The 50610-nt window shown below is 35.6% G+C and overlaps 3 protein-coding genes across 4 annotated transcripts; 2 read left to right on the forward strand and 1 right to left on the reverse strand.

The window, feature by feature from the left end:
• The first annotated feature begins 2077 nt into the window (after positions 1-2077).
• LOC126695029 (uncharacterized) lies at positions 2078-8955 on the forward strand. The gene is made up of 10 exons (XM_050391633.1): positions 2078-2499; positions 3628-3710; positions 4048-4179; positions 4273-4346; positions 4438-4543; positions 5857-5925; positions 6244-6308; positions 6403-6501; positions 8363-8462; positions 8559-8955. The coding sequence occupies exons 1-10, from the start codon at positions 2328-2330 to the stop codon at positions 8619-8621; spliced, it is 963 nt and encodes a 320-aa protein (XP_050247590.1). The 5' UTR covers positions 2078-2327; the 3' UTR covers positions 8622-8955.
• Positions 8956-23940: 14985 nt separating this feature from the next.
• Positions 23941-24529, reverse strand: LOC126693941 (protein GRIM REAPER). Its single transcript, XM_050389995.1, has one exon. It carries the CDS (start codon positions 24505-24507, stop codon positions 24061-24063), a length of 447 nt encoding a protein of 148 aa, XP_050245952.1. The 5' UTR covers positions 24508-24529; the 3' UTR covers positions 23941-24060.
• Positions 24530-38865: 14336 nt separating this feature from the next.
• Positions 38866-50355, forward strand: LOC126695030 (dynamin-related protein 5A). 2 transcript variants are annotated; one of them, XM_050391635.1, is made up of 8 exons: positions 38866-39280; positions 45110-45301; positions 45401-45607; positions 46575-47003; positions 47439-47666; positions 47747-47942; positions 48391-49075; positions 49916-50355. In XM_050391635.1, the coding sequence occupies exons 1-8, from the start codon at positions 38927-38929 to the stop codon at positions 50100-50102; spliced, it is 2478 nt and encodes an 825-aa protein (XP_050247592.1). In that variant the 5' UTR covers positions 38866-38926; the 3' UTR covers positions 50103-50355. The 2 variants fall into 2 exon arrangements, with proteins under 2 accessions (XP_050247592.1, XP_050247591.1); XM_050391634.1 differs by lacking the exon at positions 38866-39280 and adding an exon at positions 44127-44537.
• Positions 50356-50610: the final 255 nt, after the last annotated feature.

Here is a 50610-nt window from a genome sequence, read left to right on the forward strand (position 1 = left end):
GTGCTAATCACTATTTGATCGGAACGACCAAACACGAAGGGCCCACAGTAAAGTGTTGAAGTGGCAAGATCTGACTAACTGGACTGTGTTTGGTTCCCATAAAATATTTTCTGGAAATGCTATTTCCGGGAAAGGAAAATATTTTCAAGTGTTTGGTTGCATTATGAAAATTGTTGTAGAAAATATTTTCATGTGTTTGGTTCTATTCTGAAAAAGCTATTTTCCTACAAATTTTTCACATTTTCTCAGCTATTTTCTCAGCATCCAAACAAATTTTATTACAGAAAATTTCAAAATCATAGCCAAATCCCAATCCACTAAACAAATCACAGCCAAATACCCATCACTTGCAACCACCAACAACAACCCACAACCACCGAAATTTATACCCACCACCGAAACAACACCACACCATCGAAACTCCAATTCAACCCACGGCAGCAAACTCCGGCAATCAAAAGCCACAACCGACGGCAAGCAAGCAAAACCCACCACCCACACCACCACAACAACAACAAAAATCAAAATCACACAGAAATCAAAATCACAAAGAGAGAGAGAGATCGATTCGTGGGTTTCCGGCGAAGTCGAAGGCTCTGGGTCGAAGGCTCTGGGTCAAAGATCGGTGGGTCGAAGGTTCTGGCTCTGGGTCGAAGGCTCTAGGTTCGTGACGTGATCTGGGTTCGTCGGCTGTTGAGGTCTAAAAAAGGGTCATAGTGAAATAAGCCCAAAAAAAAAGAACAAGTCAAGCCCAAAAGGAAAATTCAAGCTAAGCCCAAAGTAATAGATACGGGAGACCCATGAGGGAATAAAAGAAAGGCCTGGAGGATCCTGAAGCCCAGAAAAAAAAAGAAGCATCCAAAAAAAAGAGGACCACGGCAAAGTATAAGAAGCAAGGATCCTCAGGAACCATCAATAAGCACGGATCCCTTCAGGCACAAAGAAAAAGGAAGAATGGGACAGATCGATAGAAAGAAGACAGAAGAAGAAAACAAGAAATAAAAGCAAAACGCGAGCGACCTCTCATGGCACAGACAGAAAAGGCCTCGGGGAACCAGGACAGGGAAGAAGAATGATAACAAACGACTTTCAAAAATGGCAGAACAGGATTCCGCCCAAATAGGAAAAAAGGGGAAAAGTGGAAGACGTCAGAAATGGGGATGCCGAGAAGGGCATACCTCAGCACGTCCCAAAGAAGATGGCCAACCAGGAACTTTCAAAAGAATCAGAGCTGAAAGAAGGAAAGAATGAGAAAAAACGGAAAAGGGACTTACCGAGACGATGGGAACAGGACATGCTCTGTTTGCAAAAGAGTAAAACAGGGGAACCAACGGTTCCCCGGGAAGACCAAAAAACTCCATTATAAAAGGAGGGGATCGGTTGTGAAGAAGGGGCAGCGAAAAAAAAGAAAGAAACACAAGAAAGAAGAAATTCTCCAGGAAAAACTATCAGAAAATCTGTGCAGAAAGGAAAATACTAAGGGAAAAACAAGTATTGCTTCCCGGTATCCTGTAAAAGCCACTATTGCACATACTCGGATTCAACAAGAATCAAACTTTGCAAGTTTTGAAGGTTGAAATAGTCATTCAAGACTGCAATTTTTGAGCTTGATTGAACCTTGTATCACGTCCTAATGAGCTTTCTGTAATCAAACAGATAATGTATTAATGAAACATTGCTTCATATTTCCCATAATCCCCACAGCACTAATTTTTATCGCTTTGCTAATCCTGTTTCTTTCCTTCTGAATTTACCTTGTTAATTTTTGGCACTCTTCGATATCCTTGTTTGTCATTTTCTTTATATTGTCAGGAGTATTTTCTACATCCACTTGATTCTTAAACAGCTCGTTAGCTGCGGTGAGTCAAGGCCCGGTCCACCAAATCCTCCTTTTCATTTAGGCCCGGAATCCTTGGGCCTGAGTGTCACGAAAAAGGTACCCTCACACCGGCAAAGTCGAAGATTGGTTCGTGGGTTCGTGGCGCGAAGTCTCTAGGTCGTCGGCGAAATCGAAGGCTTGTGGGTCGCCGGCGATGGGCTCTCTCTTCTTCCTCTCTCTCTTTGCGCGCGGGCGCGATCTCACTCTCTCTCTCTCTCTCTCTTTGTTTTCCGGAAAATGATATTTGAAGGTAAAATAAAAACAAAAATCATTTTACACCTAACACTAAAGTCAACTGAAAAGCATTTCTGGAAAAGCCTATTTTCAAAGCCAACCAAACAGCCTATTTTACGAAAAATGATTTCTTGAAACCATTTACACCCAAAACAAGCGACCCTGAATGTAAATTGAATTGGAGTGACAATTTATTCTTCTGCGAACATCGGCCATGGCTGCCATTGGCTTGGCAGCTCCATGGGTTCTAAGACGTGCAACTTGTGCTCTAGCTCTTGCTCGCTCTCATCATAGACTTGGTATCAACAAAAACAACATCATCATCAAGCTCTCTCATTACAAAGTCCTCCGCTCTTTTACTCTCACTCATCCTCTCACTTCTTCAGGTGCGCACTGTGGCTTTGCTGTCCTGTGCTATACTCTTTATTAGTATGATTTGTGGTAAAATTATGTGATTTTCGAACACCCATTTGGCTGAATAGTTGAAACACGTAATTTATTGTACATTGCGTTGCACACTAAATTTATGTGAATATTGGTGGCATAGTCTTAAGTTACCATGTATTTTAAATCCTATCTATGCTAATAGTAAGAATAATCATAATTATTGTATTTTCGTTGGAAACGCATTTGAAGTTTAAGTATGTTAGTTATCCTCATGAATTGTAAAACGGTATTACTGAACAAGGTGAATTGACAAAATGGTAGCATGGTGTTTGATAAAAAGCCTGACTTATAGATTTTTTTTTTTTTTGGGTTCAAAATCAGCAAATTCAAGCTGAAACGAGAAAATGAACCCTATATTGTGACAACTGGTTATATGTTGTAGTTTCTGAATGCTTGAAGCTGCAAGGGCTTTCTTGTTTTAAAAGCTTGACTCATCTCTGCTTGCCAAGGAGTGCATTTATTGTTTAATGTGCTAAGCTGAAGGTTTAAGTATCAAGCTTATATAGAAAAGCCAATCCTGGTAACACCAGCCTTAGTTCAGGACAATACCTACCAACAGAAATTTGTATAAATAAACAATGAGGCAGTTAGGAATAAAAATCCAACTGCTTTGATGAAATTTGTCCCTTGGCAGGCCTAGATAGCACTGCCCAGCATACCACCAAGAACCTTATACACTTTTATGTACTGGGGTAACTTACAAAGAGTTTCTAGCATATCCAGAAATCCATATCAAGGAATATTGCATGTCAAATATTTGGAAGTACTGATAAGTTTATTATATTTTGCAAAAAACCCAGCTTCTCAACAACAATTAAATTAGTGCAAACCTTATCCTTTGAACATTTTTATGATTGATGTGTGGCTAAGGCCTCATTGTTAACCTGTGTGCTTGAATACTTTCGAGGTGATAAAATTAGGCAAAACTTTCTTTATTACTTCTGTACTTGAAAAGCTTTTAATTTTGTTCTCTTAGGTTCAATGGTTTTTAGATTATAAGTTTGTTTGTTATTTTTTCCTGAATAATGTGATGATTATTTTAACATTTTTGATGCTCTGTGATATAGCTTCAGAAATATGCCACTTAGCACAAGCCATAAAGGGTGAAGAGAAAAGTGCTAATGAAGAAGTGAAACATATTCTTGAAATGGTATTTACCTTTAATAAATACATCATACAATCCTAGTGTTTCTAATGGAGACGTCTAGGGTTCAAATCCCCTTTCCCCCAACCATCGAATTGTCAAAAGAAAAAAAGAAAAAAAAAAAACATCATACAACATCTGCCTTCATTTCCCTTTGAAGGGCATCTGCTTTTTATTTTTAATTTTTCTGTTTTTCCTTTTTAATTTTTTATCTTCTGTAGAAAGGACAATAATGTTAAAAATATATAAATAAAAATTTGCATTAATACAGAATTCAATGGATTGAGTCAGTCATGAAATAAAGCCTAATTTAATTTCTCCATTTCTTTTGCATTTATTATAGGCTAGACGAGCATCATCAAGAAGAGAAGTTCTTCACACAAATTTTCTTACTCCACCAGTGCTCAAGGAGTCAATGCTGGCATTGGAAAAACTATCTGACATTAGAGCAGTTGCTCAGGGAGGTTACCCACAGGTTAAAATGGATTAGTTCTACTTTTATGTATATACGTACATTTTTCATCTTCTCTACAGATTGAGGTATCTTTCAAATTATAAAATGTTCTAGGCTGAGCGATGCCGGATTTCTATTGGACATCCAGATGTCCTGACAAGTGATCCAGATGTAATTGCAGCATTGAGGTAAGCTATATTGTAGCTCCACCATTTTTTCTCCACCATGTAAGTTAATTGAAGCCTTTGCTTAAATTATGTTTTATGGATACTTTTCCAGTGTCACAGGAAACTTTGGGTTTCAACCTTGTTCTCATGGTGACTTCCTTGGTGCAATTCTTAATAAAGGGATTGCCAGGGAGAAACTCGGGGATATTATCTTGCAGGTATCATTTGAATTTTCATTTGGGATACTATTTTGCTTTTCTACTAGTTGGGAAGGTTTGCGTATGGAACTGCACTATTTGAATTTCAACTACATTGCACCATGAAGAAGGCTTAGCTCATTTCCAAGCCCCTTCCCTCCCCTCCCCTCCCCCTCCATTTCTAATATTTGAACATAAAAACTTAGCCCAGCCTCAACACTCCCTTCACCAATGGGGGCTAGGCTAAATCCACTTGTATGGAGAAGTCTAATTATAATTCCTTTCGAAGATAACTTTTCATTTGGATGAGAGTGATAGTGGGTTTTATGGTTTTTATATCTTACTCTCTTGTATACTTACTTTTCAAAAGAAAAAATCCTTTTAAAAACTAATTTTATAATCAATCTCAAGTTATGTTTGTACTGCCGAAATAGCTTGGACACATTAAAGGAGCCATGGTCATGCCCCCGTCGTGATGGACATGTTTGACTTGCTTTGGTAATTTATATCATATGAGCCGTGGACAGTTTGAGAAAACTTTTTTTCTATGCCAGAAACAGATGTAATTCTAACATGTATGTGTGTGTGTGTGTGTGAGAGAGAGAGAGAGAGAGAGAAAGAGAGAGAGTAAACTATGATAACATTGGCAATGTGATAAAAATAAAGGGGTTATAGATACATATGCTGTCATGTACTCACCAGATTTATAAAAGTTTGCCATGTCAGGGTTTCTATAATGTCAAGTCTGTGTCTCATGGCTGCACACTGGTACTTACAAAAGGAAAAAAGAAATAAGAAAAAAAAAGTTGAAAATTTTCATGTCTTAAGTGGCATTTGTAGCTTATAGGGATCTGAGCACTTTTGGAAAGTAGGAGAGTTTGCAAATTGAACATGAGATATATTTTTACTAGGTATTCTAAATAACAAGACATTTGAGATGGGAATTAATAATTTGATGGCTCTCAATTGGGACATTTCATTGTATGACACTTGTATTCCTTATTGTTCTGGATGTATACAAGGTTGATGGGTTGTTTGTTGGCTGCAGAAATCACTTTATAACTCTCAGCTGGGACTCCATTTCTTTTCTTCTTTTCCTTTCTTTTTGATTGATCATATTCCCTTTTCCAAATTGGGCGGTAGAATCATCTCCAATATTCAAAACCCAGTTGGTTTTGGACAAAAGAAAAACTACATCTACTTGTCTTAGTTTTTCTTTCTTTTTTTAATCTTTTTATAATAGCTAGTCATCTCCCAATGGTGGGATAAAGGGCTTTGTTGAGTGGAGTTTGACCTTTGCTTTCTTTTTTTCTTGTTAAATTTTCACTGCTCAGGGAGAGAAGGGAGCTCAAATAATTATTGTTCCAGAACTTGTTGACTTTATTATATTGTCATTAGACAAGGTACTGTTACTTCATCTCTACTGCTTTTCTGGGACTACTTTTTCATTATCAGTAAACATCCAATTTGAAAAAGAATATTATTATTTTCTATTTATTTTTGTCTTTTAGGACTCATCTTAATTAGAATTGATATGCTTGTCACCTGAGTTTAGATAAATTGGTTCTGGAATTTATAGCATTAGAAGTTATGTTTTACCTTTATATTATGACATTCCTCAAAAGATTTGAATATAGAATGGGCTATAGCCACTGGACTTGAAAACAAAGAAGTACTTAGTTGCATACTACTTGTGTTTGTGATTTCTTTTCTTCTTGCAGGTTGGTAATGTTCCAGTCTCTTGCACGAAGATACCATTGATCTCTCTTGATTATGAAGCACCTAGGTTGCCAGTCATTATCTTGATAATCTTTCTTTTTTCAGTTTCTAAATAATTTTCCTCTAGCATAGAATCAAGCTTAGTTTTCTTCTCTTGACAGGACCCAAACATTTAAAACTGTAGAAGCATCTCTAAGGGTTGATGCTCTGGCTAGTGCAGGATTTAAGATTTCACGATCAAAACTTGTTGACTCGGTCAGGTACCACCTTCTTCATTAATGCAAGCTGTCACTTGAATATACTGTTATCTCTATGTTTTGACATTTTCTGGCATCTTGTATATTACTTTTTTTAAAGGGATTCTTGTGTTGTTGGTTTGCTGCTTAGTGGGCTGTGATCTTTTATTTGACTTACATACTGAATTCCTTGCCTAAACCGATTCAGACCTGACAAAGTGTTACTAAAACTAGTTGGGGTTGTCTTTTTTTTTTTTCTTTTTTCACTTTATCTTTACTGGGCCATATATTTTGCTAAATCATACACAGTTAGGTCTGTTCTCAGAGTGTTGTAGCATAATCAATCATTTTGGTGACATGTCTTATGGTTGTCTATTCTTTCACATCACTGAATCATCCTGCCAGCCTTTCTCCTATCTTTTACGCAACTATTGCCCCCCATGACTTCCATCTTTTTGGTTAGTCTGTGTTAGATTCTACTCAAATTGGGTGTTTTCACATGGTTACTAATCATTTCAGTCTTAAGATGATCTTCACTTTCAATGCATCTATTAAATCAATTGGAAGCTTATGACAGTTTATGTCATGTTAAATGTTGTTCATATATGAATGGCATGTATGAAGGGAGTAGCATCAATGCATCAGCACATTTTCATTGTCAGAATCAACCACATTGTCTTAAGAATTTCAATTTATAAAAAAATGTCCACTTATATAGACATTAAAATTATGACTGTCTTCTTGTGGTTCTGATAAAGGCTTTCATGCACAGATATTTTTATGGGCTTTATATGTTGAAAACATTTATTAATAATTTTCTTTATGCTTTCCGCTCTTTAAATATCCCCCAAACTGGTTTTCAATCTCTTTCCCTTCCAGAATTATGCTCACTATGACAACTAGCAAATATTATTTCTTACTAAAGCACGGGTGCGGACGCGGCGTGCGGTGGTCATCTGTTTCAGCCGGAAAAATCATACCACCCTCTTCATCGTCTCTTTCTTCTGCATTGCATTTCTTCTTCTTCTTCTTTGTGTTCTACAAATAAGCTTCTGGCATTATTGTTTTCATCTTCTTTGTTTTCTCTCTTTTTAATTTCTTAGTTTGTGTGCCCCACATGACCTGGTCAGTACTTAATACTGAGTGAAGTGAAGGGTTGAAAGACTAGTGCCTAGTGGGTTTTATTGTTTCCCCCACATACCAACCACGTGGCCAATAACTTTTGTTTTTCAATTTTTTTTTTAAAGAATTTAATGGGTTTCCGTTTTTTTACCTTTCTTTTATTTTTTTATTTTTTTGTTTTAAATGGTAGTAGGTAGTATATATTATTATCATTATGAGGGCTAATATATTTTTTTGAAGGCTAACATATTTTTATTCTTAAAAAAAGATTAATATATTAAATTATGATATGGATTTATAAAGACTTTATTATCTATATTATACTATTGTTCTTAAATTGGTATATGTTTACCATTATATAAAAAAAAAAATATGTTCCTTTAAAAATATATATATATATATATATATGTTTAGGTATATATAGAAAATATAAATAAAAATATTTTTAATAATTTATTAATAAACATATCCTACCACACCCTATTTTTTCAAAAATTACCGTGTTGCCACACTGCACCTGCACCTACACCCAAACCTGAATCCGCACCCGTACTTCTTAAATAGCAATATCTCCTAGTACAATATTTTTTATAGTAGCTGGATATGGTCCTGTTTAAGGAAATTAATTTTTCATCGTCCACCTTAGATTTGTAGCAATCTGTTTGGCCCCTTTTTTTTTTTTTTTTTAACTGAAATACAGTAGCTTCTAGCCTTATATAAGGATAGAAGTATATGCATTTGAAAGTTCTCAATCTGTGTGTAGTAAGGGGGAGCTGCGTATCAATTGGATTCCTGTTTCTAAAAACAACACTACACTCAAGACTGGTGATATTGTCTCCGTTAGTGGAAGAGGAAGATTAAAGGTGAGTAGTTAAATTCAAATGAAACCACTGGCCAACGGAATGGCTTTTTAAGTATATAGGCTGGTGTTTTGGATCTTATAATTTACTTTGATTCAGATAGGAGAAATAAGGTCTACACGGAAGGGAAAATTTGAGGTCGAGCTCATTCGATATCTATAGCATGAGGTAACATTCTCAGATCATTCATGGAACTGGTTGTTTCCGTACAAGTGACTTGTTATCCGCCCCCAAACTGGGAATTCTGATCCTTAAGAGCGGTCTAAAACCAGAAGCTGCATCAAGTTTAAACACTATTTGCTAGCTTGAATGTCAACCTATGGTGGGGGAAGGCTGAGGGATAATGAAAACAAATTGTATTTGTTAATATTGACTATCATAATAATATTTTTTTTTCCAAAAAAAAAAAAAAAAAAAAAAAAGAAGAAGACATCCTTGCCTCATAAAGATGGTACTTGGTACAATGAACTAACGCTCCGTTTGTTTCGATGGAAAACCTTGTGTAAAGATAGTTTTTCGTGTTTTCCAATGTTTAGTAGCATAATAAAAAATAAAAATAAAAATAAAATAAAATAAAATAAACTATCTTTGGTCAACATAAAAAGTATGATTTATTTTTAGAGATTGTTTTCCACTAAATTTTTTTGGAAAATAACTCTATCTTAAAGCAAACCAAATAAAGGAAGTTAAGTTGTTTTTCAACTCATTTAAAGTTACTACCAAACATTGAAAAATGAGATAGTTTTATTGAAAATGATTCATTTTCTAGAAAACATCATTGTTGAACCAAACATAGCGTAAGGTTGCAATTGGGTGGGAAAGATAATGGAGACTTCCTAGCATTAATAGGGCAGGGAAAGTTAACAGGTTCGTCAGGAATAACTGTTGGATGTCAACATATATATCGAAGAGAGATCAAATTACATTAGATGACCTATAAAATGTAGAGAAAAAGGCAAATTTTCTAGAAAATCAAGTGCCTAAGTTCCTACAATATTAAGAAAACCAGAATATGGAGGTTTTGCAGAGAAAAGAAGAACTTTTTGGAAAATTGAATTTCTTATTCACAGATGATCTAATTGTAAAATACAAAGCAATTCACTATTCATACTACAAGATGAATCAATGCAAAATATCCTAAACTAGCGCAGTTTTCCTGATTCTAACAGAATTTAGCTACAGAAATAACAAACTTTCAACTACAACCAATAACCTTAAGTCACGTGTCCCACTCACAACAAACTTGACTCTTTAAATTAAACGACTCTATTTTCATCCTTTACTTCCTCTAAATGATACCGTTTCTTTTCTGTCTTTGTACCACTGCTCTGTTTCCTTGGCTCTATCTTAACACTTCTCCTCAAGTCCTGAACTACTGATTGTTCAGTGACTTGAAGTTGTGAATCAAACTTAACCCTTTTAGGAACAAAGACGTCTTTAAGACCAAGTCTGCGTGCCAACCTAGTAAAAGCTGAAATGCCCAATGCCTTAGTAAAAATGTTAGCAACTTGTGAATTACTAGCCACATGAAAAGTTTTGATTTTCCCTTCTGTGTAGATTATTATTATTATTATTTGGGTAAAATAGCACACAAGCCCGAGTAGAAAGCAAGGATCCTAGGCCCAATGCTTTCTGTTTTAGGGACTGGGCTTGGTTCACCGCAGCTAAGTTGGGTTGATTTCAAACTAAGTTGTGCATAAAGCACGGATCCTACAACACATACATACTAACACACAGAAAACATATACGTATTGTACAACAAGGACAGTAAAGAAGTGATATAAGAGAAGAAAAAATGAAATAAACGTTAGGGATCCTTAGGATGATATGGAATGTTTCATTATTTTCTTAAGTTTTTTAATCCATCATGCTCACTAGGATATGTTACAAGGTCCAAATAAGTTCAAAAATTACAGATTTAGATGACTCTGCAGGCCTCTAAGAGTTGCAAAGTTTGAATCCCTTTGAATCCAAGTGTTTTTCTAGTGGCTGTTTCAAGATCTCGAACGGTGTTTTCCCTCTCTTTTCTCTTTTTCAATTCTTATAGACTTTTCTCAATGATCTTTTCCTCTGATTCACTGTTGTTGAATGCCTTTCACTATTAGTTGTCCCTCATTTTATAGTGTCATTCTAGGGTTTTCGGTGTACCATTGATTCCCCTTATTTGCTACTCTGGGTACCAAAACCAATGTTGTGTCAGTAACATTGGTGACTAGCCCTTTTCTTATTTTCTCACTATTTCCTTCTTTTGAGGTTCCCTCTTCAAAAGCCCCTAACTGACTTTTCTGTTCTAGGGGGTTCTAAAGGGCTAACCTTTAATCTTTCTTTTTCTAAAACTTCTAGATATCACATTTTCAGACCTACCTTTTGGCTGCTTTTCTTTTTGTCATTTTTCCTAAATGGGCGGATTCCCTTTCATCAGACTGAAAGATCCCCAGCTACCTTCCTTCATGGTCCATCTTTCTGGCTGATGGGACACATCTGCTCTCATTCTTTGTGCTCCTGGGCATGCTTCCTTGAGTTGTCTCAATCCTAATCTGGCCTTGCTGCATAAGATCCCAGGCTTCTAGGAATCCCCAGGTATCCTAGTTCAGTTTTCTCTCTGGGTTCCCCCAGCGATTTTCTCCCTTAAAGGCTGGGCTAAACTTCTTCTTTCTTTGTTTCGTAAGGTCCAATGTTTGCCCCATGCGCTTGGGCCCCTTTCTATTGACTTTTAATGGATTTGGGTCTTGCCTTTTCATTGAAAGCCCAAGTGGCCCTTGGATTTCAATCTTTTTGTATTGTTTTGGGCTTTGGTACAATATTGTGATATTTTGGACCTTAACACCTTCTTGAATTTTCTCTCTCACCAGGTGACAATCAACTTCAATGTGCTTTGTTTCTCGTGGAATACAAGGTTAGCTACTATATGCAATGCAGCTTGATTATCACAAAAAACCATAGTTGGTTTCGGATGACAAACTCTTAAATCCTTAAGCAATTGTAGAACCCAAGTGATTTCATAAGCCACTATTGTCATGGCTCTATATTCAGCCTCAGCTGATGATCTAGAGACCACACTTTGCTTCTTTGACCTCCAAGAAATTAGGGAACCTCCAATGAACACACTATAGCCAGTCAAGGACCTCCTAGTATCTGGGCAGCCAGCCTAATCTGCATCACAATATGATTTTATCTGTAAATCTGAACTGTTGGAGGAGTAAAGACCTTTACTAGGTGAGGCCTTAATGTATTGAAGCACCTTATTCATTGCCAACATGTGAGGTTCCCTAGGTTGAACAAGAAATTGGCTCAGCCTATGTACAACATAAATGATGTTCTACCTAGTCAGTGTCAAATACTTCAATCTTCCTATAAGTCTTCTATACTGACTTGGGTCTACTAGAGGAGCACCTTCATACTTTGATAGTCTCAAATTATGTTCCTTAGGCAACTTGCTAGGTTTGCAGCCCAAATAACCAATATCTTTGAGTATTTCCAATGCATATTTCCTTTGGTTTATGCTAAGTCCTTTATCAGTCCTTGCCACTTCAAGACCAAGAAAATACCTTAATGAGCCAAGGTCCTTAATGCCAAACTTTCTGTCAAGAACCTATCTCAATTCCTTCACACAATCTGGATTGTTGCTTGTCAACAAAATGTCATCCACATACACTAATAAGATGGTAAATGAAGATTCTTGTGAATGTGTGAAAAGTGAATAATCAACCTTTGATTGCACAAAACCCAAGCTCAAGATGGTTGTGGAAAACTTCTCAAACCATTGCCTAGAAGCCTACTTCAATCCATATAAGCTCTTGTTCAATTTGCACACCAAGTTCTCCACCTTGCTGTGAAAACTAAGTGATAAAGACATGTATACTTCCTCAGCCAAATCATCATGTAAGAAGGCATTGTTTACATCCAATTAATGTAAAAACCAACCTTTCACAGCAGCCAAGACTAATACCATTCAAACAGAAACAGATTTAGCTACAGGGGAAAAGGTTTCAGAATAATCCAGCCCTTCCTTTTGTGTGTACCCCTTAGCAACAAGACAAGCCTTATGTCTTTCAATGGTCCCTCAGGGTTGTACTTGATCCTGTACACCTATTTGCATCCAATAAGAACCTTCCCAAAGGGTAAAGAGTGAGTGTCCATGTATTATTCTGCTCTAAAGCAACAATCTCCTTATCCATTACTGCTCTCCACTCTGCAAATTTCACTGCTTAATAAAAATGAGCAGGTTCTGCAGGTGTAGTAGTAACAGACATGACAAAGGAGTGAAAAGTGCTACCAAGATTCTCATAACTGAGATGATCTGAAATATCATAAGGTGACCCTGGTGAAGGCTTCGAAACCACTGTCTTACAAGAGTAATATGTGAGATATGCAGGTGGATGGTGAGGTCTGGTTGACCTTTTAGGAACAACAAGTGAACAGGATGTAGGAATAGGATCAATATCAATGGAAGTGGAAGGAGGAAGATCAATGGAACAAGAAGTATCAGAAGTAGGAGAAGAAAGAAATATTAGGTGAAGTAGGAACAACATTAACTAAATCAAGTTGGTGAGGTACAGATGGAGTGGTATGTAAAGTAGAAGCGGGGGATTCATAAGAAGATCTAGATGGAAATGGAGTATGTTCACCAATAGAATTAGAATGAGGAAAACAAAATCAACAATGTGAGAAGGTAAAGAGGAAGAATTTTGAGCAAAAGGATATATATTCTTATAAAAAACTATATCCCTAGAGATGAGAATAGAATTAGAGTCAAGGTTCAAAACTTTGTAACCTTTGATACCATGGGGATAGCCTAAGAAAACACATTTTCTAGCTCTTGATGCAAATTTGTGTCTATTATAAAGCTAAGTAGAAATAAAACAAAGACAACCAAAACATCTCAAGTGAGCAAAAGAAGGAGGCTTATTGAAAAGCATTTCAAAAGGGGTTTTGTTATGCAGAATTTTAGAAGGTGTCCTATTGATTAAGTACATTGCAGTCAAAACACAATCATCGCAATATGACAAAGGAATTTGAAACTGAAACATCAAAGCTCTAGCAACATTAAGAATATGTTGATTCTTCTTTTCAGCAATGAGATTTTGCTGTGGTGTGTTAACATAGGTCAATTGATGCAAAATGCCTTTGCTCTTAAAGAAATTTTGTAAGCAAAACTCAATCCCATTGTCACTTCTGATGCATTTAATTTTCTTTCAAATTGTCCACCATACTAGCAAATTGAGGAATTAAGAATTCAGTTTCAGATTTGTTTTTAAGCAAAAACACCCAAGCACATCTAGAAAAATCATCAACAATAGTTAAGAAATATTTGTAACCTTCATTAGTTGCAGTAAAAAAAGATCCCCACAAGTCACAATGTACAAGTTCAAAAGGCGAAACAGAAACATGCTCACTTACGGGAAAAGTAAGCTTCTTTTACTTAGCAAAATGACAAATATCACAACATTGTGACTTATTTTTAGAAACAAAAGGTACAAATTTATTCAACAAAAGCATCTTTGAAAAGGAAGGATGACCCAAACGTGTATGCCACAAATCTGAGGAAATGGAAGATGAATGTGGAGTAGCAAGAGCTGAAAAGGATGCATGTTGTGGAAAATTTTGCATCAGATATAGGCCTTTGCTTTCTCTACTTAGACCAATCATGCTCCAATGAGCCAGGTCCTGGATAAAACAGCATTTTCCAAGAAAAATTAAACAGCAAAAATATGCTTTTGTAAGCTAATTAACATAAATCAAATTGAAACTAAATTATGGCACACAAAGCACATCAATAAGAGTTAATGTGGATGAAATCCTAATTGTCCCTATGTGTGTAACCATGGCTTGCTCCCCATTAGGCAATGATACATAAGTTTGAACAACAGAAGTAATTGTGGTTAATTGAGTCATTGAATGAACCATATGGTCAGTGGCTCTTGTGTCTATGATCCAATTACTGGATTTATAGGCTTTTCTATCTACTAAATGAGTAGAGAAAATGGAGTGAGACATATTGGGAGGAATCCAAAAGGGATTACCTAAGAAATTATTAACAAAGTTGTTGGATGAAGAAGTATCAACAACTGTTGTCATCACAGTTGCAACTTGATGAGCAGGTGGTGTTCCAGAACTTGCACCAGCATTATCCTTAAGAATTGACATATATGATAGCAATTGTTCACATTGAGATTGTGAAATAGGACATTGAAGTGGTTGTGATGAGGATGCCTAAAACTGTGGAGTAAAATTCTGTGAAGGAAAGACCATTGCATCAGGTTGCATACCAGAAGCATTAACACCTGATTGTGAAGCACCATAGGCACTACTCCCAGTGATGGAGCAATGTTGTGCTTGATCAAAAGAACCATCTGAGCCATCTGAATTTCTTGAATGAAAAACACTAGAAACCTAATTTGTCATAGAAGTATTCCCCTTTGGTTTATAACCCAAGGGATATCCAAGAAGTTTATAGCACTTGTTTGCTATGTGTCCAATCAAGCCATAGTAGGTGCTAACTAGTCTCTCTTTCTTAGAATTCCCCATTTTTCCTCCATTATAGCCTTGATTCTAAGTAGGACTAAAATTGGGGCTAAAATTAGGGTTACTACCATTAGTGGCATACAAGGCAGTAGGTTCAACCCTAACATTGATTCCATGACCTATGTTTCTGCGTTTCTCTTCTTGTAAAATCAAAGAGCAAACCTTGTTGATTGAAGGAAGGGGCTCAGCAACTAAAATTTGGCCAATGATGTGATCATAACTATCATTCAATCCCATCAAAAAAAAATGAAAAACATGCTCTTTCTATTGAATCTCAATTTGTATCTTATAAAAAACACAGGTGCAAACACAAGTGCAAGAAGCATAAGATTGATAATTCGTATATTCATCCCAGAGAGTTTTGAATCTAGGGAAGTAGGAACTCATAGAGATTGACCCAGAGTAAGATGAGAAATCTCCTTCTGCAACTCATAGAGCCTTGGTGAATTTCCTTGAGAGAAACGATCTTGTAGATCGATCCACAAATCTTGAGCAGTGTTGATATACCTCACACTTGAATGTCCTTGCTAAGAGAATTGACTAACCATGAAAGAACCGTGGTATTGCATCTGCACCAAGAATTATACAGTGGCGAAGTAACCTCTGGTTTGAATATTGCTCCATTGATGAACACAAATTTGTTCCTAGCACTCAAGGCCAAGAACACAGATCTGGTCCAAGTAGCATAATTCTCTGGACCTATAAAAGCTTGTGAAGAGAGAATGATCCCTGGATTCTTTGCAACAGGGAGAAAGTATGGATTGTTGGCTGATTCATCTGCCATGGAAGAATTCAAGGTATTTTGAGTGGATGATTCTACTAGTTGAAGAGTAGTAGTGTTAGGATCAAAAGCCATTGTTGGAGTTTCAAGCTCTAATACCATATTAAGAAAACCAGAGTATGGAGGTTTTGCAAAGAAAAGAAGAAGAAGAACTTTTTGGAAAATTGAATTTCTTATTCACAAATGATCTAACTGAAAAATACAAAGCAATTCACTATTTATACTACAAGATTAATCAATGCAAAATATCCTAAACTAGTGCGGGAAAACCTACTGATTCTAACAAAATTTGGCTATAGAAATAACAAACTTTCAACTACAACCAATAACCTTAAGCCACGTGTCCCACTCACAACAGACTTGACTCTTTAAATTAAACGACTCCGTTTTCATCCTTTACTTCCTCTAAACAATGCCGTTTCTCTTGTCTTTGTACCACTGCTCTGTTTCCTTGACTTTGTCTTAACATACAAAGTAATCATGGTTAGGCCAAGAGGATGCAATATCTTCAAAAGCAGTATGATTGTTTCCTATACTCAAGGATTTTTTTTTTTTTTTTTTTAAAATTGGACTGCGCTGGATGGCTAACCTACGAGGGTAAAAATATGAGGAAGACAATTACAAAAAGTAAATTATAACACTTAAAAGAAATTGTACATTTTATTATATTTATATAATATATATAATAATTGCATAAGAGGTAAGTTTCATGTGGCTTGAGAAAAGCGCTAGCTACATATTCTGAACTTACAAAAGAATTAGTCGGGTTGAGAATTTTCTCATAATCACCTATAAACCCAAAATTAACCCAACAACCAACTGAGATGGGACTTAACACATGTCCACAAGACATAAACTTATTGGAATTTTACTTATTAATGTGAATATCATCACGTATTTATTTGGGTCATATACTATACGATATCACTTATGCTACAAACTCTTGGTCTCAAGACTCTCAACATCAACCACTTGTATCCTAATACACAACCTAATAGGAACAAACAAATTATATAACTAAGAATTTGACTTGTAATGAATGTAATCAAAGTATTTATTTCGACTCTGATGTGCCAAGTGCCTCCATACCTTCGTTTTTATACGAATTTAAAAGCTTTTCAGGTTTTGGAATCTTATTTTAAAACCGTACTTTGAAAAACCTTTTGAATCACTTTGAAAACAGTTTGAGCATCAAAATTCAAGTACTTTGATCATAAAATAACACTAATCTAATTAGTTTTACAAGGTCAAAACATAAGCCCTAATTTTCAAGAAAATCTAGAAATCAAAACCCTAATCTCATTAGAACTTTTTTTTTCTTTGAAGGATTTTAATTGGGGTTTTGTTAAACATGATTTTACAATTGAATTCTCATAAAAACAGTTTTTGAAAACAATCAATTAATCAATTAACAAATCAAAAATTAATCAAGAATGTTCTCAAAAAAAAAAAAAAAAAAAATCAAGAGCAAACAAGATTTATGTGATCAATCAAGCATTCAAAAAATAGCCAAACGCAACAACCCAAAAATACAAAAATCAAACTCAACCGAAGTGAAACTACTGAGGATTTAACAAAAGAAATTCTAACAAAATTTCTATACAACTTTTTTCCCGAAAAATCAACTCCATAAAGTCAACCATAGTTCTATTAATCTTTGTACAAAAATTTAATTCAACCAAATACACAAATTCAAATAAATATACAACCAAAAAAATCCATCACTTTCCTAGCAACCAATCAAATTTTCTTTACCCTTTCATAATTTTCCCACTGACCAAACAACTTCAAAATCAAATTTCTTAAGTATCAACTACAAAAGAGACGCAACAAATGGCTAAACTTCAAAGTCCTTGTAATTTCTGTGACATTCGAAGAGAGGCCAACAAGGTTTCCTACCATCTATTTGATGAATCTCTACAAATCCATCTCAGTTGCTCCAAGGGTGTCTCTGTCTTCATTCTCTCCCATAAATAAGCCTCGATCTTGTTGAAATAGTTGAAGATTAGAAGGAGGAGAGGATCGAGAAGATGGTCTAAGAGCATCTCCAGCAGATTAGCCAAATTTTTGTATTGTTTGAACAATGAACAGTGACATTTAGCTTTTACCTACCTACATTTTCAAATACACTTTCCAACAAGTTCTCTATCTTTTTTTCCATCTTATTTAAATATTATTTCTTCATTCATTCTTTATTCACTATTTATTATTTTTTTTTAACAACTACACATCTTCCAACATTTTTTTATTCAATGCCTGATTATTATAATAGAAAAAAACATTTGAAGAAAGAATAGTAAAAGCTACAGTATTCTCTATTTGTAGAGAAGCACTATAGCAAAGCTAATCTAAAAAATGGAGATGGTGAATTTGTTGGAGTGTGAATGGAGTGTGAACAGTGGTGTTTTTGCTCCAAAAAATAGATATAGAGCATCTATTGGAGATACTCTAAGCGGTCAATGTAGGATTGTTCACGGTGGATTTTCTAGGTCAAATATGACATTATCAGTTGTGAGATTTTGGTTTTGTGGATGGGTCTGAATCTAAAAATGAAACTGTATGTAGACAATTCAAAACACTGTATGATTCCTAGAAAGCGAGTTATGGGAGGAGAGATTAAAACAAAGTAAGAAGGAGAAGATGGTTGAAATGACATCCAATAGATCATTTACATTGAGATGAGCTTGATGAATAGGTTGAAATATAAAAATTTCCAACTTTTCTTGCAATTTCATTTTCTTCTAAGTTTAATTTTTTTTTGTTTTTGGATTGTTGTGTTTGGCTGCGCAGAAAGTGCAAAAAAAGGCTTGAAATATTTTAAAAAAAACTTTTCCTTTCAAATTTTTTGTTTTATTTTTTTTATGTGGCTTTTTATTATTCTTAAAGCTTTTTAAGTAGAAATTATTATTTTATTTGCTACATGTATGCCAATAGTGTACACTATTTGCCATGTAAACATTTTACGTAAATGAGTTAATAATAGAGGCTAACTTTTTTTTGAGAAGGAACAATAAGGATAACTTGATATGAAGCTAAACATAACAAAGACAATATTAACTTCTAGGTAAATTCCAATAAATTATCCTAAGGTATGGGGCACATCTTAAAGTTAAAAAAAATAACCAATTTAATCCTCAACACAAATGGTGTGAATGCTTGCCGTTACTCGAATCTGTCTCTCTCTACTATCTCACTTGAATTTCTCTTTTTCTCTCAATTTTTTTTTTTTTCATTTGCTTGTTCGAATCTGACTCTCTCTTTCTTCTCTTTTCTTTTTCCTAATCTCACCTGACTCTTTCTTTCTCTCTTAATCTTCTTTTCTTGGCTATTTGAATCTTGCTGATGATGGATCCTCTTTCTTTCTCATCTCTCTATTTTGTGATGGAGATCTTTTGGGGGTGGGTCAATAGTTTTCTATAGGTTAAGGGTGATTGGGTTTACTGGATTTGGGTTTGGCCAACATGGGTATTAGGAGTTTGATATTTGCTTGGGGGCTTGATGGGAACTTTGTGGTGGAGTTAGTTGATTGGTGTTATTGGGTTTTCCTGAGTTTCATTGTAGAGGAGAAAAATGTTTTTTTTTTTCTTTTCTTTTTTTAAGGAGCTTTTGCTTTTGCTTTTGCTTTTCTCGGCTGCCAAATGCTAATTGGTGGAGATGTGACTTTTTCTATTGATTTTCTCAACTTTTCTCTTTGATTTTCTCGGCTGCCAAACTCTACATGGAGGAGATGTGACTTTTTCTATAGCTTTTTCCTTTTTCCGTTGCCCAAATAAAAAGGGTTGGTTGATCTATTAAGAGAGATACTACGTCCACAATATTTTTACAACAAATCACAGGTAGTTAGTTGTTATTGGTTCAAATTTGAAACTAACACTAAAATTACTTTTTTGCCCTAACAATAACAACCAGTAACAACCTGCCACTTAAGATTTGTTGTAAAAATGTTGTGAAAATATTATGGACTTATCATTTCTCATTAAGAAAAGGGTGGGGTTGATTTTCTCTGATTTTCTCAACTATCAAACGCAAAGTAGCAAAGTAATTAACTTTCAAAAAAATTATTTTATGAAAAAAAACCAAAGAAAAGCTTTGTTTGTGTTGTTGATTTTAAGAAGAAAAAGGAGAAAAATTCAAAGAATGAATCTTTGGGTCAATGACGGATTATTCAAAAAATTTCAGATTTATACATGCAAAGGAAAAGAGAGTTGGTGAGATTAGGGGGAAAAAAAAAATTAGAGGAAGAGAGAGAGTAGATCTGAGTTTCAATTTGGTTTTGTGAAAATATTGTTATTAATGGAAAAAATTAACTCCATTTGTGTTAAAGGATTAAATTGGTCATTTAAAAAAAATGTTGGATGTGTTTGACATTATTTCAAATCTCAGGGTAGTTTACTGGATTTTATCCTAATTTCTACCAATATGTATAAAACAAATTAAGAGTATAGAAACAAAATGATATTTTATATTTTATAATATAAACAATAGTTTTTTCCAATATCTAAGTATTGGATTATTGGATTTTATATGTATGCTGAATTGATTAGTTAAAAATATTTCTCATCTTTTGGAATATAGGTAATTGCTGAAATAATAGCTTAAAAAATGAATGGGACATACTAAATAGATGATGGATAAAATTTGTGTTTGCAGGATATAATGCCGTAATTGCACCAAATTTCATGATTCGATATGCATGTCATTTACGTTTCAATTAAACAAATTTTCCATCTAAACCCAGCGATGAATCTCAAATGTCCAAATCTTTACACCAAAAAAAAAAAAAAAAGGGAAAAAAAAAAAAAAAAAAAGGAGAGACTGGGCCGCACTGTCTAAAGACTCTAAACACGCTGCTTTGCAACATATATAGTTACTAGTAAATAGTATTTTTAACCATTATTAAAAAAGAAAAAATGCGTGGCTATCTTAAAAAAGTTCACTTGATTTTAAAATTTATTTTTATAAATATATGTTATACTCTTATTGTATTAGAAGTTTTTTTTTTCATACATAATTTTTTTTTTGAGAAACAATTTTTTTCTATTCTTGTGTAACAAAAAAATTTCATCAATTAAATTAATTCTTTATTATTTTATTTTATTTTTTAGGGTAAATTTCACTAACTACCCCTGAGGTTTGAAGTAATACCAAGCAGGTCCACAACTTCTCAAAACTAACCAATTTGGTCCAAAGTACAACTTAATCTCTAAATAGAGTTAACAGACGTTATTTTTTAACTCCCTTCTTTCTCTTCTCCTTCCTGACCCAAACCACCACCGTGACCACCACCAAAACTTAGACGGCAATACACCCAACCACCAAAACCGATTGGTGTATAGCCCCAAGCACCACTCGTTGAGACCAAAACCACCGCCTCACCGCCATCGTCACAAATCCCACCACCACAAACCAAAACCATAAATAAGAGCCCAACCACCAAAGATTTACAGTCACAGCCACCCAAATCAAACCAATTCAAAAACCCACGGCCAAACCAAACCAAGTTCAGCCACCCAAACCACTAAACCCACGCACCACCACCGTTGAAACCAAATTTGTCATTATCGACACCATGAGATGGCCCCACCACAAGATCAGTGTCATCGTCCCTTGAAGAATGCTTGCCCAAACAACTCAAGGTTCACATACATAGAAAATACCCACAAACCACAGTTCCCATACACAGAAAATACCCACAAACCCAAACTCAAGGTTCACAAACCCCACCCCAGAAACACCAGAAAATTCAACAAAACCCACCTCTTCTCAAACCCAAACCCATAATCAATGAGACCCACAAACAAAAAACCACCATCACCAACTCAAAAAAGATCCAACCCACGCAGAAAATACCAAATCAAACCTTGCAACCGAGATTCACCACCGAGATTCGAACTCCACTGAAGCTGCTAAAGAAAGTTAGATCACCTGCCTGTGCCCACATCCCTGGCAAAAAGTGACATCACTGACTGGATCGGCGAGTCAGAGGCAGCTCATACGTGGCACTCCTTGCTCACGGAGCGGCATATCGGAAAAAAAAAATCAAGAAGAAAAAGCCCATTTTGCAACTTTCTGCTGTGGGTCTCGCCGATTATGTCTCGGTGGTTATATTGGTGATTTGAGACTTGAGAGAGAAGAGAGCTTTGAGGCAGAGAGGAGAAGAGAGGAGAAGTTTGGGTCAGAGAGGAGAAGAGAGAGATGGGAGAGTTAAAAAATAACGTCTGTTAAGTCTTGAGTAGTTGTGGACCTGCTTGGTATTACCCCAAACCTCAGGGGTAGTTAGTGAAATTTACCCTATTTTTTATCTATCCATTTTAGATATATATAAAAATGCATTAGGTAAATTAAATACAATGACATATAATAAAAATAAACTCATATATTGACACTCTTAGCAGTGGCAGCTCTAGGAATATAACAAAAATAAACTCCTACAATGACATATAACAAAAATTTCCTCCCAATTACACTCTTAGCAGTGGTGGTTCTAGGAATATTTTCTAGGGTGGTCATTAAGAAATTTAAATTAGACAAAATTTAATTAAAAAAGAGCTTCATATATTGACCCAAAAAAAACATGCACACACACTCACACAAATACATAAAGTTTTACAATTTCTTTCTACAAATTTTTTTATTTTTATTTTGAAAATTTTGCATGATAGTCTCATTACCAATGTTGCAAGTTACATTTCTATCAAAATTTTAGTTAGATAAAAATTTTCTTGGGATTTTTTTTTTTTTTTTTTTGTAAAGATCTAATATATTGTGAAGGGGACTAAAGTTTTAAGGAAAAAATTTGACTACAAACTTAATTATACCCTAAGGCTCTCATCAAATAAATTAACATGATCAATTTTGAAAATCTAATTGTTGAATTGCATGTTCTTAAATTTCTATGTTCTTAAAACACATGTTAAATTTTATGTCAATCGTATGTTATTTACTTTTGATCCATAAATTTATTTTTTATGAATAATTTTAGACTACAAAAACTCGAAATTTAAAGATTTGATTGATGACATAGCTATTAATCTTTGATCTTCTTGAAATTTTGCAAATATGAAGGATATATATAAGAAGAAAATGTATTATATTTGTGGATTTGTCAAAATTCACATAATATATATATATATATATATCGAGTAGAGTTATAGTCTTAGTTTACAACTAAGTTTGTTACCAAATTGTCCAAAATTTAATTATGTTGGGCTTAAAAAAATTTAGGGTGGTCACAAATATTTTTTAAGGATCGATTAAAAAATCATAGATTTTTAAAATTTATATATAATAAAAAAAAAAAATCGGGTCAAGGTGGTCCTATGACCACCTTGAAGTGAATGTAGGGCTGCCAGTGACTCTTAGTAGAATTTTTGTGTTAACTACTTAACTATAGCAATCCATCTTAAACTAGGATATCTGCTCTTTACACACTAAATTATAAACTTGTAATTAACTAATCATCACCCAAATTGTAATAAATTTTACAATTTGCACCCTATAGTTCATTTTTTTAATGCTAGGTCACAATTTCATCATGCAATATTTTTTTGAAAGGATCATGCAATATTTTATATCAATAGTTTGTCAATTATTTACTAACAAATAGTCAAATACCAATTCCGTGTGCTTGCCACAAATAGCGGCATACCCAATTTTTGGAGGGTTTCATGGGGGTAGATCCCCATTAAAAGAAAAATAAAAATAAAAATAAAAACAAAAATAAAAACAGAAAATATTTACTATATTTAATAAAATTTATATTACATCTTGCGTCTCTTGCCTACGAATTGATGTTGTTGGCATCAAACTTAATTTGGTTATTATTACCATGTAAATCAATGCTTGGTGCCTATATATGCCAGCAATGTTATTTGCATGGAAAAACACACACACAACTTATCTCCACCCTTAAGTTGACAGTAGCAGCACAAGATATAAACTTTGTAGATTTAATATCTGTGCATATATATAGCATTAGACAAAAAATATACACAATCACATTGCCTTTGTATAAGGTGATCGGAGATATCCTCACTTGGCTTAGTTGTGTTTAAAATTTACCAACTTTTTGAGTCAAGAAATGAGTTGAAACAGATTGGTAATTGGAAACAAGCCAGCATTTTAAATAGCAGTGTTGATTATTAAACATGAAAATAAACATTACATTCAAAGAAGTACTCGAGAAATGTCAGCGCATTCAGCTGACATATATGAACTTGTATTCGTAAAAATTGTTCGTAAAAAGTGTTAGATACATAACACCAAATCTTACAATAATTTACCTTAAAAAAACATTCAGGCATACCCACAATATCCATACTCACATTTAACACCATTCTTACACTTCTTGTTACACTTTCCACAGTGATTCACATTGTAAAAAGTGTTTGTACATCTTCCATTGCAGCAATGCTGTCCTTCTTGGCACTTTTTCCCACATCCTCCACAGTTGTTCTTATCTGAAAGAACATTACAGCAATGTTTCTTGCAGCAATAGAGAAGGCTCTTCCCTTTGTTTGCCGATACCCCATTACATACATTGTTAGTAATGGGATTACAATCTGTACCTTTCTTTATTACACTTGCTAAGAACCGGCTTCTCGATCTGAGATTGGACAATGGGGAGTCTACTACGTATTCTTCGTCGTCTTCAATGTCATTTGAGAAGGCTGTTTGATATTGCAAAGATAGGACAAGGGAGAGAATGGTTGTAAGCTTGAGGAGATTAGTACTGTAACCCATTTTCTCATGAAGTTGCGGATTGCATGCGTTCAAGAGTGTAAGCTAAGGGAGATGGGTTTTATAAGCTGCAAGTTTTTGACAAAATATTCCATGGACTAAGCAATTTTATGATTAAATAATGGCTTGCTAAGTGTTGAAATTTGAATGAGTTTAAGCTTTGTTAATTACTTCTAGATTCTCGCCGAACCACATTAAAGTCTAATTTTGACAACTTGGATCGGAAACTTGGCATCTAGCACACCTACTTCTTGTAGGCTACTGCCACAGCTGTAATTAAGAATAATTATATATGAATCCTATTGCTTTAAATTCAATTTTCAAGCTAATAAGAATTTGAAGTACTGTAAGTATGTATATATATATACACACACATATCATCATGGTATTTATTTCAGTCAACTCAGATGTTACTTTTGCGAGTTTTCACGTATACAGTTGATCTCGACATCAAACTCTTGTACTCTAATTAAGAACATAATTACATGAACAAACAGATTATATTACTAAGAATTTGATTTGTAATAAAAGTACTCAAAAGTAATTGTTTCGACCCTGTTGTGCCTCATCTATCTCTCCAAACTGTCAACACCTAATTAACTCTTCAATATTGACAAGTGTTATGACAAAAACAATTGGAACATGAAAATGACGACGCTTTGATTTTCTTTTTCTTTTTTCCTCTTTCCTCTTCCTCAAGGTAAAATAAGGCCATGAATTCCCTAAAAACTAAGGGCACAATTTTCCAAAACCCAATCAAATTATCGTAAATAATTATAAGGTCTAAATCATCCTGGAGTTTGAGATTATAAATGAAGTAATAATATGATTGATCATGTACACAAACTCAATGTTGTCTTGTATGTGTACGATGCATGCTTTTTCAACAAATTCAACTGTGAGTAATGCACAAGTTCAAGGTGACCGTATGATCAGTACAATACATGTCTTTTTATGACGATGGCAGTGAATTTATATTTAGTTGAACTTGATACTATCTATTGCTCCAAGTCCAAGGACCATCTTCATGGTGAACACAGTGAATTTGCACCAAGGTGGTACTTACATTTACGTTGTAGTAAAAGCTTGAAGTATCAACTTTCAACGGACACCATCATAACAACACCACTACTAAGCTTGACCATGGAGGCATGATAGACGTGTAGGCTAGGATCGATGATCTTTTTTCCCGGCGAGAAACGCGTCAAACTCACCGCTGGGTCACGTTACCCAAAGCTAGATCCTGGAAGAGGATCATAATTAAAATTGAGATACGTACCCCAATTTCCTTCGTCAATCTTAGAATTTTTAGAGTATGTATAATAAACAAATCTGAAAGGAGGTTGCAAATCACAGTTGACCAATGGCACATATATATGATTATTATCACATGTTTCTCCTTTAAGTCCGTGACGTACCACCGACTTCATTTGCATTACTCTTCCAACTTCCAAGTCCAACCAAGATAAACCCGTGTGTGTGTGTGTTGTTGTTCATTACATCAACATTTATTAATGAGACATGTTAACGTTAACCAATGCTTAAGGAGTTAAGGGTCTTGATTTATGAACTATTTTTAGAAATATTTTATGAAAAAATGATAAAGTAATTAATTTTGTTAATAATATTTTATATTTTTCATGAAAGTGATGTCAAAATTTTCATATTATAATTTATTAATAAATGCTCTAATAATACCCGTTAACATGACCATTATTTAATAATTAAATGATTTGATTATACCTCTTGTTTTGGGGGTTACCATATATGGTATCATTTTCATATGCCACAAGCAAGCTAAATTTTTTATTCATCCATAAAAAGTAAGCCCTATTTTTTTTCCTTTTCTTTTCATTTTTTTCTTGTTTTTGTTTCCCTTTGTATTTAAATACTATTTGAAAATTTTTTTTTCTTCCCTAAGAAAAATATGAAAAGCAAGTGGAGTGCAAAATGCGCTGATCACCACCTTCCTCAGTGAGGGCTCAATAAAAATTCATCTAATTATAGATATTCAAAGGGTCTCTCGTGACTATTAGACAAATTTTTGTGTCTTAAATTCATTGTATCATATAGTCCATCTTTGCTAAATTTGCTAGTCAGCGATACCATTTCCAAAAATTCAGACAGACAGCACATGAGCTAATGCTGAAAATGGGACTTCCGGCTAGACTCCTCTCACCTACTAGAAAATTAATGAAGTTTTTGTTATGGAAAAATACTGTTTTACAGTTGTTCCTATCCTCTATTTCACATACATATCTCACAATTGATATGGAAATTAATGTTAACATTTTAAAACATATAAATGAATGTAAAATAGTGGAGATGTGAAAGAATCAAAACCTTTTTGTTATTATTATTATTATTATTTGCACGTAAACATCTTGTAAAAAGATGATGTATCAGTATATATACAATAACTCTATTAATATAACTTTTTTCTTATTACAAATTGTTAAAGTGGTAATTTAAAAAAAAAATGTTTTTTACAATAAAAGTGATTAGCTTATGGCACAAATCATAACTTTATATATATATATATATATATATATAGTACAAGGTGACATGATAATTGAAAGTCGATTAATTCCTTTTGAGGGGGGAAAAAGAGTTAATAAAACAGTCAAATATTATTATGTATCCATAATAAAAAAAAATTAAAGCTAGCATTATGATTTAGCTCAAATAGGATAAAATCTACAAATTAGTAACAATGTTTAGTAAAATTAATCGACCAAGAATTAAATATAGGAACATGCTAGGAATACAACTTTTTCACCACTTGTTGAGATGTCAAAATGTGATTGGTGCAATATCAATTTTCATATGTGTAATTATTTTTTTTTAAAACATAACAATTATTGATTTATATTATCAATGTAAGATTTACATTATAGACTAGATAAATGTATATAACATTGTACATATTTACAAAAAATGTATAATATTGTATACATTTGCATAAAAGTATACAATATTGTATACATTTATTCAGTTTACAATATCAATCTTACATTGATAAAGTTTTCTCCCAAAAAAAAAAAAAATTCTTACATTGCTAATACAATATAAACTACTAAGTTTTCCTATCATAATGTCAGTTTTGTAGAATCTTTATATGAAATTGAATCCACGATTAGGTTGGTTCCAATTTACCACCCAAAAAAAAAACAAATCGACAATAATAGAGGAAAAAAAAACATTAGTGACATAATGGCCCCTTTTGTAGGGTCTGAACATGAAGTTCAAACCCTCTCAACCTTGAGTTAGCTAAAGAAAACAAGAAAAAAATTATAAAAACATTAAATTTGCTTTTGAATTATGTGAGAAAGTGTGTGTGGAGTGAAGATGGAGATGGAGAGGAAAAAGCTTACTGTACAACCTGTGTCCACTGTCCCGCTGTTGGAACGTACATAAGAATATGCTGCGCCGACATCAATGCCATTTGGTTAGGAAAAACATGATATATGCTATATGGTGTATATATTATATTCGGGAACATCTTTTTTTTGCTGAAACTTTCAATATATACCACGTACAGCCTCATTATTAGTGTGAAGTTTAGGGCAATTATATGTATAGTTTTTTTTGGTAAGCAGCTAGCTAGTTGCAAAGTCGATCGCTGCACCACTTCCATTTGCGACTTTGAAGCTTTCAAAAGTTGCTTAAAAAAACACAGAAATGGTTGCATTGTGATTTGTAAAATAGCTAGTTGTGTAGTCAATCACAACTTCCACTTATTCGTGTCTTTGAAGCTTTCAAAAGGTACTTGTAAATGGCTGCATCGTAATTTAGATATTGTATGGTAAAGAGGATGGACAAAGTTTTTCTCCAAACTTGGACAAATAATCTCCCCCAACAAATTATGTGACAATTTGTAAAAATATCAATATGCATCATTTAAACGAGTCACATGACTCATTAAAAATATCATATAACTAAAACTACATATAAATGGCATTTTTAACTACCACATAGCAGATTTGAAGAAGATTCCTCCAAATTAGTTTGAAGATAAACTTTTTCCATAGATGATATCAGGAGATTGAAAAATAAAGAAGGAAAAGAGGGTGTGTGGGAAGAAATTCTCTACAATTTATTAGGAAAGAAATGGAAGAAAAATAGGTTGGTAAGATAGATTTATCCTTCTAAGATCTATCTCCCGACATTAGGTTAATATTGTCTCTTATGCTTCTAATTTTCAATGTCACTTTAGGTATTATTCTTTAGGTATCCTTTTTAAATTACATCCACTTGTCTAGTTTAATAACTTAACTGATGTCTGTTAACCCATTCAGATCTCTTAGACTCCTCACACCATATGGCTATTATTGTGATAATTTGTAATCGAAACCCGAACAAAATGGGCTTCTGCCCTTTTTGGGAAAATTAATTAGCCTTTTACCCTTCTTCTCAAACTAAATAGGGAAATGCCCCTCTTTTGGAAATCGAGTTTCTCAAAATCGAGTTAAAAAAAAAAAAAAACAAAATTCTGGAGCCCTATAGTGACGTTTTTAAGGACCTATAGTGACGTTTTAAGAACCTATAGTGACGTTTTATAACTTGATATCCATGAAATCAAGTTATAGACAATAAAATTGCCTATAACTCGATTTCATGGATATCAAGTTATAAAATGCCACTATAGGTCCTTATAAATGTCACTATAGGTCCTTGAAAACGTCACTATAGGGCTTAAATCGATTTTGAAAAACTCGATTTTCAAAAGAGGGGCATTTCCCTATTTAGTTTGGAAAGAAGGGAAAAAGGCTAATTAATTTGCCCGAAAAGGGCAAAAGCCCATTTTGTCCATCGAAACCCACCAAAGAAGAACCCAATACGTGCAAAATCAATTTTTCCCTCTCAATAATGCAATGTTCCAAATGACAACAAGACAAAAGAGGGTCAATCTAGGAGTATGGGTTGCGGTGGTTTGGTTGAGTATGTATGCGTCGGCTTCCAGTGTCATCAACATCAACACTCAACATGAAACATTTTTTTTTCCTTTTCTGGAATTTAAATTTTTCTGTTTGGTTACTATCAAATATTCAAACATCAAATGAAATTGAGGTAGAAAGAAATATAAAATGGAGGAAGAAAGATATCTCGTTATTGTCGATTGTGTGAAAAATATGAAGCTATCAGGTTTTCTCACGGGCTAGGGAAAAATAGAAGAAGAAAGAAATAGAAGAAACGATGTTAATGCCAGTTGGTAGAGTTATTAAATTAGATAGGTAGCTCTAATAATTTAGAAGTGATACCTAGAAGTCGCATTCATTGGGTTAAATGGAGTACAATGTGTAGGCCTAAATCTCTTGGTGGCATGGGTTTTTGGGAGCTCCAAAAGTTCAATGATGCTATGGTAGGCAAGCAAGTTTGGTGCTTATTGCAAAATCAAGACTCTCTATTTTTTAAGTTCTTCAAAACAAAATTTTTCCCTCATGACCCATCTTTCTCTTATATTTCTCTATTGTTTAGTTATTTATATTTTGTTTTGTTTCAATAACTTCTAAGCAGTGAATCATCTAATTTTTTAATATTTTTTGGTCTTTCAGGAGTTTTAATATCTGAATTTTTGAGTTTATTTTTTTGCAGTATTTGAAACTGTCTGACAAATTTTTTGTAAGCTATTGCACGTAAGCAATGACTTCTTCATCAAATTTTAACACAAATTGAAGTCATACAAGAGCAAATCATGCAATTGTATAGTTTCTTAAATTTTTTATAAAATTATTTTAGTCTACCTCACAAATAGGTAGGTTCCCGTGCATAGCAGGGGTTAGCTATTAGTTATTATTATTATTATATGAAAATGTTAAGTGGGATAAAGAAAATAAAACTAAATATATTACATTAAACTACAATGACACCATAATTAATTTGCAACTTTTTATTTTTTGAGAATGACTCCATGAAACTTGATATTACACTATTAATGTACTAAAGAAAATAAAAATGAAATTTTTATTGTTTTTTATTTAATAAGGGTATTATAGTAAATTAAGATAAATAAGATTTTGTTAGAAACTTGTTGCTTTCTAATGGGGATGGATGAGAAGTGTATAAAAATATATGGGAATTGCATGGATTTTGACTAAATTTGAGGTAATCACCCTAAAAAAAAATGGTTAAGATTTTATTAAGAGAAATGAATGCACTATACAACAATTGGGTTATTCTTCGTTCAATACCTAATGTAGGTTATCAAATGGAACAATGGGACACTAGACTATACATAAAAGTGATATATGGGGTTTCTATCCAAAGTGGAGTACATTATTAATTAGTGGCTGGCATACGCCACTAGACTTCGAACATGTTGGTTTATGTTAATAAAATAAATAAATATATAATAACCATTGACTCATATTATTGTGCTTGTAACTATCTCTATAAAAAGAGGGAGGGGGGGGTTGTTACTACCACTCTTGAAAGCGTACGTAGTGAGCTTTATAAGCGCACATAAAAAAATGTAAGTAATAATTATTATTATTATTTTTTAAATGTGTGTATAGAGTGTTATTTTTATAGATTATTTTGTGAGCATAGAAGAGTGTTTCTTTGATAGAGCTTTCAGTTCAATCACTTGCGCAGAGTTGGCATGAGCTATATGACCATTCGGTCGGGCTGTTATATCCTAAAGGGGCCAGGACACGAATTGAAGTTTTGTTGCACTAATTTGTGGAATTTGCCAACCACAAAGGGTTTGAATCTCCTTAAAGAGAGTGCAATTTTCGTGTTTCAGTTTGATTAGTTTCATTCTATAATGTGTCATTACCATATCTCTAATTGAATTCATTCCTATTTTGAATTATTTGTAATTTTGAATTATATGTATAATATCTTATCACTAATAGAATGAAATTAGATAAATAAAAACATAAGAACAAACAAGAAAGAATCAGGGCATAAGGTTGCATCATACCAACATACACCACTATATTATAGTTGCCACAGCGGTGTATGCCATTTATTATAGGCGTACACAACTTTGGGCTGAAAACCTTAAACTTTGCAAAATCCAAAGAAAATCACACAAACAAGCATGTGATTGACATGTTATCACGAAAATATCAAAATGGAATAAACTAGAGCATGTGAATCATATTATAATAAAATGTAAATCTACAAAAGAGAATATGGATTATTGAGAATATTCATACATCTTTTCTTCTAAACTTGAAGTGAACTATTGACCGATCTCTCAGTTGAATGGATTAATTGCAGTTATGTCAATCAAAAACAAGGTGGGTGAAACGGCCTAACAAAACTTAAATCAAAGGATCAGTAACTTCAAGAGAGAATTTTATTATTACTATTATTTTGTGTTGACCTCTTTTAATTCATGACTAAATTTGATTATAAATATTTATTTTTAAAAAAAAAATGAGTTGTAAATATTAAATTGTTTCCACTCAATAGTATAACATCATGTGTACCAATTAATTGAGTTAGATGTTTGTTGCTATAGTTATCAGTATCGTACGATACGTATCGTATCGTGTGTAAAAAGTTCTGTATCATATCGGTGTATCGTAAGTGTTCATGAATCGTACGATACAGTGTGCGTATCGTATGAATCGTATCGTATCATAAAATCGTTAGCTTGTTATGAATAATAATTTGAATGTGTATGTTATGAACACATGCTAGTTTAATTTATTTAGTTAGCTTGTTAAATATTATTACATAAGTGATGAATAAATTAGTTATTAGTTGAATATATTCAAAATTTATAATAAATATACCATTTATATATGTATATTTATAATTTTTTATAAATTTTATTAAGTGTTTGTATATCTTACGATACACGATACGAAAAAATTAAGAATCGATTCACGATACGATTCACGTTTTGACAACTATGTTTGTTGCAATCAAGATTTATCATCATCCTTATTAGTTTCGATACTTTTCATACTAGATTGAACAACATCCTCGTCAATTCTTTATAATTATATATGTAGGGTCACGTTCCGCGACGAACCGCAGTAGAGTTGGGTTCGCGCGTGAGTGGGCCCATACAATATCATTTGTAGAGAGTGGGTTCGAAAAGCTGGGCTTCGGCTACCCAGCGGTGGGTTTTTGTGGTGCTCACGCGTGATTGAGGTGTCATCACCCTTGGAGTCTTTCTCCTGGAGGTGGACTGGGAGGCCCTTCCTTCTTGGTCAGTCTTCCCAGCCCCCCCTCTAGATTACTTATTTTTTTTCCTTTTATATTAGTCTACATTCACTTTCCTTCGTCCACGTGTAGGGTCGACATTTCCAAGACTGATACTTGTCCCGTCAATCCAAACCCAAAGTCGTTGGGGATGGTTGATAAAGCTGACGAATACGACTCTGTTAGGTCAGAGCCTTGCATGGGAAGGGCAGCTTTTCCTAGATATTTTGGATTTTCTTTCAGGCTTGTTCCTATACCGTTTTTGCCCTTCTTCTCGGTGGGATTTTGGGCCTGCCGAGGACTGAACTGTCCTCGGCAACATCTCTGGGCCATTTTGGGCTTTATGTTATTGAGTTTGGATTGTAGCCCTCTTCGGCTTGGGCCTTAGGATTCCCCATGAATAAATGGGCTTGGCCCATAAATCGTTGGGCCCCACAATAGCCCCTCAAAACCCTGCTGTCCGACTTCCTGGTTGGAGAGGGGGGTTTTGATAATACCTAGCCTTTACTATAGCTCATTTAATTCAGCCCTTGACTGACGCTGGCGACTCTTCACCTGCCCAGGGAATGTACCGGTCTACAAGATATTCCCCTTGATTTGTGTACGATGTGTTTATGCCGTTTGGTTATCTGAAGCGCGCATTTAATATCTTCCCTTTACGAGACCTCCCAGGTTCAACGGTTTTTGATGGCGTGGGGGAATGAAACGGACGTATTTATGTTTACAGATTTCCTTGGAGATCTGAACTCATTAAGCACTCTTTCCTTCGTCCCCTATATAAAGAGAAGAAACAGGAGTGGTTTCTCTCACAAATGAATCCCTTTACTCCCACCAAAATTTGAAACCCTTAGATTCCTTCCGGAGTTTACTCTTATTCTCCGGTTATACCTTAACCTGAAACACACTCACTGTAGTAATAAGCAATGAAAAAAGTATTCCCCTCCCAGAAACACCATGTTCTAACGAAGCTCGAAATGGCTCGATCAGGGCAAGGATGGCGGAGACTCAAGATTTGTCTAGCCTTTCTTTCAGCCAAAATCCGAAGCAGGGACTCGTCACGCCACACTTTTGGCGTGACTGAGCCGAGGACACACATCATCAGTACTACCCGCTCTCTCATGAGCATATCTAATACGGCGCTAGTGTGTTAGGAGTCAAGACTGGGGCAGGGACTAAGTGCCCCTGCTTCTTCCTCTCTTCGTTCACTGGCTCCTCCTTCCGCCTCTCTTTCTTCCTTCTCATCTTTTCCCTCTTCTTCTCCTCCTTCTTTTACTCATGTCCTCCATCTTCTTCATTCATCTCCTCCATCTTCCTCCTTCATCTCCTCCATCTTCCTCATTCATCTCCTCCATCCTCTTCTTCCTTGTCCTTCATTTTCTTCTTCCTTCTCCTTCAACTTTTTCTAAAGAAAGTTCTTCTCTCAATATGAGCAATACTAAGGCAGAGACTGGAGAGACTTTGAAGACGAGTTTAAAAGACACCTGACTGTTTACTTATCTGTATTACGAATATTATTGTTGCTTCGGCAGTTTACCTTTTGTATAGGCTTGTTTAAGCCCCTCTTTGTACGTTGTAATAATTTTTCATATTAATAAAAATTGTTGTTATTTTACTTCGCATGTTCTATTTCTATGTTTTTATAAGTTTACAAGCGCTGCTCGGCACAATAATATAGCATTTAAATCAATGACAACTAAGGCCGAAATACTTGCTAATAAAAAGATGTCACCATAACTTTAATAGCATTATTTGGCACAACAATGCCTATCTGTGAATAATGATACTTACCCAAAACAATGCCGACATTAGAACTGGATGCTCTATGCGGTGTAGGAAGTAATCATCCGAAGACATATCCCTTGCAAGAATGAACAGCCCCCATAGGCTACCAAATAGTGGGGCGCCTCGCCATCATCCTAACACTTTTATCGGCCTTAACATTTTACAGTATTTGAGCCAAGGGCTTTCCCCGTCCGAGTAGTGGGCGTCCCAACAGGTTTGAGTCCGAGGACTTCACAACGCCTTGATTCTGTCCAAAACCTAGTTTTGTCACCTAGGTAGTTGGTTTCCCCATAGGCTTGAGTTCGAAGGCTGTAGTTCAGTTTCTCCCTTTCCTCAGGTATTTCGCGAGGTGCCGAGCAGGAGGTTGTCCTCGGCAACGGTTATTCCTCGGCGTGGGCCATTGTCCCTGGGCCCCCATGTAGAACGGGCCTGGGCCGCGAATTCACTAGGCCCACAAGTTAAGAGATATTTCTGTAGTCTTTGGCCACGCGGTACTTTTTGGCGTCCCAGTGTTCGGGGTGCGCCTTTACGAGGCTCCTTTAATCTCATGGTTGCAGGTGGCGTTGGAAGTTGAGCCAGAGTCATTTTTGTCTATGGCGTTCCTTGGGACGCTGCGAGAATTAAATGCCACCACCTTATCTTTTTAAATAAATAGGAGAGAAAGGTGTTTTACCTTCGCACAAGTCCTTCATTTTCCTCCCTTAGTATATCATGTCTGAGGCGAGGGTTGAGGAAAAGGAACTCTTTCTACCACAGAGGCGCCATGTCCTCCTGAGACTCAGAGTTGTGAGGTACGGGCAAAGGAGGCATAAATTCAAAAGAATATTCCGTTTCGACAGAGGGGAAAGGGTGTTTCTCCCCCTTTCAGTCAAAATCCGAAGCAGGTTCTGTTCATGCCAGAATTTTGGTGTGTCAGAAGAAAAATTCTCCGCCATCATCGCCTCTGCCTCGTTGCAGGCAAATTTTTGGTGAAGGCTCCTCAACTTCCGGCTCCCTGCGCCTTTCCTTCGGCGGTGTGGGGCTCAAGTTGGGTTTTCTCTCTGCACCTTTTCTTCGACGGTGCAAGCCCTAAGCTGGGTTCTTTTACTGCCTGAACTATGGGCATGTAAAAGCATTGAAGAAGAGCAAGGTCTTGAGGCAGTAGCCAACCTCTTTTCTTTGTTGCCTCCTCGGCTTTATCTTATTCTCTTGTATCTTTCTTTTCAATTATGTAGTGAGCTCTGACATAAGCTGATTCCAGTTTTTCAATGTATGCTGTACTATTTCTTTGTTTTAGTAAAAAGGGAAATTTATTTACTTGTTTTGAATACTATTCTTTTGCAACACTACTTGGTGAATGGGTGTGCTCTATGTGTTTGTTTCTTCTCGACGATATTTAAAGCAAGAACCCTTGAAACACAACCCAACTAATTCTAATTTGCCGATACTACCAGGCATAATAATAACAATTCATAGTAAGTTGAACTTAGGAAACTAACCGAGATAATGGTTGAACGTTCTGTAATAAGTGCGAGAATACTACTTGAGAATGACAAATTCCAAATAATTCATCTGAGGGGGTGTCCGAGCATTGAATGACTTCGCTTATGCTTTTGGGAACATGTTGCTCCATTCCGTACTAATCCCTTTGGTGTTGAGGATCCGAGGGCAAACTAGAGAATCCATGTAGTTCAGGAATTAACCCAATTGTTAATGGAGAGTTTTCCTCGGGGAGGTTCTAAGGTCCACGTAATGTAGTTTTTCCTTTGAAGTAGTTGGTTTCCCCAAAGGCTTGGGTCCGAGGACCATACAAGGCCTTGGTTCTGTCCAAAACTTGTATTTTTGTTGTAAGTAGTTGGTTTCCCCAGAGGCTTGGGTCCGAGGACCATACAAGGCCTTGGTTCTGTCCAAAACTTGTATTCTCTTTGTAAGTAGTTGGTTTCCCCAGAGGCTTGGGTCCGAGGACCATACAAGGCCTTGGTTCTGTCCAAAACTTGTATTCTCTTTGTAAGTAGTTGGTTTCCCCAGAGGCTTGGGTCCGAGAACCATACAAGGACTTAGTTCTGTCCAAAACTTGTATTTTTGTTGTAAGTAGTTGGTTTCCCCAGAGGCTTGGGTCCGAGAACCATACAAGGCCTTGGTTCTGTCCAAAACTTGTATTTTTGTTGTAAGTAGTTGGTTTCCCCAGAGGCTTGGGTCCGAGGACCATACAAGGCCTTGGTTCTGTCCAAAACTTGTATTTTTGTTGTAAGTAGTTGGTTTCCCCAGAGGCTTGGGTCCGAGGACCATACAAGGCCTTGGTTCTGTCCAAAACTTGTATTTTTTTTGTAAGTAGTTGGTTTCCCCAGAGGCTTGGGTCCGAGAACTATACAAGGCCTTGGTTCTGTCCAAAACTTGTATTTTTGTTGTAAGTAGTTGGTTTCCCCAGAGGCTTGGGTCCGAGGACCATACAAGGCCTTGGTTCTGTCCAAAACTTGTATTCTCTTTGTAAGTAGTTGGTTTCCCCAAAGGCTTGGGTCTGAGGACCATACAAGGCCTTGGTTCTATCCAAAACTTGTATTTTTGTTGTAAGTAGTTGGTTTCCCTAGAGGCTTGGGTCCGAGAACTATACAAGGCCTTGGTTCTGTCCAAAACTTGTATTTTTGTTGTAAGTAGTTGGTTTCCCCAGAGGCTTGGGTCCGAGGACCATACAAGGCCTTGGTCCTGTCCAAAACTTGTATTTTTGTTGTAAGTAGTTGGTTTCCCCAGAGGCTTGGGTCCGAGGACCATACAAGGCCTTGGTTCTGTCCGAAACTTGTATTTTTGTTGTAAGTAGTTGGTTTCCCCAGAGGCTTGGGTCCGAGAACCATACAAGGCCTTGGTTCTGTCCAAAACTTGTATTTTCTTTCTTAATTTATCTACTTCCTAAAGGTTAGCTCCTCGAATAAGGTAGGGGGAAAAAAGCTTGATGTTTAAAGCCCCTAGACTTGCTGTGCCACTGGCATTACGAGGCGTAGCCCCTAGTAGGAAATTGTGTCGGAATAACAACAATGTGTCACCGGTCGTAAAGGCATCGTCGTAGACCCTTGTTCGACAGAAACTCAACTCCATCGCCGCTCGAGCTAAAGCACAAGCCTTCCCCACAGACGGCGCCAATTATAGGGTAACGTTCCGCGACGAACCGCAGTAGAGTTGGGTTCGCGCGTGAGTGGGCCCATACAATATCATTTGTAGAGAGTGGGTTCGAAAAGCTGGGCTTCGGCTACCCAGCGGTGGGTTTTTGTGGTGCTCACGCGTGATTGAGGTGTCATCACCCTTGGAGTCTTTCTCCTGGAGGTGGACTGGGAGGCCCTTCCTTCTTGGCCAGTCTTCCCAGCCCCCCCTCTAGATTACTTATTTTTTCCTTTTATATTAGTCTACATTCACTTTCCTTCGTCCACGTGTAGGGTCGACATTTCCAAGACTGATACTTGTCCCGTCAATCCAAACCCAAAGTCGTTGGGGATGGTTGATAAAGCTGACGAATACGACTCTGTTAGGTCAGAGCCTTGCATGGGAAGGGCAGTTTTTCCTAGATATTTTGGATTTTCTTTCAGGCTTATTCCTATACCGTTTTTGCCCTTCTTCTCGGTGGGATTTTGGGCCTGCCGAGGACTGAACTGTCCTCGGCAACATCTCTGGGCCATTTTGGGCTTTATGTTATTGAGTTTGGATTGTAGCCCTCTTCGGCTTGGGCCTTAGGGCTCCCCATGAATAAATAGGCTTGGCCCATAAATCGTTGGGCCCCACAATATATATTATGATATTTTTTGGAAAATATGTTCTAAAAGATTTTGTGTTGTTTGGATTGATAAGTTATGATCAAATTTGAAATTTTTTTTTTTTTCTTTTTTTGTGGTGAAGGATAGGTATATGCTCTTGAACCATCAAATATGTTTAGCAAAGCAATGGTTCCAAGCCATTAGGTCTATGTGTAGGTGTTGTTAGATTTAATTTAATTTTCATGGTTTTACATTGATTTGATTTTGCTTTTCCTCCATAATATTGTGAATGTTGTGATAGTGTATTTTTATTTTGAATTATGTAATTAGGATTAATTTGCACAAATGAAATTAAAATATTCAGTGAGGGAAATCTCCCCTCTCTAGTTATAACTATAAATTATTATTTTTTTTTTTAAAATTAATCACAAATCTCAACCAAACAATTAAAATCACAAACCTCATTTTCTCTCCTATTTTTTTTTTCTCCATTTTCCATCCTTCTTATTTTCACTCCAAACAAACGTAACTTTGGAGTAAAAAATTGAAATTTTGAAACTTACCCCAAAGTAAGGGTGTTATTTGTAATTTAGATATAATTAAAAAAAAAATTAAAAAGAAAAACCCTCGCTCCCTCCCAACGGCTTTCATTTTCATATGAACGAAATTCAAATTCAAAATTCAAATTCAAAATTCAAATTCAAAAAGAAATCCCCAACCCCAACCCCAACCCCTCTCAGCGTCTCTCTGTCTCTCCAATGGCCACCAATCCCAACAGCTTCATGGGTACACCCACCAAGACCCCATCAGACAAGTCGGCCTCTGCCTCATCCATGTCTCGCAAGCACCACCAGCAGTCTCAGTCTCAGCACAACTCTGCCCGTTTCGAGGCCTACAACCGGCTGCAAGCGGCGGCAGTGGCTTTCGGAGAGAAAGTACCAATCCCAGAGATCGTGGCCCTCGGTGGACAGTCCAACGGCAAGAGCTCACTGTTAGAAGCGCTGCTAGGGTTCCACTTCAATGTCCGTGAAGTCGAGATGGGGACTCGCCGACCCCTCATTCTCCAGATGGTCCACGACCCCTCCGCCCCCGATCCCCGCTGCCGCTTTCAGGTCCTCCTTCTCCATTTCTCTTTGCTTTGCTTCCCTTCCAAACTAACTAGGTTGCTTTCAGAAAGTGATTTTCTTATTCCCATGAAAATATAAGAAACTACTAGCCTCAAAACTGGGGTTAAGGTTTAAGGCTGCTTTTAGAATAACAGTATTACACTTCTATTCCTAGTTTGGCTGCCTATAAACCACAGCTAAACTAAGAAATACAAAATTTTGAATTATCAAAGCCCTTCCCATTGGCATTCTTCATGAACTTCTTGAATTATCTTGTAATATAGGACTTTATCTTAGAATCTTCATCATCTGAAGACTCATCAGTATCACTGCTCTTGGCCTTCAATGCCATGCTCTTGCTCTTACTCGATTTCCCGATCCTTGTCAAACCCAACTCATAGGTTTGAAGATTTCCAACCAACTCTGTCAAAAGAATTTTGTCAATATCCTTTGATTCCTCAATCGCAGTGATCTTGGCATGAAATCTTTCGGGTAGAGATTTGAGCACCTTTCTCACAATCTTGGGTTCAGGAATGATTTTCCCAAGATTGAAAGCTGAGTTCACTATATCCTTGAGCTTGGCATAGAACTCATCAAACAACTCATCCTCCTCCATATTAATTTCTACGAAGCTAGTAGTGAGACTTTGAAGCTTGGAGTCCTTAACAGCCTTTGTTCCCTCATAGGTTGTCTGGAGAATGGTCTATGCTTCATTTGCAGTTTCAGTAGATGATATCTTCTTAAACTCCTCGTTTGTGACCGCACTGAATAAGGCATTCAATGTCCTGCTGTTGAAGTTTGCCGCCTTGATCTTAGCATCATCCCAATCAGCCGACGCTTCCATAAGCTTAGTCCAGCCTATCTCCACAACTTGCCACACTTTCTCATCTAAAGATTACAAGAAAGCTCTCATGCGTACTTTCCAGTATGCATAGTTAATGCTATCAAATAAAGGAGGTATAATAAGATACTGTCCTCTATCCATGACAAACAGAGGTCAATGGATCGCACAGCAAAGATTAACCCTAATCAGAGTATGCCTGCTCTGATATCACTTGATAGGCCAAAAACGTATTGGCCCCTTGTATTGATTAATTAGCCAAGTTTATTAATTAATCAAATTAATATGCAAAGTGCGTGGTAGCACAAAAAAAATCACCAACTAAACTAAGTATGCAGCAGAAAATAAATTGACACGGTAATTTGTTTACGAATGGGGAAAACCTACACGGCAAAAAAGTCACCGAGTAATTTTAAGATCACCACTCCCGAGAATCTACTATTATCAAAACAAGCAGTTACAAGTAAAGGAATCCTAATACTTTATACTAACCTACAGTTAAACCCTTACCCCAATACCTAATTGGACTTGTTCTGTAGTGACAATCTCTCATTTTCAATGCACGGCTCCTAGTACGTGCTCGAATCCCAGTATGTGACTTCAATCACCAACTAGAGAAGGATGTTGGTTGCAAAGTTTTTATGTTCATCACACGATAAAGATCATGAAGTTGCATGGTCACAAAACCCTAAAGTGTACAAACACAACAGTTTCTTTAAGAACTAAGGCAAAACTAGGTTTCTAGTCACTCTTCTTCACACTATGGAATTGTACTCTTGTGCAACTTGCATCGCCTTTTATGGCCTTTAAAATAACCCTTATATATGTTTAGGGTCATGAGAAAAGAAAGCCCAAACATACATTCACGGATTGGATGAAAAACAGTCCTGAAAAACTGAACTTCATAAACCTCAATAGATACCTATCTGTCAAGAAGCTGTCAAGCGACGGGATTCAATCAGCTCTCTATGTCTCAATAGATGCTAGCTGTCGAGTTTTAATGAATAGAACTTTCTGACTTGGTTCTTGGATAGACTTACATGGCTTTAACAATTGAACTTAAAACCTTGTTTCTTGAAGCATTAAACTCATCCTAGATCTACCCAATTACAAGTAAAGTACGTTTTGTCAAAGGATTAGCGAATTACATAAACTACATATGTTCCTAAATCACATATGTTCTAACAATTATTAATTAGTGGCTAGCATACGCCACTAGATTTTGAACATGTTGGTTTATGTTAATAAGATAAATAAATATATAATAAGCTTGTAACTATCTCTATAAAAAGAGGGGGGGGGGGGGGGGGGGGGGGTTCTTACTAACACTCTTGAAAGTGTACGTAGAGTGCTTTATAAGCGCACATAAAAAAAATGTAAGTAATAAATTTTTTTTTTTTTTTTAAATGTGTGTATAGAGTGTTATTTTTATAGATTATTTTGTGAGTAAAGAAGAGTGTTTCTTTGATAGAGCTTTCAGTTCAATCACTTGCGCAGAGTTGGCATGAGCTATATGACCATTCGGCCAGGCTATTCTATCGTAAAGGGGCCAGGACATGAATTGAAGTTTTGTTGAACTAGTTTGTGGAATTTGCCAACCACAAAAGGTTTGAATCTCCTTGAAGAGAGTATGATTTCGTGTTTCAGTCTGATTAGTTTCATTCTAATTTGTCATTACCATATCTCTACTTGAATTCATTCCTATTTTGCATTATTTGTAATTTTGAATTATATGTATAATATCTTATCACTAATAGAATGAAATTAGATAAATAAAAACATAAGAACAAACAAGAAAGAATCAGGGCATAAGGTTGCATCATTCCAACATACACCACTATATTATAGTTGCCACAGCGGTGTATGCCGGTTATAATAGGCGTACACAACTTTGGGCTGAAAACCTTAAACTTGCAAAATCCAAAGAAAATCACACAAACAAGCATGTGTTTGACATGTTATCACGAAAATATCAAAATGAAATAAACTAAAGCATGTGAATCACATTATAATAAAATGTAAATCTGCAAAAGAGAATATGGATTATTGAGAATATTCATACATCTTTTTTTTTAATGGAAATTCATACATCTTTTCATCAGGGCCGGCTCTATGGTGGAGCAAAAAATGCAACCGCCTAAGGCCCCAAGTAAAAAAAAGGCCCCTAAATTTTAACCAATAGGATTATTTATAATCAATAAATAAAATAAATTTTTTTATTAGATGAAAAAAAATAAAAAAAATAGAGAAAAATGCAACGTCGTCCACAATATTTTTCACAACACTTGTACAACTAATACTAAGTAGCAAGTTATTACAGCCTATTGTTGATGGCAAAAAAATAATTATAGTGGTATTTTCAAATAAAAAACAAAAAACAGTTTAAAATCTAGGATTTGTTGTAAAAAATATTGTGAATGTTGCACTTCTAAAAAAAAAAAGAATAATAATAAGAGTTTAATTAGCAAACTTTTACTAGTTTTCATCTAAATCTACGACTAACACCACTGTTTTACTTACCACTATCAATCTACCACATCAACAAGTATGAAAAATTTTGTCAAATTTTTTTTGTCTTAAAAATTCAAAAAAAAAAAAAAAAATTCTATGTAGTTCATGTTAATTAGTAGTAATTTTGCATCTAAATAAGATGATCAATTTTCGCCTTAGGCCCCCAAATGCATCAAGCCGCCCCTGCTTTTCATCTAAACTTGAAGTGAACTATTGACCGACCTCTTAGTTGAATTGATTAATTGCAGTTATGTCAATCAAAACAAGGTGGGTGAAATGACCTAACAAAACTTAAATCAAAGGATCAGTAACTTCAAGAGAGAATTATGTTATTACTATTATTTTGTGTTGACCTCTTTTAATTCATGACTAAATTCGATTATAAATATTTATTTTAAAAAAAAATGAGTTGTAGATATTAAATTGTTTCCACTCAATAGTATAACATCATGTGTAGCAATTAATTGAGTTAGATGTTTGTTGCAATCAAGATTTATCATCATCCTTATTAGTTTCGATACTTTTCATACTAGATTGAACAACATCCTCATCAATTCTTTATAATTATATATATTATGATATTTTTTGGAAAATATGTTCTAAAAGATTTTGTGTTGTTTGGATTGATAACTAATGATCAAATTTGAAGATTGTTTTTTTTTTTTTTGGTGAAGGATAGGTATATGCTCTTGAACCATCAAATATGTTTAGCAGCGCAATGGTTCCAAGCCATTAGGACTATGTGTAGGTGTTGTTAGATTTAATTTAATTTTCATGGTTTTACATTGATTTGATTTTGCTTTTCCTCCATAATATTGTGAATGTTGTGATAGTGTATTTTTATTTTGAATTATGTAATTAGGATTAATTTGCACACATGAAATTAAACCTAGCTTTGGAGTAAAAAATTGAGAGCCTGTTTGGATTCAATATTTTGATAACTCAATTCTCAGTTTCCATAACTCATAACTCAAAAATTGTGGGACTCATAGTAAAAAGGTTGTTCGGCCAAACGATAACTCTGTTTCCATCATTCAATGGCAATATTGTAATTAAACACACATAGGGGACCCACAACCGTAACTTTTGACCACCTTTTGACTTTTTTTTTTTTTTTTTTTTCACTTGTTCGGTCTTCAATTCTGGGTTTTTTTTTTTTTTTTTTTGCTTTGGTGAGTTTGGGTACTGAAAAAAAAAAAAAAAAAAAAAAAAAAAAAAAAAAAAAAAAAGCTGCACCGGCTGACAGGTATGGGGTCCACAAATAATGTGAAAAATATTGAGTGATGAAAATTGGGTGATGATGCCAAACGAGTGTGAAAAATTGAGTGATGAATGATGGAAATTGAGTGATGAAAAAACCTTGGCCAAACATGTTCTGAAATTTTGAAACTTACCCAAAGTAAGGGTGTTATTTGTAATTTAGATTAATTAAAAATGAAAAAGAAAAACCCTCGCTCCCTCCCAACGGCTTTCATTTTCATATGAACGAAATTCAAATTCAAAATTCAAATTCAAAAAGAAATCCTCAACCCCTCTGAGCGTCTCTCTGTCTCTCCAATGGCCACCAATCCCAATAGCTTCATGGCTACACCCACCAAGACCCCATCGGACAAGTCGGCCTCTGCCTCATCCATGTCTCGCAAGCACCACCAGCAGTCTCAGTCTCAGCACAACTCTGCCCGTTTCGAGGCCTACAACCGGCTGCAAGCGGCGGCAGTGGCATTCGGAGAGAAAGTACCGATCCCAGAGATCGTGGCCCTCGGTGGACAGTCCGACGGCAAGAGCTCACTGTTAGAAGCGCTGCTAGGGTTCCGCTTCAACGTCCGTGAAGTCGAGATGGGGACCCGCCGACCCCTCATTCTCCAGATGGTCCACGACCCCTCCGCCCCCGATCCCCGCTGCCGCTTTCAGGTCCTCCTTCTCCATTTCTCTTTGCTTTGCTTCGCTTCCAAACTAACTAGGTTGCTTTCAGAAATTGATTTTCTTGTTCCCATGAAAATATAAGAAACTACTAGCCTCAAAACTGGGGTTAAGGTTTAAGGCTGCTTTTAGAATAACAGTATTACACTTCTATTCCTAGTTTGGCTGCCTATAAACCACAGCTAAACTGAGAAATACAAATTTTTGAAAAGGAGGGAAAAAAATAAAAATAAAATTGTGTATTTAATTGTTATGGTGAATTGTTGATTGACACAATGAAGAAACATGAAATTGATCTTTTTCTAAAAACTGGGAGATAAAAGATTAAAGGGTTTTTTTCTTTTCTTTTTTTGAAGGAATTAAATATCAGATAACTAATAATACAAGAAGAAGCACATTGGGATTTTGAACATTGACATCTCAAAACTTGTGGGGCTTTTTTTGGGCATTAGTAAAATTTTATGTTGGTGATGTCACATGTGGTGGCAATGAATACATATGCAATGGTTATTTCACTGTGTTTAGTTCTCTGTCTCTATCTCAAGGTTGAGAATTGAATACAGGAAGAGGATTCTGAAGAATATGGAAGTCCTGTTGTTTTGGCATCTGCAATAGCAGATATCATAAAGTCCCGAACTGAAGCACTTTTGAAGAAGACTAAAACTGCAGTTTCTTCTAAGCCAATTGTGATGAGAGCTGAATACGCACATTGTCCTAATCTCACTATTATAGATACCCCAGGCTTTGTTCTTAAGGTGGGTTCTCCTTAATGTATATACTATATATTTGGGCAAGTGAATGCTTGAAATTATTATCTTCTTATATGAATTTTCGGTTTGAAACTTTGTTGGCAGGCAAAGAAGGGAGAACCAGAAACCACGCCAGAGGAAATTCTTGACATGGTGAAGTCATTGGCTAGTCCTCCCCATCGCATTCTGTTGTTCCTTCAACAGAGTAGTGTGGAGTGGTGCTCGTCGTTGTGGTTGGATTCTATTCGTGAAATTGATCCTACATTCAGAAGGACAATAATTGTTGTCTCCAAATTTGATAATCGTCTCAAGGTATGAACTTATGGCTTTTATTGAGTTAATCTCCAATAAGCAAGTTCAAGCATTTTAGAAAAGAGAAAATAATTAATAATATAGATCAGTGGGTGTTATGTGTTTAGTTTATTTTTATTAGTGTTCAGTAAGTAATGATAGTTGAATTAGTTTAGATTATGATGAGTTATGATTTGTTTTGTTGGCAAATCCTATGAAGTTCGAGTTTATCTTCATCTTATTGAAATTTCGTGTATAAATTCAAAAGTACACAATTAATAAAAATTTTCATGATTTTCCAATTAACAAATTGTTAGCTAGAATAACTTGAAGGTTAAGGTTTACCTCGAAGTAAATCTTATTCTTCTTATTTATCTAAACCAAAATTGAGAATATTAAGAAGATAATGGTTCATGAAATTAATCCACCATTGGCAAATGCTTCCAATGCTCAATCTGTTACTTAAGCTTGTAACAGTTGGTGCTTCCATCATCTATGCTCTCAATGGATTCCAAATGAGTCGATGTTTGCCTTCTTTGCTGTTGAGGTTTGCTTTAGTGATGTACAAATTACAAAAGAATCTTGTTTTCATCAAGCAGTGGAAGTGAATGGTTTCTCTTGAAGTAATTATATAAACTTCTGAATACTAATTTTAAGGTTCATTTTTGCTAAATGGTATTTTCTTTAAAAAAATATATATTTGGCAAAATAGCAATGTTTAATAGTTATTTTGAGAAATAGCCTTTTTTGAATCTCACCTCTTGGAGAGATGAGTTCCAGCACTGAACTCGAGTTCTGTGTTTTAGTGAAATTCTTCTTTTTCCATGTTTTCAGTGGAGTACTCAACTCGTCTCTCCAAGTGGCAAGATTCAAATAAGGCTATATCCAAAAATAACTTTAAAACAATCCCAATTAACAAAATAATTTTTAAAATAGTATTATTAAGAAAAAATGGCCCTAATTATAAGAGATGTATATAAATATGCAGGAGTTCAGTGACCGGTGGGAGGTGGACCGATATTTGAGTGCAAGTGGTTACTTGGGAGATAACACGCGCCCATTTTATGTGGCCCTACCAAAGGACAAGAGCACCATTTCAAATGATGAATTCCGCCGGCAAATATCTCAGGTGGACTTGGAAGTTCTGCGTCACTTGCGTGATGGTATTAAGGGTGGTTTCGATGAGGAAAAGTTCAGGCCTCATATTGGTTTTGGCTGTCTGAGAGATTATTTGGAGTCCGAGCTTCATAAGAGATATAAAGAAGCTGCACCAGCAACTCTAGCTTTGCTTGAGCAGCGCTGCAGTGAAGTTACTACTGAATTGGGGAAAATGGAATCAAAAATTCAGGCCACTTCTGATATTGCTCATCTTAGAAGATCTGCAATGTTGTATGCAGCTTCTATCAGCAATCATGTGGTGAGTAATCACTCTGACAAATTCATGTCAAGTCATATCCTATTCATGATTTGTCTACTTCCACTTAACAACGTATGCTTCTATCGCTAATGTGGCTTACTTAGCTCAAGCAGTCGAGTTTTTGAGTTAATTTGATAAACCCACCCCCCCCCCCCTCCCCCCCCCCCCCCCCCCCCTTCTCAAACACACACACACACAAAAATCCAAAATAAAATAGGACACGAAAACTCAAAAAGAAAACAAATTTTTTTCGGAAAAGAAAGTTTGAATAATTTATCAATCATCCATACCTCTGCAAATATCACCCAATTACTTCGTACTTATTACTACCTGTAAAAAGTAATCCAGGAAGTATCATATAAGATTCATTTTCTTAAATTTTTTTTAAGTCTTGGATATTTGATTAAAAAATTTATCTACATGTCTATTGTAAAGGGAGCTTTAATTGATGGAGCAGCAGATCCTGCACCAGAGCAGTGGGGGAAGACAACAATGGAGGAGCAGTCACAAAGTGGTCTTGGGGGATGGCCTGGAGTTACTGCAGATATAAAGCCTCCCAATGCTACTCTTCGGCTCTATGGAGGAGCTGCTTTTGAAAGGGTGATGCATGAATTTCGGTGTGCTGCTTATTCCATTGAATGCCCCCCAGTGTCAAGGGAGAAGGTGTGTATCCTAGAAGTGCAATTTACCTGGGGATTGATGGGTTTTGATTCTTTGAACTAAATTATTTTGTCCCTTGGCAGGTGGCAAATATATTACTTGCCCATGCTGGCCGAGGTGGGGGTAGAGGAGTAACTGAAGCTGCTGCAGAAATTGCCCGTGCTGCTGCCAGATCATGGCTTGCTCCTCTTCTTGACACTGCTTGTGATCGGCTTGCTTTTGTTTTGGGGAATCTCTATGATCTTGCTCTAGAAAGAAATCACAGTCGTGATTCGGAATGTAAGAAGCTATTTAATTCTTTGTTCACATTTCTTTCATGGTTAGTTAATTTTACTTTATCACCAACCCAAAGACTTGGGATTAGAGATTTGATGGATTCAGCCAAGTTTCTTTTTCTTTATTTATGTAACCTCAGAGTGATTTTCTTATTCTTGTTCAGCATATGGTATTTTAATAGGGAACAAGAAATATGCATAAATGTATTAGTTATGTAAATATATTATGTTTGTGGGAGTTCAGGTTTTGTAATCTGATGTCTGAGTTACATCAACTATTTTTGTTAGTTATGTATTTCTTACCTTGTCTATGCATAGATCCTGAAATGAATATAGGACACCAACCTTCAATTTCCAAGTGAAAGGAAAAAGGTCTATCTTGGGGAGGGAGTGTCTGAATTTTAAGTTCATAGAACTGATCGTAAAACCATTGGAATTTGTTTTTCATGCAGATGGGAGGAAATCAGAAAAAATGGATGGCTATGTTGGTTTTCATGCTGCTCTAAGGCATGCTTACAATCGCTTTATGCAGGACCTGGCCAAACAATGCAAGCAACTAGTTCGGCACCACCTTGATTCAGTGACAAGCCCATACTCGCATGTCTGTTATGAGAACGATTTTCAAGGTGGTTTTGGCTCAAGTGCAACCTCTTTTTACAAGTCAGCTGGTCCGTTTTGTGTTGAGCTAACTGATGGAGGATCAGCAGCTCATGATGAAATTATGAGAGATCAAGAGAACATACCTCCGCAAAGGAACAGACAGCAAACCACACCAGGAAAAGGTACAGAAGCTAGAGAAGCTCTCCGAGATAGCCAAATGACTGTGCCTGAGACCCCCTCACCTGATCAGCCATGTGATGCAATACTGGCAGGGGCCAAGAAAGACTTTGGTAATGGCATTGATGTTGGAGTGAGAAAACGAGTTTCAAGATTGACAGGGAATAGCAGAAATGCTGATCACATGAGAGTTCAAAATGGTGGTGGTCTTTTATTTGGAACTGGTGATGGCGGTTTAAGATCAGGCTCAGCTTACTCAGAAATCTGTTCAACAGCTGCACATCATTTTGCACGGATACGTGAAGTTCTTGTTGAGCGAAGTGTGGCTTCCACATTGAATTCTGGGTTCTTAACCCCTTGGTAAGCATGTTTATCTTTCGACATTAACTTTGCATCCATAAACGCATTTATATTTATGGAAATACCAGAACACATGTTCTAAATTTGTGGCTTGAAGGGATCAGGAATTTATCTTTACAGGTTACCTAAAAGTTCTCTAGTTCTTTAGACCATCATAGGCTTGAGGGGATCAAGCTTTCTTAAGGCTTGGTTTTATTTGTTTGGTCAGTTTTATGTTACACATATTTCAGATGACACTACTTTGTGCAAACCATTTCTTTAAATTTGCATAAACTTCTGTTCTCAAATTGCATGCATATCTCATAGATTCACTTGATTTATGTCTGAGGTACACTAGCTCATTTTATATTAATTTCTATTTCACTTTGCTAGTTTGCTCCTTTAATAATGAGAGATTTCTGAGTTTTTAATTGAATGGAACATTCTTTTACAGTTTTACTATAGTTTGTTGTTCTATTTCTTGTGGCCTTTGTCCCTAGCAAAATTCCTGGTTTCAGACTTTAAACGTCTCTGAATTTTTCAGAATCATTTTCAAATTGCATGCATATCTCATAGATTCACTTGATTTATGTCTGAGGTACACTAGCTCATTTTATATTAATTTCTATTTCACTTTGCTAGTTTGCTCCTTTAATAATGAGAGATTTCTGGGTTTTTAATTGAATGGAACATTCTTTTACAGTTTTACTATAGTTTGTTGTTCTATTTCTTGTGGCCTTTGTCCCTAGCAAAATTCCTGGTTTTAGACTTTAAACGTCTCTGAATTTTTCAGAATCATTTTCTGTACTCTAATATAAGGAACTGATCATAACAACCTGTTATCTGTTCTGCAATGTGCAGCCGAGATAGGCTTGTGTTGGCACTTGGATTGGATTTGTTTGCTGTGAATGATGAGAGATTCATGGACATGTTTGTTGCCCCTGGCGCGATTGATGTACTACAGAACGAACGACAGTCTCTTCAGAAGCGTCAAAAGATACTCCAGTCTTGCTTGAATGAGTTCAAAAGTGTTGCTCGGGCACTATGATGGAAAATTGTCAAAACCCATTTATTAATGAAACAGTATTATGGCTGGAAGTTCAGAGGTATTCACATCTAGTGAACACACAGAATTCTTATTCTATGACCCCCCCTACTTATTGTCTGTAACAACCATTTTCACTTATTTTAGTTGTGAGCTTGTGATTGGAGGGTTGATTCTTTTAAATGTTGCATGTAAACATACTATGTCCTGTACTTATCGATTAGTCAAGAGTTGAGGCAAATATGGTTTGTTTTCATTGAGAAAAAATACAAGAAAATTTCTATCTTTTTGCCAATAATCTTTAAATCAAAGAGCATCTATAAAGAAACGATTCAAGGTGAGATTTCATGAATTCAACCTCAGAAAAGAAAAAAGAAGTGTTAGGCGCATATACGAATTCTGTAATCTGTAGCGCTTTTCTTTGACTTCATGAAGCAGCTTCTTTCAATCAATGTGTTTTCTTCGGCTTATTCTTTTTTCCTTACAGAATAAAACATTTTTTTAAAGTACA

Source organism: Quercus robur, chromosome 8 (assembly GCF_932294415.1).
Source record: "Quercus robur chromosome 8, dhQueRobu3.1, whole genome shotgun sequence".
NCBI lineage: Eukaryota > Viridiplantae > Streptophyta > Magnoliopsida > Fagales > Fagaceae > Quercus > Quercus robur.

Excerpts from the sequence above, each read along its gene's own strand:
- LOC126695030 (XM_050391635.1), top strand. The coding sequence starts at position 38,927 with ATGGCCACCAATCCCAACAGCTTCATGGGTACACCCACCAAGACCCCA. Across the intron at positions 45,302-45,400 it reads CCCCAGGCTTTGTTCTTAAG|GCAAAGAAGGGAGAACCAGA; the intron begins GTGGGTTCTCCT and ends CTTTGTTGGCAG. Across the intron at positions 47,004-47,438 it reads CTTCTATCAGCAATCATGTG|GGAGCTTTAATTGATGGAGC; the intron begins GTGAGTAATCAC and ends TCTATTGTAAAG.
- LOC126695029 (XM_050391633.1), top strand. The coding sequence starts at position 2,328 with ATGGCTGCCATTGGCTTGGCAGCTCCATGGGTTCTAAGACGTGCAACT. Across the intron at positions 3,711-4,047 it reads TGAAACATATTCTTGAAATG|GCTAGACGAGCATCATCAAG; the intron begins GTATTTACCTTT and ends CATTTATTATAG. Across the intron at positions 5,926-6,243 it reads TTATATTGTCATTAGACAAG|GTTGGTAATGTTCCAGTCTC; the intron begins GTACTGTTACTT and ends TTCTTCTTGCAG.
- LOC126693941 (XM_050389995.1), bottom strand. The coding sequence starts at position 24,507 with ATGGGTTACAGTACTAATCTCCTCAAGCTTACAACCATTCTCTCCCTT.